The sequence below is a fragment of the Rhodnius prolixus genome, unplaced genomic scaffold (genome assembly GCF_049639745.1).
Source record: "Rhodnius prolixus isolate KJV_2025 unplaced genomic scaffold, Rpr scaffold_8, whole genome shotgun sequence".
Lineage (NCBI taxonomy): Eukaryota > Metazoa > Arthropoda > Insecta > Hemiptera > Reduviidae > Rhodnius > Rhodnius prolixus.
In genome coordinates, this window is record NW_027411593.1 from 37,518,838 (window position 1) to 37,590,926 (window position 72,089).

Here is a 72,089-nt window from a genome sequence, read left to right on the forward strand (position 1 = left end):
TACGAATAATCTGTGGTTTACTGTGGGAGTTATAAGGGCCCCATTTCACAGCAAAACGATGACCCAAAAAAATTTCAACTCTCAATATCTTCTCAACTAATGGATCTGTACTCAAGAAAACTATAGCATACTACTCAGTAAAACAGAGTGTGTAAGAGCACAGAATTTCATACGAATAATCTGTGATTTACTGTGGGAGTTATAAGGGCCCCATTTCACAGCAAAAACATGACCCAAAAAAATTTTAACTCTCAATATCTTCTCAAGAAATGGATCTGTACTCAAGATAACTATAGCATACTACTCAGTAAAATAGAGTGTGTAAAAGCACAAAATTTCATACGAATAATCTGTGGTTTACTGTGGGAGTTATAAGGGCCCCATTTCACAGCAAAACCATGACCCAAAAAAATTTCAACTCTCAATATCTTCTCAACTAATAGATCTGTACTCAAGAAAACTATAGCATACTACTCGGTAAAACAAAGTGTGTAAGAGCACTAAATTTCATACGAATAATCTGTTGTTTACTGTGGGAATTATAAGGGCCCAATTTCACAGCAAAACCATGACCCAAAAAAATTTCAACATTCAATATCTTCTCAACTTATGGATCTGTACCCAAGGAAACTACAGCATATAACTTATAACTCAGTAAAGTGTAGTATATATGTGAACAAAATTTCATGTTAATAATGTGTTAAGTGCGGGAGGTAGTTGTAGGCCAAGGAACATCAAGTAGTAAAGCTGCTAAAAAGCACCCAGTCGCTCGAGTTACCCTACTGTACAAAGTGAAAGGTAAATCTACAGTCAGCAGACGAATGGAGCCATGTACAGTACTCTCCTCTGCGGAAGAGGATTTTTTTTAGTTTTGTGGATCACGTCCGTTGCCAGAGCTGGGTTTCCCATCACTAAAAGCCATCTACTGATGAGTGTGTGGCAGCTTATTAAATAACTAGATATACCGAACTCTTTCAATAATAACCTACCCGGTAAATCTTGGTAGAAAGCATTCCGGAACAGTCATCCTATCATTGCAAGAAGGATAAGCGAACTGTTTCTTGAGCCAAAGTAACCAATACTGGTTTCAACGTTTTGTATAATGAAGTTTCTGGATAATTGAATGACGCAGATGCCCTAGAAGGTTTGAACGAAATTAAAACTCTCCGCTAGGATAGTTGTATAAGGGTTGATCGTCAATAACTGCATGAAAAAGCGTATTGTTGAAAAATATTACATTATTTAGGTAGGCCAATTTAAAAACCGATTGTTATTAATTATGAATAAGACTGATTTTTTTGTTAAAAATCTAAGTGGAACAGAGATTTAGGTATTTTGGATTTTTTAGGTCGTTTCAGGAATATACTTGTTGTCAATCACTGGTCCCACCCCATGTCAAACACTTGTACCACCGAATATTCCGTATGTCAATCACCAGGTCATTGAAATACTTTAAAAAAAGTAATATTTTTTGGTTGACATAAAAATCGAATTTACTGAATACATAATACAATCTAAAGGAGCGGCACAATTGTACCAACCAACACCTGGAGCCAAAATAACGGAAGATATTCTAAACGAAACTCGAATTTTTTCTTAAGCTCTAAATTACCGATCCCTTCACCCTATTTGTTTTGTGTGAGTGCTTTTTTAAACTCATTTTTCGAAAAAAATAAGCATACGCTTAAAAAAACCCTTTAGTCTGTTGTTTATTTTAAACTTCTCTGTCATAAACCTATTTATTTCAAACATTATTCTGAACAAAATTATTATTTAACAGTTCTGAGATCTGAGTATATCTATACCGATTTAAATCTTTTAAATCTTTAGATCTTTTAAAACGATTCCTTTTTTTTTTGTGATGGTGCTGATTTCAGCCTCGTCAAATTCGATGATAGGTGGGGATAGAATGGTGCTGATGGGTATGGCTTACAGCTTCGTTGAACTCGATGATTACCCGGTCAGATTTGGAGGTGTTTGGATCTGGCACAATTTAGGTGCGCCAGAACCGCCATTTTCCCTCTACTTGTTTTCCATTTCCCTAATGATAGCGTAACTTTTCATTTTCTACAAACGTTTTCAAAAAACAAACAAAACAAAAGGGTTTAGGCGACTGAGGATCAGTGGGTCTCTTCAGAGCTATTTCAGTGTAATGTACGATACTAACTCAGATTTATTATTTAGAAGGATCTGCGCCAATTTTAATCCAATTCAAAAGAAAATCCCGGAAAAAAGGAAACGAACTGCTTTCCAGAGCGGATCTTTCTCCTGTTTAAGTTGATCTCTAAAATGGTGTCCGCAAGTTACAGTGTTGACTGAAACGAGAGAAAACTCCGGGTGCCAAAAACCTCAGATGTTGATGCGCTTTAAATCAAGTTGTGAGAGGTTCAGATTTTATTTGCTTATTTTTCTTATCCAAGGAATGCAAGGCGCGGGAACAGTTTCTATGATAAACGGCTGTAAATGTTATTGAGAACAGAGGGAGCCGAGCAAGTTATATGGTGAGAGAGGTATCGAATTGTGAAAGTTTTGTGCGAGGTAGCGCCTAGAAATTTGAGTTCACTATAAAGTAGCGATAAGAAGGTAGAAGTTGGTCCGGGGATAGCGCATTGTAATATCAAGTTGAGGTGTTGGTGTTTAGGTGACTTTGGTATTTAATAATAACAAGTATATACGAGTACGTACATGGAGGAGAGTAGGTGAAATGCGAGCTAGAGAACATCTAGAGGTCCGTTATCAGCAAACCCTGGCAAAACGAGGGTTGTTAAGACGTTGCAAACAAATGGGGGTTTGTGTTATCCTCTTATCTCTTACAGAAGCGCCCTAAGGGAGGCTCTGTATGAGATGAACAAGAAGAGACACTAGTCCGGGATGCGGCAAGGTTTGTAAAAGGATGGCTGTGAAGGAGATAAAGAGAGACAGAAGATATGGTATAGGGTTGGTAAGGTGTACTGTTAAAGGTGGTACACGGAGGTGAGTATGGTAGGCTCTCGGTTCCTCCGGGGGTGGTTGGCGGTGGCACACAATAATTAAGATAGTAGTAGTAGTATATATATATATTCACACTATATAGTAAGAGAATCCGGTGGCAGAGTAAGAGAGCGCACAAGACGCCTTCAAGTCTGTTATCTTGCCGCCTGCGGGGCCATTGAGAGATACGCCACTTGCGCGCCTGCTATTTCTAACGAACCTCACCTAAAGGCCTATATTCCACGACGACCGCCTCCAATACTTCTCTGTTTAAACGCTAGCCTAGCGGTGGATAAATAGCCGGGCCGTTAATAACTAATCCTCGGTCGCCTCTTATTATCAGAGATGTGCGGTATAGCCCCGCCTCCGAGGAACAACGCTAGACCACATTTAACATGATTCCAACAGAGTACCAACATGATACCTGGTACCAACCACAATTTTCATTCAATCCACCATAACTTCTAGGTATCATTAGCCAGTGGTAATAATTGTCGTATCATTGTTGGTCATGACCCAATTCTTGGACACTGCTTCTTCCCATTATGATCCTTCAAACTTTGCAACATGGGTCAAACGTGAATTGTCAATAGCATAGTTTCGTTATCCTGCAGCGAACACTATCGAGTTCCTCTCATCGCAAAAGAAACAAGATGATTTGAATGGAAGTGGCTAAAATTTTCGACTTTGAAGAAAACGGTTAGGACTTTTTTTTCGTCTTTCCTTAATTTTCAGCAATTTAGAAGAAAAGTGGTTAGGGTACTAGTGCGTAATTCTATACTATCGATTATGAAGGCATAATCATAACTTCGATTTCATCTTAGAAGTTTGATTTATTAGGGAGTAGGTCTTCAATCAGACACTATTTCTTAAACGTTGCGACATGGATGTGTGCCTCATCAGTATTGGCTAATTGATACAATGAGGAACAGAAACGATGAGGAAGTTACACTCTGTTGTGGTTATAATAAGGAAACAGCAATGATAGCCTGTGCCATTGCCTACATGATTGAATCGTGATTCTGTAGTTATGTACATCCAACTTCTTCTTTTTTTTACACGGTAGGTACGTTCCTTAGAAAATCGTGCAAAAAGAAAGAAATCGTGTAAAAAAAATACATGCGACGTTTAGTAAATTTAGGGACGTGTTCTACAACCTTTAAAAATTCGTGTAAGATGAAAAACTCTAAATATTCTCTCAAAAAAATCGTGCAAAAAAGTAATAATGAAATCCATATTACTTATTTATAAAACAAAAACTTCATTTTTATTATAAAATAAATAAATAAATAAAATTAGAGTACAGCTAAAATTCAGTCCATAAGTACAACAAAAATTTAAATTGGAATAAGAATCAATTTCGCAGCTATTCAACGCTACTTGACAACAAGCGTGCACGTTTATTAAGAACTAGATCAAAAATGTAATCATCAGTAGATATGTGATACGAGGGTCGTTTGAAAAGTCCTTGCAAAGTCAGAGAGATAGCACTACTGGCGCGTATCGAGGTTATGTTTAGTTAGTAGCATCTCTTGGAAGAACACACACCAAGTTTCAGCCAGACCGGTCTATTTCTTTGTGTTTGGCATTCGTTTGAATCGAGGAAGTCGAGTGATTTTCAAAAAATGGACGAAAAAGAATTTCGTGTGTTGATTAAACACTACTTTATGAAAGGCAAAACGCCTCAGGAGACTAAAGAGAAGCTTGATAAACATTATGGTGACTCTGCACCTTCGATTAGAACAGTTTATAAGTGGTTTCAAAATTTTCGGAGTGGCCATATGGGCACAAGTGACGCTGAACGTTCTGGAACGCCCTGTTGAGGTTACTACTCCAGAAATCATTGATAAAATCCATGATATGGTGATGGATGACAGAAGAGTGAAGGTGCGTGAGATTGCTAGTGCTGTGGGCATCTCGAATGAACGGGTATATAATATTTTGCATCAACATTTGGACATGACAAAGCTATCCGCAAGATGGGTGCCGCGATTGCTCACGCTTGACCAAAAACGAAATCGTGTGAAGTGTTGCAAGGACGGTTTGCAGCTGTTCCAGTAGAATCCGCAGGACTTTAAGCGTCGTTTCGTCACTGTGGATGAAACATGGATACATCACTACACTCCTGAGACCAAAGAACAATCTAAACAATGGGTTACCAAGGGGGAATCTGCGCCAAAAAAAGGCGAAGACCGTTCCTTCGGCCGGAAGGATTATGGCGACTGTCTTTTGGGATTCGCAAGGAATAATCCTCATCGACTATCTGGAAAAGGGTAAAACTATTACAGGTGCATATTATTCATCGTTATTGGACCGTGTGAAAACCGAACTGCAAGAAAAACGCCCACGATTGGCCCACAAAAAAGTCCTTTTCCATCACGACAACGCACCAGCTCACACTTCAGCAGTTGTGGTCGCAAAATTAATGGAAATAGGGTTCCAACTCGTTTCACATCCCCCCTATTCTCCAGACTTGGCTCCCTCGGACTACTATTTGTTCCCCAATATGAAGAAATGGCTGGCGGGAAAAAGATTTCATTCAAACGAGGAGGTGATTGCAGAAACGAATGGCTATTTTTCAGACTTGGACAAATCCTATTATTCGGAAGGGATCAACAAACTAGAGCAGCGTTGGACGAAGTGTATAAGCCTAAAAGGAGACTATGTTGAAAAATAAAAAAGGTTTACCCCCAAAAATTAAGTAGTTTTTATTTTTGCACGGACTTTTCAAACGACCCTCGTATACTGAACACTTTCAACACTAAATAACGAAATACTGTGTTCAAGTTGAAGTACAACGAAATAAAGAAAAAAGTGATAATAAAATTAGGGTATTCCACCGTAATCTCCGGAAATCAAAAGTAAACAAGCCATTAAGTCATGTGATGTCAACAAGACCAAGTCAAGTGTGGACATTGACCGACCGACTTCTGAATCATACCGTTAAAATTAGAATTAACAATTTTGGGGGAGGGATTCGTGCTAGAACCAAAAATTCGTTGGTAAACCGTGTTATTTCAAGATCGTGTAAAAAAAGAGTTCTGTGTTTAGTTAAGTGATGTCTTCTCTTCAATTAATTGTGATAGGATCTTTAACAATACCTATTGTCTTTAATATAATAACTATAATCCTAGAAAGGTTAGTGGGGAATTTAAGGTTGAGTATTGTTTCCTGCCTGTAATTCATGTCTCTTCTGCATATCTAGGGTACTTTTCTCCCAATGCTGCGAAGTCTTTCCGAATGTAGTAAATACATCGTAGATGTGCAGTTAATCTTGTCTGCTTTTTGCACTATTTCTGTGATATTCCTATCACTTGATAAACATGAACCGCTTTGTAGGTTTTAAAATGGTTTGTTAATGGTTTTTTGTTAAACTATTTGATTCTATTCGTCAAAGTCCGCCTATTTCTTTTGTCCTTGACCGGTTTCGAAACTTTCATTCAACTTAGAGGAAGATAAATTAGTTTGGTGCAGAGATTTCAACTTCACTTGCGGTACAATCTCACACTTCTTTTGCTAACTGGATGAGAGTTAGACTACACGGTGTATAATCGAAGTCGTAAAACACTTTATTAAAAAAAATTAATGAACTCTTATTCATGATCTTACAAGTTCCCACAGCCTCCGTTTACTCTAAAAAGTATTTCTCTCTTATTGAAAAATTTTACATAATTCAAAATATAATTAATTTAAAAACTTTTATTATAAAAGTTACAGATGGTTAGATTACCTGCATTCGTATTCCCTGAGTCTTAGAATACCCACGTTAATTAGCAACTTCATTTGGGCAATTAACAGTTGATTAAGGAAGTTTGCTCCTTACTGGTAGGGAACAGGAAACAGGTTAGTAATGTTGTGAGCGTGTGCTAGAGAGCCTTCTACGTCTTAGTTTTGCAATGTTTTATGAGAAAGAGATTCGGAGATTGTGTGATAAGTTAGTATATTATGTGTTGTACGCATGTGTATGTGGGTGTGTAAATATGTAACAGCTTCTTCCAACTGAGTCTTCTATATACTTCTATATATGGTAGACGAAAGGTGTCATATATATATATAACGCCCCTGGTAACTCTAAAGACTTGATAAAAGTTTTCCACCAAGACGGTGTATTTAGGAGCCGAAACTCCCTTCTATAACAACCCTCTTCTTCAAGGCTGTGAACCAACCAAGTGAGCTTCTACCTTCCTATACCAGTTACGTCTTCATCTTCTTCTGCTGCTTCTTACCTTACACTTGTACCCTATTTCTCTTCGCTTCACTTTGAAAATTAACTTACGAATCATATAATAAAGTTAGCGTATGTCTCCAAACTGTAGTATTCTACTACTGTAGTATTATATCCGATGTCTGTTCTTGGTTCGTAGGCGACATCACAGACACACTAAAGTAAAACATTCTCCACCCCAGCAGCTGTGGGTGTTGTGTTCGTGCATATCCTACTTTAAGTTACGTTATTTCCTCGTGTTCTTGAAAGAGAGAAATTATAGGCACGTATCCCCCTCCTAGTTCCTCAGCTTCCCGCCAGAAGAAATAGAAGCAGTAAGTTATATATACATATATACAATATTTAAAGTGATAAAGATAGAGAAATGTATGTTTCTGTACGTGGCTCTGTGCATGTACGAGGAATGTATGTGTATACAGTGCAGGAAACGTTATTTATGTGCGCCAAATTAGCCTTCATTCAGCATAAATTACTGGAACTAAAACAATCCTCAAGTGGCAACGACGACGGAGTGTGGTAAAGTCTGCAGGGGTCCCTGTTGAGTGGGTATTTCAACCATTTTAGTCTACCTCACAGTTCTAGCCGCCTACTCCAACTACATCGCCGCGCACTTCTACACCGGAAGAAAACTCTTCATTTAACATTTTCACCCGCTTACTTCTTACGCCATAAAATTCTCCTCCCTTTACTTTGTTTCCATTTTGTTTCGCCGCTCCTCTTTTTCTTTCGCTACTATGTGTCATACCCTAACATCACACAAATCTCAATTGCAGCATTCTACTCCTAGAACTTAAAACGCTCACTTCTAATACCACAAATTTAGAACCCGAAACCTACCCTATTCATTGCTAAGAAAAAAAGTGTTAGCCCACAAATCCTTCCACCCAATCAAACACTAAGCAAAGTAAATATATCTAATATTTAGGACACAAAAATCTTTAACCACCTCGCTGGAAACTCCAGCTTCTTCTTTAAAGTTTCTAAAAATACAGAATTCTAATTTGACCACAGATGATTGGAGAAACGATTGAATAAGAGATTGAAAAAAGGCCTAGCCAAGAGCTACGGGCGATTAGGAACGGAGATTTTGGTAATGGAGTTGGTGCAGGACTTTAAATAGTTAGGAGCTCACCTAGCTCCATAAATACTCAAGTTCCGAAGCGATAGCGCCACCTTAGCCGAGCGTTCAGAGGTGAGGACCCACAAGGCTTGATAAGCATTGTGTAGGGTTCGATTCCCAGTCTAGGCCTTGGATTTTATCCAATGGCTAATAAAGGGATTCATTGAAAAGTACATTACAGTCGCCTCCGTTCAAAGTCACCTTAATTTGTTGGCTGGACGTAAAAACTGCCTGAAAAAAATTGGCATTACTTTACTGTTTTACTCAAAGTAAACTGGAAAAAAAGGCATTCAGCAGACGTTAAGAAGGCGATGATTGGAACAGAAAAGAAGTAAGGAGTTGGAGTTATACTCTTTGGAGTCTGGACTGTAATAGGTAATCCCTCAAATTGCTAACATCGAATAAAACTCCTAACTTTGATTTATTTCGTAATTCCAACTATCAAACCCCAAATCATGGCAACTTATTGGAGAAACCTAAATATCATAGCTCCTATTGCTTAAATATTACTTAAAATTTATATTATGGATCCTGGATTATTGGGTAAATTCTTGAAAAATCGTTGATCATTAATTAACAAACGTCTAAGCACGGATATTGCCCTTATCGGAGGCTCTAGTGTATATTATATCGTATGAGATAACCGACATGTACTTAATTGTCACATTAACCCCAGAACTCTCCTAAGAGGATTTTTTTAAGAACTCAATTCTTACTAAATATTTCTTTCTTATTTAATTTAAATGAAACTATTAATATATAAGCTACGTTAAATTAATCGATTCATTTGTAAACATTGCTGGTATTGTCACATTTTACCAATTATTGACGTTTATTGGACGGGAAGGAGCAAATTTGCATACTAATTAGATGGCAGTGTTTGTTTATTTTTGCGTATAAAGTTTAAACTTTGGTTGATTATTTGATACCATAGATAGAGCGACAGCGCATCTTCAAAATTTATTAGCGCTGATCGATATTTTCAACTTGCAGTTGATTATGGAGTTATAGTTCTTTTTTTCCTACCTGACTAAAAAATACGTTCAGGATCAGCTCTGTTGGTTGTTGAAAACCAAGAAGCGGTCAATGCTGATTTTGTCGCGTAGGATGCTGTACTCAACGGCAAAAATGGACCATTTAACATTGTGTATTCCTTATTTGACGCTGGAGATAGGCTGGGCAGTAAACAAGGTTTGGACCAATTGGGTAACATGCTCGTACTTATACCGTATCAAAGATCCAAAGGTAGGAACTAGTAGAACACAATTTGATAAAAATAATATCGCGCATATGTCTAAGCCTTCAGTCAGAGATGGGAAAAAATTAAATCAATTAAATCCCAATTTAACTAAACTAAAACTTAATTTTAATCATGATTAATATTTTTAAACTTTGTTCGCACACTACATACCTGTAGGAATATTTTATTTATAACAATCGCTTTCCCCAAGTCACTTTATTTATGTAGAATGGGTTAAATAAGGTTTTCTAAACTTCCATTCTAGATATTTTAAGGTTTTACTGCCTTAAAGTATTTAATTATTAAATTTCTAACCAAACTTCAAAGAAGAAAGCAAATCGATACCCCGGAAGTGCAATTTTAAAGAAAGGATTCAATACGTTTACTCTAATTTACTATGAATTCGCCAAATGGATTCATTTGAAGCTGGCCTAATGGCGTACTTAAGCCTTAAATGTCAGTTTGTCTTGTGATTATTGCTTAATTAATAGTTTGGTTCAGAGGGAATGTGTCGCATTCTATCTACATTATTATTACATTGATCTTTTTTCTTAATGCAATTCTAAGTTACAATAAAATTCAATTATATTCGTAAATTATGGTAAGAAAAAGTCATGTGAGTGTCCATAGAAGATTCTTTTCATGAGAAAGTGAAGTGAAACTGTCGAATATTGGAGAAAACTATTCGAAAACGATCTTAACTTAATAAAAAATTACTTCAAAATTGAAAATGATTTTTTTCCGAATAATTTGTCAGTATTATTTCTCAATATCTCAGTAAGATTAATATTATTACTAAAATAAGAAAGAAAAGTTAATGAAATGCGAGAAAATAACAAAAGATTTAGAAAAATAAGAGAAAGGTATTGCAGCACCATTGTTAGTATGCTGTGGCCGCCCATAACTGGTTATCATTGGACGGGGCGTGGCTAAACTAGAGGTGGGCATGGCCCGCCCACAGTCAGCCACCGTACTGCATTGTGATTGGCTAGTGCTTAATTTTCAATGAAATAATTAATTTAAAATTTTTTTTCCAACATTTCTCCCATAGGTATTTGATAAACTTTCCATTAAAGCAATAAAAAAAATTTTCCTTAAAATAATTATAAATAATATTTCTTTTGGCACGATACCTCATGTTTTACCCAATTATCGTTAATAGAAACAAAAAACTTCAAAATTTGTAGCGTTTAATCGTGAAATAGATAATAGAGAAATAGGCACATTCTAGACTTGTAAGCCGCCATTACATAGGCTGTAAGCTTACTTTATACTCCATCCGGTGGAGAACTCTAGTGGCAATTTCTGTAAACATAAATGCAGTTTCTACATTCATATTAAACCAAGTTGGTTACATTCTAGGTCTATTTAGATTTACCTTACACTCACATTTAATCATGTTGGTTACTCTCTAGATCTATATAAGTTCACCTCAAACTCATATTCAACAATAGAGTTGACTCACAAGACTTATACAGGTTTACTTCACACTCATATTCAACAATCTAGTTGACTTACAAGACTTACATAGGTTTACCTCACCCTCATATTCAATCAAGTTGGTTACTCTTTAGATCTATATAGGTTCACTTCACACTCATATTCAACAATAGAGTTGACTCACAAGACTTATAAGGTTTACCTCACACTTATATTCAATCAAGTTGGTTACTATCTAGATTTATATAGGTTTACCTCACACTCACATTTAATCATGTTAGTTACTCTCTAGAATTATACGAGTTCATCTTACACTCATATACGACCATGTAGGTGACTCACAAGATTTATATGTATAGGTATACCTCACACTCACATTTAATCATGTTAGTTACTCTCTAGAATTATACAGATTCACCTTAAACTCATATTGGACCATGTAGCTCACACTCACATTTAATCATGTTAGTTACTCTCTAGAATTATACAGATTCACCTTAAACTCATATTCGACCATGTAGGTGACTCACAAGATTTATATGTATAGGTTTACCTCACACTCACATTTAATCATGTTATTTACTCTCTAGAATTATACAGATTCACCTTAAACTCATATTCGACCATGTAGGTGACTCACTAGACTTATATAAGTTTACCTCCCACTCACATTTAACCACGTTGGCTACTTTCTAGACCCTCATAAGGTTCACGTTACACTCATATTCGACCATGTAGGTGACTCACAAGATTTATATGTATAAGGTATATCTCACACTCACATTTAATCATGTTAGTTACTCTCTAGAATTACACAGATTCACCTTAAACTCATATTCGACCATGTAGGTGACTCACAAGATTTATATGTATAGGTTTACCTCACACTCACATTTAATCATGTTAGTTACTCTCTAGAATTACACAGATTCACCTTAAACTCATATTCGACCATGTAGGTACTCACAAGATTTATTTGTATAGGTTTACCTCACACTCACATTTAACCACGTTGGCTACTTTCTAGACCCTCATAAGGTTCACGTTGCACTCATACTCAACCATGTTAATGACTCTCTAGACTTAATTACATTCACCTTACAATCATATTCACGCATGCAGGTGACTCAAAAGACTTAGTTAGGTCCGATTTTCACTCACATTTAATCATGTTGGCTTTTCTCTAGACTTATACAGGTTCACCTTACACTCATACTTAACCATGTAGGTGACTCATAAGACTTATACAAGTTTACCTCACACTCACAATTAATCATACTTTCTAGAACTGTATACAGTCACTTTACATTCATATTTAATCATGTTGGCTACTCTCTGAATGAAAATGAATTAAAATATGACACCGGTTCGAATTAAAGAAAACAAACACGAGGAGCGAGGAGAATAGGTTCTTAAGAGTCTAAAAGATTTATGTACAAGTAGTATAAGAATTTCGAGAAAAAAAATTTTATTTATATTTCTATTTATTTTTCAAATTAGTTTTGTAAATTTTTAAATAATTTCGTAAATAGTAATTAAACTTCAATTTTTCATAGTTTTTGAGTGTTGAGGGTGAATTCTAACGCTAGATATTTGTTTCACAGAAGAACGACCATGTTTTCGTTCGGCGCAGCACGGATTTATCATTTATGGCTAAATTGGGCCAACTGAAAAGCAGCCAATAGTAAGTAAACAATTTAGACTGTGAAATATTTTTTTAAAATAACTAAATAATAAAGTCTCTCCCACTCTAGTATTGACAACATTTTGTTAATTAGGGCCATAAGTTTGGGGATGCTAAAATCTAATTATCAAAAAAGATTTATCTATAAACAATAAACTTAATTTACTGATTAGCTGGGACTGTAAACTTGGAGGAAAGATAATTGATGACCATGTTTGGTTGAAGGCAAGTTATTTGCTTCCTCGCCGGTTTTTGATTGAACCATGGTGTAAGGATGCTGTATCCCAACTGAGATGAAGGTAAGGAGACCGCTGCGCTACTAATTTGTAGCAAGCTTTTCCTTGCTTCCTTACACCAAGATCTGACAAGAGTGTGAGTTTGTATAGATAGCTAGACACCCAACTGGATAGTGGACTTCTATTCTAATCCAGCTAGACGTCTTGATGTACGAGCTAGCCTAGGGAATTAGTCTCTAGACGATGTTGGGAAACGTTAGAGAAGTAAACTTGACGGTTTTGGGGAATCCATCAGCTAACATCCGAAGAGAAACAAACATTGTTTATATTTCGTATATCTAGAACCTTCTCTCTTACCCTCTCTCACTCTATATATCTTAGTCCCTATTGCTCTTCTCTTTCCTTCCCGCCTTAAAAGAGATGTATGGCTTGAGGAAGACGGTATAGAAGTAGCGGAGAATTAAAGCCCACAAGGGACTTAACTATATCAGACAGCAGAACTGGGTTTTGGAACTGGAAGGCAAGTAGGAGGCCTTGATGATTAATCAGCTGCTAGAAGAGACCTCCACCACGAGTAAAGTCAGCTATGGGACCAGTCAGCTGGCTGACAGACAGATACTGACATAAATGTAAAGTAACGTTGAGTCTCCCCGCTACAAGAAGAGCAAGGCTTAATTGTCAGTTTTGTGCGCGCTCCAACATTTTAGCGATATATATATATATTCGGTTGTACGCTACACTAAATAAGGAGTGGATGGAATCCAGCCTGTAGGAGGAACAAGGAGGATGTGCTCCTCTTGGTTAACAGTTAAGACACAATGTCATACTCGTCTCTTGGCCAGAAACTGCAAGAACTAAGCCTGGAGTGTACTGGGCAAAGGGTGTGTGGGATACATAATGTCATCTGGCTGTCATCTACACGTAACACGTCTCCACCACCAACTTCCGGTTTAGACATTGTCTAACCTATAGTTTAATTTTACAAAAGTAAACTTTATCACTAACATATAGTTTACAATCTAAAAAATTAATTATTCCATTGAACAGTTGGCTGCCAAATTTAAGGAATGATATGTTTAATAATAGTAAAAATAGAAACATATGAAGCCCTGAAGTTGAACTATTGCACTTATAGTTAATATTATTAAAAATATTATCTTATCAAGATGCGGTCAAGAAATGCTGCTTATCGATTACTTTAAAATTCGATTTATTCACAGTAATAGCTACAGGTATGTTGTGCTATTTGTTTTCTCTATGTTAGTCTCATTTGTCTTTTCAAATCAGGCTGATTTTGGAGTTGAGGGTGACAGTTTGGTTTTTAAAATGTCGCCTGTGTTGAGGGAAGATATCACTGAAGGATCGAAATTCGTCTTTGTAGTACACCGGCTCTCTGGTCGATTACAAACAAAATTTTCAAGAAATAAAGCGGATATGCAGAAGAGTTAAAGACGAGAAATTTAGATAACGATAAAAGTCAAAGTTAGGCATTTCTGGAAGAATGATTACAACGTAAAAAAAAAAGGAGTACTTTCCAAGGTTTTTATGATTTGGAGTTTAGGTATTAAGGGGGTACAGTTAACATGTAGGAAATACGAAAGCGAAAGTAAAACCAAGCTCAGATGTCTGGAGTATAAAGGTTGGAGAGACAGGGGGTGTTGAAAATTACTCTTCAGTGGTCAGTAGATAGGAAGTTAAGAGTTTAGAAGTGGGATAGAAGTCAATGAGGTGGGGTCCCGGGGGTGATATACGCACAAACAGGGATAAAATGTGTGTTTGTGTGAGTGTGATGTAAAGTCCGCCTACGCTTTAACACCACACCCTTCCGGGCCAAGGTCCCTCTCTAACATTTCCGGGGCCGGACAAAAACAAGACAAGGTTAGCGAGTTTTACATTTAGAATACCAAACCATGGTAAGCGAGTTTTTGTGGTAAATTTTATGTAGTCCGCCTGGGGTAAGAATGGTCCATCTACAAAAACCACAACAATGGTCTGATAGTCGTTCCACAATCGGTTAACTTAATGCACACTAACGTTTCCGTATTACAACTTGACCAAACAACTCTTATAGTAACTAAATCTCCCGTCACTGCACTCTCCTAGGGCATGTTTGTTACCAGTTAACTTACAACCTTTTCCATTCTCTTGAGATAATTGTCTTGTTTAACGCCTTTTTTTCCTTGCCCTTTTATGGTTCCCTTTATAATTTGGCAAAGATTTCTTCCTTTTCTATCCCCCCCACTTAGAGTTACAAAATGTGATGTAAACAACCTGTCTTTTTACTAAGCACGTTCTAGATAACCCTCCAATCGACTGAACTGTTACTACGTACAGCATCAGTTCTGGATTCGACGTATCCCTGATATTAAGCGAAAGATTTACACAGAAAACGCTACTTCTTTCTAGTTTACCGCTATTTTTCGGATTTAAGCTTCAATAAAAAAAAGTAAAGTAATCGCCTATTTTTCTCTGGCAGGGCTTATCGTCCAACTACCAATTAGGTGTCGTGAACGGGGGGCGGAAGCTCATACTTTACTAAAAAACAATTTTTTTCTAAAAAATAAAAAGTAGCCATACGCGGGATTCGAACTGGGGATCTCCCATTTACAAAGCCACGTTCTTGACCACTAGACCAACACCCCGCTTCCATAGACATACGAATGATGACTGATTTGCAATGCTACAAAAAGTCAATTAACAGGTTAACACCTAAGCGGTTAGCAGGGAAGGGATCAGCTCAGTGGCCAGCTTATACTGGATTCCCACGCGGAGGTCCCGGTTTCGAATACAACTGCTGACCCTTAGATTTTCTCTTCCTAGTAGCTTCTTACTGCTCACTGTCCGGTGGTGGACAGTGTTGTCTGTAATGAGAGAATACTGTCCAGAGGCCGGCAGTGCACTGAAAAAAGCTCTGGGCGCCGATAACCTTAGATGTTGACGCGCCTTAAATCATTTTTTAAAAAAACACCTAAGCACAAAATGAGCTCATGAGTGTGAAAAAGAGAAAGCTAATGTGAGCTCGAAATATTTGCGAACAAAACGCTCAGGATATACTCCGTAGATGAAGATAGTTACCATCAATTCCAATATTGTTTTGAGACAGTTACTACAAACCAGTTACTAATACACACTTCTGTATCTTCATCGTCACAGAAATCTAGTTTACTAACCGCCATATTGCTTTTCTAAGCAAAATTTACAAAAGAGATTTTATAAAGATCTTTTTTTAAAATAATATATGTATAGAAACACCTTTACATTATTCCGATTTACAATAAACCGGAAACAGCAGCTAGCTACAATGTAACCAGTTTATCCGGACAGTTACAAATGATTTTTATTAATATTATTATTTTGCGTGAAATAACATCCCATACTGCATCATATTGTCACAGGAGATCTCTAGAGAGCAACAGGGATCTGGCTTTTGTGTGATGTGTTGCCCAGTGTCTACTCTCGTTCACTGATTCTATTTTAAATACATATATATACAGAAATTCATAATACATGTAGCGATTTTAAGGCTAAGCTATTTGAATGATAGATATGTACTATACATATGTACATAATGTATATAAAAATTTTGTTATAATAAAACAGGTTTTGGATATAATTCTTCTTTAAGTTAAGTTAAGGGCGGATCTATGGAGCTACCTAAAAGTTCTCACAGACTGAAAGTACCGACTGACAGACTAACGTATTTTGCAATCACACTTGTCAGACTGGATTTTAAATCGCATAAAATTGAATACAAGGTGCATTATGCTGGCTGTTCGATTGTTACCAAGAGGTTGAACTGGTTTCATAATAATAATATTGAAATCAGAATAGATAATAAATGAAATGGTGTGAACGCTTGCCCTTATTTCTCTCATCTCACCCCCGCTATAAGTTTTTAAATGTTCCATAAAACTTTAAAAATTTGTTTGCAATGAAAATAGATTTTAATAGTATTCACCTTAAAACTAGAATGAAATAATACTGTCAAAGATTGATTGAGTTATTAGCATTCTGGATTCACACGCGGAGATCCCGGGTTCGAATCCAGCTGCTAGCCCTTAGAGTTTCTCTTCCTAGGAGCTTCTTACAGCTCTCTGTCCTAAAATAGGCAGTGTCTGGGTAACGATTGAAAACTTTGAAGGCCGGCAGTGAACTGAAAAAAAACTCTTAGGCCAACAAAGACCTCAGATGTTGATGCGCCTTAAATTAGGAAAAAAAAACAATGTCAAAGGCCTGAAGCTGCCAAACAACTCGAATGAAATCCGTATTCTCTATAAAATATTCCTGACCAAAAAACACCTCTATTACTATGTTAAGATCAAATGAAACACTTTAGCGATCAAATTAACTTCTAAAAAAATGCTAAGAAGCTTTTTAATACAAGACTAATCACAATATGAATTTTCCGTTTCCTACAATTTGTAATTTTTGAAGACATACTGTTCACACAGACTCACATACTCAAGACTATTTTCCAAAAAAAACTCATTATCTGACTCAAAGGACAACAAAACCGTAATTACTGGCGAAAATTCAATTTCCTCTAGCTAGTTAAATCATAGATAAATATGAACGTAGTATAAACTATAAATAGTATACATACACTTCCTAATTTAAGTCGCGTCAATACGTAAGATCTTTGGCTCCCGGAGATTTATTCCAGAGCACTGCTCCAGCTTCCAAACAGTTCTCTCACGCATCAGACAACCCTGCCGATCATCGGACAGTGAGCTGTAAAAGTAGCTCCTAGCTAGAGAAAATCTAAGAGTCAGCACAGCTGGATTCGAACCTGAGATCTCCTTGTGGGAATCAAATACGCAATCCACAGAGTTAATTGCTTTTCAATAATATATTTTCATAATTTTTTTTTTTTATTTTCTGAAAATCTATAAATATCAAAACAATACCTGCTTGAAAATTTCTTTGGAAAACCAATGTTTTATAAATAAGGAAATGGCAATATAGTTATTGTAATAAGTTTGTTTATTAAATAGAGAAGTGGGCTTAAGCTTGTTGACTACGTTCAAAAACAATAAAATTAGAGAAGCAAGACTAATTAGACGTTAATTAAGTGGATATTAAGTAATACTAGAAGTAATATTGCTTCTAATATTTATCTCCTTATCAAAAAAATACTTACAGTTTAAAAAGCTATCAAAGGGAAAAGTGATTAGCTCTGTATTTGTTCTGAATTCTAGTACGCGGGTTCAGAATACAGCTGCTGGCCCTTAGATTTTCCGTTTCTTTGGAGCTGCTTACCGCTCACTGTCCGGACAGTGCTTTCTGTAACGAGAGAACCACTGTAAAGGACGATAGTGTACAGGATAAAAAGGGGCTCCTAAATTGAGGGACTTCAAATGAATTTAGTAACTCTTAATTCACTTGAGGTTTGGTTGTACTACGACAAATCAGCGAGTAACCAAAATTTCATTTCATACTTTAGCTCGTAATTTCTGCATTTTGGAAAGATTCGTAAAAGGTTACGTGTTTTATTCTAATTTTTATAATAATTATATTTCATTATTCAAGTAATTTTACTGCGCATCAATATTTTTAATATATTTAATATATTTAATTTTCATTAATATTTCTTAGAATTTATTAGATGCATTTAAAGATTGAATGAACTGTTTACTTTCTCTAGTCACTGACGGAAGTGTCACCATTTAGAAATGGTATTTTCAAAGGAAATACGCTTTTGCCGGTTCTTTGCGTAAGAAACAAGTGATTAATTCATCAGTTCATGGGTACGTCAAGATAAAAGAAAATGATATTTTTAGATGGGTTTCTTAGTTGCAGTTTTCTAAAGGGAAAACTTGGGAAATCTTAATTAAAGCAACAATTAGTATCCTATTTGAATTTATACTTCTGCTGGTTTTAGTTTTCTAAAATATTTTGCCACACCTACGCACAAATAGACTATTCGCCGAGGAAGTATGGACGGCTCTCCAAACTGATTTATTTCTAATTAAACTCTTTCTTTTTTCAATCTCTCTCACGTTAATTTGTGGTACAATCAGCGCATGGGCCGTATAAGTAACAGTGATAACAGTGAACTGAGGAAGAAAAGTTACCCAGTGGTAACAATCCAAAACAGCAGACTATTAGACAGTCTCTTTGCTAGAGAGGAGATCACGAAGCCGCTGTCTTTTAAGACATCTTCTTGTTGGGTTGTCAGGTAAGAGTTCTAGAAAAAAGATGTTGAGCTAGAGGATTTTCGAGTGATTGCAGGTAGAAATGAAGTTTCCTACATCAGTTTTTTGGTGACTTAGGTGATAAAAGGAATTTTAAGGTACAATAATTCGAAGTATTTTGGATTGTAGAGATTTACTTCTCTGGAGATTTGTGCGTTTGACTAAACTCCATAGCTCTATTCCTTAAGCCCAATTAGGGGTTTTAAAATAGTACTACATATGTATAATCAGTCTTTTGTTGTCTAGAAACAGTCTATCGTCTTAGAGACTATTAAGATGCCGATAGCATCTGTTTAGTTCTGTTCTTTTTAGTCTAATGTGAGAATTCCAAGCTAGTCTTCGGTCTAAGAAATGTCGTAATAATAATACATACAAATATTATATTGTTATACAGGGTGTTCATTTTAAGACGGCTCAAATGCATTTCATGCTTAAACGGTTAATCTGAGCAAAAAAATGGTAGAGGAAAAATTTGTTGCCCGTCACGTCCAGTTTCAGAATATGTGACTTGATTTTAGATTCCTGGCCGTATACGCGGCTGACGCGCGACCAAAAGTGAGGGTTTGCAGTTGACCCCTATTTTCATATACACAGTTTTAAAGAGTATACAAAGTTATGAAAGAAACAGGAAACCGCAATTCGATATCTTTAAAATTAAAGGTGCTAGGCCATTTCAAAATCTGGTATTTATTAATCATATTTCAATTTTTTAACTTGTTATCAAAGAGAAAGAAGAGCACGAGATAGGTCATTTTTATGTATTTTTTCATCCCCTTTCTACTAAAAATATTGTTAAGGCAGTAAAGCTAATATTTTTCTTAATATCGGGAAATAAGTCGTTTTCCGAGTGATTTTTTTTAAGAAAAATCAAATGTTAAAAGCTTTAGATGTTCTCGAGCATGCACAAAATGGCTAAAAATTAATTTTACATCTATTAAAAACAAGAAGGTTTAATAATTATTTGGTAATTTTGGGAGAGGTGCGTTTAATTACTAAAAAAATTGGAAACCTCCTGCCACATATTTAAGTGATCAATATCTTTCATTTAAAGGATCAAACTTATTCCTTAATTTATCAAATAAATGCCCTTTACTCAACTTGTGAAGCATGTACTGTGCCTTCAAAGCCAGGAGGTTATAAACCTGCTCTCTGTATCTGAGGAAGGCCTTTGAAGGCATTTTTTGCTCAGATTAACCGTTTAAGCATGAAATGCATTTGAGCCGTCTTAAAATGAACACCCTGTATATTTAAATAAATAATATATTATTATAAAGTAATTAAAATTATAAATTTTAAATAAATACAATAAAATATAAAACTTCTATAATTAAAGAAATAAATAATTTAAAAAATGTACGTTTTTTTCTGTATCTCGTTGATTTAATTCCCACGGTGCTTATAGCCTGGGACGTTACATCAAGTTGGGGTGGATTTCATATCCGTTATTATTGTTATGATTGTTATTATTGGAGAAAACTAGTTACTGGCTAGGAGGGGGTAGACGACGGGGGTGTGAATGTCCAGTTAGTAGGTTAAGGTAGAGGGGGAAAGTATAGCCCGAGAATTATAGTGGTCTTGTCTATGAGAGGCTGAAGTTCTAGGAGTGGGGCGGGGTGTAGTTGAGCAAAGCCCAGGGGCCGGCGGGTGGGGGGAGCTATATAATACACCCCTCCTGGATCTGGGGTGGTCTGTAGCTCTACATACACAGAGAGAACTGGAGAGTGTTTGGCTCTCTCTCGCTCTTACTCCATAGTGTGCGTGCTATAACTACAGTCAGGGTAGTGTGCGCGTATTGCTCTAACACATAGACACACAGCTGTGCTGTAGAATACGCTACGGAGAGTGTTTAGCTCTAACCCTCCACCAAGGCATTGATTTGGGAGACTGTCCAGCGGCACACTACACCAGTACAGAGCACGTCTCGATCGAGTAGAGACCATCCTATATAGCTGTCCTTCACCCAGCTACATATTCCTGGCTCAGACCTGCAAGGCGTTCAGCTGGACTCTACTGCTGCACCATTACCTGGGGCCTAACTGGCTGCACACTCAGCTCGAAAACATCATCCAGACCAACTAAAGGTACAGCTTAGAAAGTTTATCTAATATACACTCTTATTTACTATGCACTTACTTGTTATTTACTTTTAGCTAATAATTTTAAATAATTCCATATCTTTACTATTTCTAAAAAAATATCATGACCAAAACACTCCAAAAAATAAACATTAACCGCCTTCAAAAAAAAAGAAAAACAAATTTTTCCATTCTCTCATTTTCCAAACTACCAAGTAGCTAACATCAAGGTAGAAATGATTCTGCCCCAGAATCGGAGGCGGCAGTCGCTTTTCTTTCTAAAGGCTGCACTAAAACCATCACCACCACCCCTTTTTAACCCACCTCCTCCAACCGCCTCCAACCAAATATTCAGAGAGGGGGCATTTTACTAAAGCCATGACTTTTTCCCAACCGCCAGCCCGCCTTCAATGAGATCCCTGGCCCACCAGTTTTAAAGAACCCTACTGCGCAAGCCTCCACACCCATTTATAGTAAATATAAAAACCTCTTTCTTTAAGAGTCTTTTTTTTTTATTATTATTTTGGCTTTTTTGTGTTTTGTTTTTAAAGTCTCAGGTTTTCAGGTTAATAATAAACACTATTAGTTTCTCAGGATTTTTGAAATAATTATTAGAAGTGAACCATCATCTAATTACCAATAAACTGCTTTTAACTTTAATTAACGCTAATATAAAGTAGGCTTATAGTTTGATGCAATTTTGTGGAAAAACTTTTCGCAATAAAGGATGAAAATATCAATTTTCCCAATCATAATGTCTCTCTGTCACACATAGATATTATTCTACATCTCTAAATAGCAAACAAATATTTATATTCAATTATTTTGTAAATAATTTTAAATAATCGATCTCTAATTGACCGATTTGTTATTATTATAACAACATTCTTCCAGAATGGTCGATAGCAGCGCAGTTAGAAAGATGCGCTCACACAGCCAATCGATTAGTTCACACTCAAAGCAAGGAGGGGTGGGTTGTACTTCCTAGGTGCAAGCGTGACTCCAGTTCAGTTCACTGGACTAAAATACCACCAACCTCCACTTCCATCCCGCTCTTTCTATCTCCAGGATGCATAATATTACTAATTCATGGTTTTAAAAATAATAATAATAATAATGCGTAGTAAGGTATCGATATGGTTTTTGCATTGATTTTATTATTATTATTATTATTATTTATGAAATGCATATATTAAGTTTATTAATAATAAAAATGTGTGATCACTCATACTTCTGCTCAAATGATTAACTGCATAATGGCGCTTGACTTAAATATTTAATTTTTATTAAGAATAGACCGAGATGAGATCGTACATTATACTTAAATATAAGTTAATAACAAGACTTATAATGGCATAGATTCATCATTTCAAACATTATGTTTAGTAACTTCCTGCGATTTCCCGTTTTGGAGTTGTACTATGTTTTACATCCCTCTTCCTCCTCTCTCTCTGTGACTCTCTCTCTCTCTCTTACTCACACATGGAAGCTAATCAAACTTTAACAATAAATTTTATCTGCCCCAAATATTGACGTATTTTTCACACCTATTTCTTTGTTTTATTTTTTATTTTTTGCTTTAAAAATTGAAACTAGGATGAATAGAATATAGAAAAGAATGATAGAATTAGAAATATTGCGCATTGGCCCAACAATGGCGTATCAATGGGGTCAGTTTGTGACGCCATTACCGGCCCGGGCCTGATGTGCACTTTATAAAGGGCTACAGCAGGGACAGGCCTCTCTACAAATGGCGCACGGATTAGCCAACCTACCCTTTGTTGCAACATATCGATTTATTTTGTATGAATTCGGTAGTGCAGTGTCTCTATTAGAGATTTTAAATTTAATTTAATTGCTTCAATTTTATACCGTTCTGTTTATATTGTTTGGAATTTATTAAAATCACTTTTTATAAAATAAAAAAACTCAATGTTTTGAGATAATTTGAAATTTAAAATGTTGTATGCAGAAATACATGTCTCCCCCATTGAGATTTGTACGACTGAAAGACGTGACAAAACTGCACAAAGTTTGAATGCAATATTCAGTTTGATTGCTGGACTCAAAGGCAAGACTCAATAGCTCTTGAAGTTCATAGTGCATCATTATACTCCAAAATAGGAGACTCTTCTTTGAGAGTTTTGGTCAAAAATCAGCCAACCGGGTATCACTTAAGTGAATCGATTATTTTTTTTTTCAGCACCAATGGAAAAGGAAAATGATTCTTTATTTTAATTTTTTTATTTAAGGCGCGTCAACATCTATGGTTATTGGCGCCCGGAGCTTTTTCCAGTGCACTACCGGCCTCCGGACAGTGTCCACTCGTTACAGACAACACTGTCCATCACTGGACAGTGAGCTGTAAGAAGCTCTTAGGAAGAGAAAATCTAAGGGTCAACAGCTGGATTCGAACCCGGGACCTCCGCGTGGGAGTCCAGTATGCTAACCGCATAGCTAATCCCTTCCCTTTATTAATTAATATTATTACTATTATACGAGGCGCCACGGTAACCGAGCGGCTATAGGCTAGACCCACAAAGCTAAGATGTATTGCGGGTATTGCAGAACTAGATTCTCGGTCTACGGCTAAGATTTCATTTATTGAATTGAATGAAAAAGAAAAATATTGAGGATATTATAAAGGAAAATTATGTTTTCTTATTCTGCTAACCTTAAAACGTTTACTTCTGGGAAAAAACTCAAAATAAAACAATTGCGAGATTGTAAAACTTTACATTTACAAGAGATATGAAGAAGGTGAACAGTATTTTAATCTTCTTAATAAAAGATTTCATTTTAGAAAGTTAAGTATAAGGGCTAGTTAAATCCCAAAAAAGGTACCCGCAAATCACGTATCAGAGAAATTAATTATTACAACGCAAAAAAATTTCAAGCAAGTACGTTTCATTTCGGATTTAATAAAAAACAATCAATATGTCTTCTACAGCTTAGACAGGACTTCCTCTCTTTAATTGCCAATTATAAAGTCAAACTTATTTCGAAACTTTACAAATTAGCTGGCGAGCTGTAAGAAAATAAAGTTGGAAGTACTTACACTCTCATGGAACTTTGTTGGATTACAAATTTATCAAAACATGTCATTCAACAAATCATGTTAATTATAAAGTTAACTTGAAACAAACAATTTCTTAATTATTGTTTACTAATTCTGGCCAATATTCTGTTGAAAATCATTAGTCTAATTATAAATAAGAATAGAAAAGAAAAGGGAAAAGTTATTCGTTGCCCTTGAATTTTACTTTTCCTAGAAGCTGGACAGTGTTGTCTCTCAGGGAATGCCGGTAGTGCACTGAAGAGAAAAAATGTCTCCGGATATGCCCCAATAACCCCCCCCCAGATGTTGTCGCGTCTCAAAATAAAACACAGAATCGGCACTTCAGAAAGAATTCCAACCACACTCCCTAGCCAATGATGGGCATCTTAATCAATCAAAGTTACTGGGTAAATATTTTGAATAAAAGGTGTAGAAATCTGGTAAGGGCCACGATATGACCTTAGAAGCGGAGGCTCTTCATGCTAAGATGTAGGGTTCGATTCCCGTTCTAGGACTTGGATTTTATCTTGTAGTTAATATGAGAGATTTATAGTAAAGTACGTTTGCTAGTTGTCTCCCGTCTGGGGCATCTAATTAGGTAGTTAGTGATGAAGCCCGCCTGAAACAATATAGGAATTACTTAAGTATTAATTAAAGGTTTGGACCAAAACCTTTTTGATCGCGTCAATTAGTGGGTACTAAGTTTTTTTTTGAGATGTGGAACATAAACTTTGTTAAACCACTTTTTCGAGCTGAAAAATCTCAGAATAGGAATCAGATATCTTCGGTAAAATCTCATTAATCGAAAATCTGTCCGTTTATAATGATTTCTTCTTACGGGGAATAATATTATGTCTAAAAAACGACAAAAAACAAAATTGCAAACGACTCGAGAATGCCTATTCTCTAAATTCGCATTTCCGATCAACAATTTAAAACTAAATTTTTGTCAGCAAAATACAAAAATTAAAATAACTGAAAATTTACGAATAATATTTATAAAAGAGAAAATGCATATAGTTTTCTAAGTTCACAAGTTGATGGTAATTTCTATGAGTGTGACGTAAGAGGAAGTATGTTTGTTCGTGTCTTATTTTATGCGATATAAGATGGTGAAGCGTAGAAGAGGGTTGGTAGTGGGGGGAATACTTAGTCACAAAGGACCAGTAATTTAGCCGGCAGAGTTCATTATACATTCAAGAAGGCTGGAACAAAGACAGAGGTCCTGGAGTATACGAGAGGTTAGATAGAGATAGAATGTAAGATGAGTTAGAGAGGAGGGAGAATAAGGAAGGAGAGAATCCTTGGAGGGGGTGTGGGTTTAGTTTGTACGGGGGGGGAAGGAGAAAGTACTAGTAGAAGAAGTGAGTTTGCTGCGAGGAATGCTGAACTGTTCGTGGGTCCTGGGAGGACTTGAGTTTCTTAGCGTCTAATCAAAATGCAGGTAAATTTCTTGGCCCCTGGAGGGTGTACTGTGTGAATATGGTGGGGGGAGAGTAAGGACTTTGTGTGTGTTTCGGTGTGTTTTCTTTGTTAGCGTCTAGTCTCCTACTTTGTTATTTCATACATCGCTTTTCCTTTGCGCCCAGGTCCCTCGTCTTTCTACACTTCTGCCCAAGCTCAAGAAAACTCCCCGCACCATCACCTCCAAATAAGAAGCTTCTTGTAACAACCAACACGAGGCACAACCCCCTGCCACATAGCTCTGTTCGTTATAAAACTCACACAAACATAATATACCTTGAAGAAAACTCTTTAACTCATCCTCATAACATACATATATACAAACACATACATATATAGTTTGCGTTTACAACTTTCCGTTTAATCTTGGCAAAGTTATTCAAAGGACGTTTTAAACATATGCAAAGCTGGGCGTGTTGGTGGCTTTCCTTTTCTGGTCTACAGTGTGTACGCGGAGGCGGTGTTTCCCATCTACGTGGGAAATCTGAGTGGTTCGTTTTCTATCTTGTGTAACTTCTCCATCTACCGCAGCCCCCCAAAACTTTGTTTCCTTATGCTCTCTTTCCTTCCTCCAGTGTGTTGGATGTAAGGGAAAAGCAAAAGCTTTACTACTTGGCGAGGAAGTTAGAAGTGTATACGTATAACGAAGTCGATGCATATGAAGAAGAACTAACCATGTTTTATAAGTACAAACAAAATACGGCAACATGGTTGGGGCATCTCTCTGCTCCCTCCCAGTGTGCGCGTGTGTAAGTGAGAGAGTTTGCTAGTTTGCAGTTTGTGCGTCTGTTAGAAAATCCTGTTGAACATAGGCAACTTTAAATTGTAAGAACAACATCAACTTTAAATTGAAATATCCGCCCAACCAACAGCCTCCAACCACCTCCTTCACATTGGTACCGCTCCCAACTGGTACTTCTTCATCTCCAGCGCTAAAACTCCATCATGTCTCTTTTCTCCTTATACTTCTATCCTATACAGTAAAGAAAACGGCTTGAGCCGAGAGAGAGAGAGACAGAGAGGAGTAGAAGAGAGTTCAAACTAAGCTCTTTCTCCGCCTCCATGTTTAAACTAAAACTCCAAAACCCTGAATATACCAACACATCTACTATAGACAACATTGGATCCTCTACAATTTTCTCTTTAACTATATACAGACAAAATGGCGTCCAAGTTAAACACTAAGGATTACACCCCAGGGTGTACCACTAAGGACGTTGGCTATAGCAGGGAGATGGGGCTCTATTCGTTTCCACCTCCCCACGGCTCTATCCTTATTCGTTCAGTAGCCTAGCCGTTTTCCTCTCGTTTAAATCCCTTATTTGGTTTTCATTAACTCCCTTAGTCTTCTGGAAAAGGGAAAACTCACTTCTAGAGAGTTGAATCTCACAAAATACTGTATTATCTAACTAACACATACACAAAATTACAATGGAAGGTGCAAGAATAAAATTTACTCGATTAATCCAGAGTCATAAGAGCCAGGCCGGAATCCAAATTACAATAAACTTCTCTGGCACTGTGATTACAAAAACAAATTCTTATAATTAGAATGGCATTCTATTTTCTCTTAAAACCATTGATGAAATTTCTTTAACAATTAAAAACTTGGATTTGATGCTGCATGTTTAATTGCTACCCTCTTAGCCCACGTTCTCCGTATCCCTTTAAAATCTTTTAATAGCGTATTTTTTTTAAAAAAGCACTATATTTCATTTAATCGAATAAAACTTATTAATGACAGGTGGTCATCTAAGTAGAAATAAGATAGAAAGGTCTGACGAAGATAAATTCTGGTGACATTATAATATATTTGCATAAAAAGAGATTAGCGAAACAGATAGTATGTTTAAGATGTGGCAGAGAGGAAACGGAAGATAAGAACTGAACAGAAAACAATGGCGTACGTTATATAGAAAACAAAAGGTATTTAATAGGTGCTACATATTATTACAGTTCGTGCATCATGAACCTTATCTTATAGAATATACAGAAGGCCGTCGACTAACTAACTAACTCTTCTTCAAAATATTACACTGCAAACTATAAAAGAGGAAATATAAACTTTCAAAGCGCTCTAGAGATAGGAAACACTCTGTTGTTACGATCATAACGGAAGTGAAAAGTGAGGAAGCTGCCCACAGGAAAGAGAGGAAGTTAAGATGCGGCCAGGAAGAAAGTCAGGCTGGCCAAAGCTGTTCAGGGTGGAAGTTGGTGGTAGTAGGAGTTTCGGTTGCTGAGCAGCTAGGGACACTTCCTCTTCTAACTATATAATTCTCTTTCTCCTGTAGACACTTGTTCCTGTTTGGCCAAACTATTTTCTTCCGAGCTGAAATTGTTATAGAATAAACTAGAGCTGAGTATTATGTGTATATATATATATATATATAATGGAGGGGAGGACGTTCTAACAGTTGGAGGTCGCTTCGGTGATGAAGAAGAAGTCGAAGTAGAGATGTCAGTTCCTGCGGCTTCCCATTGTCGCCGCTACCAGTGTCTTCGACTACCATCCAACTTACCACGACATATGCATAATTTATTTGGACTACGTGGCACTCTGCCTTCTGGTGACAAGTCCTTTCTCTGCTGTTTCTCTCTTACAGCCACCACGAGTACATTGCTACTTCTGCCTTGCCGTCGTCTCAAGTATTTCATCCTTATCACCATCTCTCTAGAAAGCGTCTCTTTTCTTATGCAAACAAGAAACTACCCAACCAGACCTCCTTTCCCTATCCAACTGGAAGTGGCAGAGTATCATCGCCACCCAAGCTATATTCCCATTTCTCTTTATCTAACTATTGTTATCTTACTTGCAAACACAATCTAAACAGTATATATAGGCGTTACTCCACAACAACAAACTCTTCTTATGCAATAATAACGTTCACTATTGGATATCACTTGTATAATTTATTGACGTATAAATTTATATGTGTTACCCCCTACAGTAACATAGAATTTAGCCTCCACGTTTTTTGGAAGTGAAATTTAAGGATTCCAGTGTCTTCTATCCATGGCAAAAGCTCGTGCTTCCTCAACAATTGCCAACACCTGGGATTCTACCTCGTGCGAGCTCTACTCTTATCTTCAGTTTTTCATATTCTGTCGCATACTTCTCTTCCGTCTGTTTTTCGGGTCCTCTTAATGGAAGCACAGAATCAGGCGATCTTAGGTTCATAATATCTTCAGACAAAGCCACTTAAATGCAGTCTTAAGGACGAGAATAAGTTAACAGCATCGATTACTTCGTAAAATTACATTTTTTTTTTCTTGCTCTCTCATTGTTATCTTGCATTTTTCATTCCTTGGCAAAGATATCAGAGTAAATGTAGAGGCTTTATTGTGCAACGCCTCACTATGTTTTTCTTTCACTTGAAACTTTACTCTATATTTCAATTTTAAAGCTAAATGAGTTTCCTTAGCAGACAATTTCACTAAAAGGGCTTAAAAATAATAATCCAGTACAGGTCTAGGCCCAGTTACCCTCCACACTTAAGCATCGTTGTAGGACTAAAAAAAAAAAAAATCTTGGCATCAGGATTCAAAGACTAGAATTAAGCCCCTATAACGTAGAGAGAGTTGGCAAGAATGGAGACTGTGGGAATTTTGAGGACAAAGAGTAAAATAAAACTGGTCAATTTTCGGATGTCTTACAGTGGAGGATTCGGTAGCTACTTTTCCTTCTTTTATTGGCCCAAGGCTCAGAAAAACTCCAACTAATTTTTTAGTCTTCCAAATTAGTTTAAGGAACCCAAAATTGGCATAGAAGTAGATGCAGAAATGGGTTTTGATTCTTCCTAATAAATAGTAGTAGTAATTGCCTACTTTTTCAGGCGTGCTTTACGTCCAACTACCAATTTAGGTGCCTTGGACGGAGGCGACTAGCACAACATACTTTACTGTAAATTTCTCATATTAATCATTGAATAAAATCCAAGGTCTATACCGGGAAATGGGAATCCAGTACCACAATAGATATTAGCTTTACAGGTCTCGCCTCTAACCACTCGGCTACCGCGGCGCCTTTGATTCTCTATAATAAAAATGTTCATCCGAATATTTAAATTGTTCTTTTGAAGCAGATCCGCATGAAAACTAAAACTGAATTCTTGTTCATAAATTAACTCATCAATTAGATCGTCATTATTAGTTTCTTAAAGAAAAATTAAAATAAAGAAAAGAATTTCAATTAAATACGCGTTTTCTTAAAAATAAACAACTCCTATTGAATGAATAAAACGATGAATAAAACATAAGCTGGTTAATGAAGCTGGTAGGTGAAAATTTAATTTGAGATCATTAAATACCTAATAAGTGCAGTAACCATGGAAGAATACCTTCCATATTGTATACAGAACTTCACAAGGAGAAGACTGGAGAGACGGACAACATAGGTCACGTCTAACTATTCCTAGGGATATGAAGGATGAGTTTTAAATAGGTGCGGTGGAGATAGAGGGAGCTAGCTTTTCTAGGGGTATAGAAGGTAGAGGCGTTATTCCCACCCCCATATCCAAGGAAACGTGGCAGGTAGGCTGTACGGTCCATTCTTATTAAATGCCATCCTGGGGCTTCCTCCACACCAGACGTGCACACTTTCCTATATTCCATGGCTCCAGGATATATCATATTAAATAATGGAGAAATATTTCCTTTATTATTAATATAGTTTGGAGGTATGAAGTCAAGCAAGGAGTTAGTATAATGAATTCCTTTATTAAATTTTGGGGAAAGACATAAGAAGGGAATGGCGGGCCCAGCAAACTACTTGCACCAGGATATTTTCAACCACATTTTGCTAGATTAAGGGGAAGGTTGAATTAAATTTTTGTAAAACCTGAATAATTTGGTGAATTATGAATTCATTGAAAGTTTTTTATGATATGGAAATAAATAGATACATGTAACGAACACTAAAGACCGTTAATTACACAAAAATGCCAAATTACAAGGAATCTATTCCTTCATCAAAATCCATTTGGCAAGACAGTAAAATAAAAATAAATTACTGTAGACCGAAGTCAAACCAGCCCCTCTCCGTTTTCACTCGGAAAAGCTTTTCTTCCGGTTTTCCAATATTTTTGCCCAAATCAGTATTCTTTAAAAGGAAATAAAGAATTTAAATTTACAAAATTACTAGTTTCGTAACAAAGTTGGAAATAAAATGAAAACTGATGAAGGCAGAAACTTTTAGAATAATTAAGCAAAGGGTGGATAAATAAGAAATATAATTCAGTGGCAGATACAGAGACGGCTGTCGTTCCCTTCTGGTGCAGAATTCTGAACTCTTTGCCGGCTAGAAAGTAGACTTTAATTTAATGTATAAAATATGACGCAACAGTAACGATGACGTCCTCCGTCCGCACACTCTATATCAGTGATGTAGAAAGTTTCAGAAGTTTTCCCATCCATATCTAGAGGAGTACGCCGCTGTCTGACGTCGCAATTCTCCCGCACCCCTTGCACTGGCCCCGTCTGACGCCGCGACCCCATCAACTTCCAGGCTTCTCCACCCTCCTCTAGCACCGGTAATATTAATTAATTTTAACTTCTAACTCTTATGGAAAAGAGCTTGCCACTAGAATTTACACCCTTCATACTTTCGGCGGGGGGGCTTTTGCTTACAGCCTCTCCTCATCTCTATCTCGATTTCTGTTCGCTCACTAAGTATCAGCCACGTTATGAGACTTTACCTCTTCCATTAACAGCCTCAACTCGCGCAAAACTAGTTTTATAATAATCCTTGTTTCAATAAATTTCAACCATCATCGAGTAACGTTAGATTTGTGTAGAGAGTGGCCATAAAATAAGTGAGGATGACTTTTAAAAGACCGACTTTAGCCACCAATAGATTTAATATCTCCAAGCGGTGCATGGCCAAAGAAAGTTGGGCTATTTTCTCTGTTCTAGGCGGCCAGTTAACAGAAAAAAGTGTGTGTTACTTTAAGTGTACTAATGGACAATGATGTACAAGTTTGCCAATCGATTTGCATATTCCACGAGCATCTACATCTTATCGTCCAGTAATGGGAATATTGATTGTAACGATAAAACACTGTCTTGATGCCGTCATTGACAAAGACTCCTTATGACCTCAAATTGTTGACGCACCTTAATTAAAAAAAGCAATGGACAAACGGAAATTATTGACCACTTTCTACTTTACGATTACAATATTTACGAGTTCAAATGTTGATTATAAAGGAAATAGCCATAAATTAATTCTAAATTTCAGAATATTTCATTTTCAAAGACCAAACCAATCGATCAACTTTTTAGTAATTACTACATTTAAAAACTCTTTTAATAATTATACTATTATTAATAAAAAAGCTTCAGTAATGTGTGGAAATATGAAACTTAATAGTATAGAGCTTTATATAAAGTAGCGGTTAAATTACGGTGGTTTTGCTATTCACGCTTCAAGTAGCTAGCAAACCGCTTTTACCAGATAGTCGGCAAGCTCAGCTTTCATCGGGAGACAGTATTCGATATCTGCTATTGGATCAATTAGATATTTATTCACACGGTTTTTAGCTTCTAATTTGAGGAATCAATTTTTTTACCAATAAACTTTTTTTGATTTTTTTTTTTTCATGCACTTTCTCTTACAGCTTTTAAGCGGAAGTATTGCGAACAATTTCTTTTTTTTTAAATCGTAATTAATTCGGGAATACATGTTTGTAGGAGTCTTCTAAATTCTAAGGATCTGATTTTATGATTGTACACTAAGTATATTATCAACCAAAGTTATCTTGTTACCACCTTTTGTAATAGAAGTATTTTTTAAATTCTAGGATATAAGAAAAAGTAGACTAGCTCTTCTATATTCTAACTTGGCTTCCCTGAAGCTATGCCAGTCTAAAAATACCAAAACCATTTATACTACCACATCTTAACATTCGCTAAAACACTCGGTAGATATGAACAACTATTTTGGTTGTAACTTCTGAAAACAGAATCTTTTTTCTAATAGTTAAGAGGAAATTTAATATAAAAATATTCCTGAAAATCTGATTTTACGAGTGCAGAAAAGGAAATCGTTTTGATTCGGTGCAAGTTCTGATCAGGAACAAAATAAGAATGTCTCTTGAAATTTTTTTTTGTAAAAAAAGCTTACATCTGATACCCAAAAATGTATGCGTAATTTTTCACGTTTTCAGTAAAACATATTAACGTTTTTTTACAAAAAGTTCTTAATAATGTTAACCATTTTAAAAAATAGAATACAAACTATAACTAAACCATAATGTATGTAGCATTATAAGATAATCGCGCCTAATTTTCATTATAACTAATGAAAGATAATGGCGGTACCCATTATAAAATCTAATCCGTTTTTGCAAAAATTAGATAACACTTTCCATTTAATATGAAAATTTCACATTCCAATTTTCACATTTTAGCCACACCACCTCCCCGTCAATTAGCAAAGTTGATTAGGTTTTCATTTTACCCCCACGCCCCTCTAGCTTTGTCCCTTGCACCGCTTTTATTGTTCATCATGGAGAATAAAGTTTTCATCAAGGGAAATTGGTACTAATTATCTAAATATTAAATACCTTTTTCGCTAATTTATACTCAGGGGGGAAAAACAATTTTTTTTTAATTAATTATGATTTCTATTTAATGTTTCAACGTTTAATTTTTAAAGAAGTTTGAATATTTAACAGGGTTTGAATTGCCATCTCTGGTCTATTCTAATTTTTGGGCTTTTCACGAATGAAGTGGGCAAATTAGCATGTAGTCATTTTAAACAATCATTTAGTCTGGCCACTTTTCTTTATACAGCGCTTCCAACGAATTTTGGGTCTCCCATCTATCCTGTTATCAATCTGGTTTCAGAAATAGAAATTAAATTTTAACTCACTGGAGTTCAATCTAATCACAACACGCTTCACCTTAAGGAATTTCAGACATGGAAACAGTTACAGTCAAACACTTAAAGAATTGATGGAAAGAACAATGAGCCATTTATCTCACGTAATCCCAGACACAGGGCAACGTTATCCCGAAAAAAATAGGTTGGAATTACGCCTTTATGTTACACCAGAAGTTTACTACCAGTATCTACTGCATTACCTCCCAAATTAGGGGCTGCCGTTGATATGGTTCGTTTTTTGAAGCGTGGCTTTGTAAGTGGGAGATCCCCAGTTCGAATCCTGCGAATAGCTACTTTTTACCTCCCGAATTCGTGCGTAGTTGTATACAGTTGAAGTTCCGGTAACTTAAGAACAAAGTCAGGACCACCGGAAGCTCTATCGCTCTCTCTCTCAAACTCTCATCTCTCACTTTATCTCTCGGGTCACCATATCGAAAGACATCAGTTCATTAAACAGGACCTTGTGAACTTATTCTTCATATACAACCTCGTCCGTCATACATCAACGCTACCTCTACTATCTATTGTTAATCACCAGTTTTACTTCATTGCAATTCTCTTAATTACTGCAATTATTCTTTTATCCCTTCTTTTGATAGCTTGTTACAACAAATTCTCCTCTCAAATTAAATAAAAACTACTTAGTGGATGGAACTCAGCTGCGTAAATCACAACCCCCCCACCCATCTACAGTATCCCCTGAGTGCCCCGATTGTTGGCAGTGTTTGCAGAAGGAGGCTGGGCTTCTTTTCAACAGGCATCTAAGTCTCCTGATGAAGACGGGAAGAAGAAACTAATTATTCTATTTCCCACAAAAAAAAAGAAATAATCTTTACTAAATCACAACAAAACCATTGGTTTTAATAGAAATATAAATCACTAATTTGATCCTTTTATTTCTGTTACAGATGAAAAAAATCCTACCACAAATTAAATCAACTAACTATCATCCAATAATCAAGGCCATCCATACTATGAAAACATCTTCTGGATTTTCTTTTTGGCAACAACAACAAAAGGAAATGGAAGAGAAAACAAAAAAGGACAAATTTTCCAGCAGCAGTAGCAGCAGCAGTAGCCTTATTTTCCACCAGAGAACATGAGCACTTTCCAAATACTTCAAAGGACGCAAATTTAAAATTTTTTTTTTCTTCATTTAGTTGATTCTCCTAGAAAAGAACAGGTATTGCAAAAAATGCTTCTAAAATACTCATCAAGAATTTTAATTTAAGACCAGCTGACCACAAAATTCTAAAATGAAAATTTTAAAATTATTTTCACGACTCTATTTACAATCACAATACTAAATTGGGTACACCAATACTAGAAGAAGATCCAATGAAATGCATCAAAATATTCTCTCTTTTTTTTGTACTTTATTTTTATTGGTTTTTTAAGCAAAAGTCATCAATAAATTATTCAAACATTTGTCAAAGAGAAGAGAAAAGTCTGCTTACAGAGAATACTTTAGAAGAAAAACAATCATTTAGTCAATTAGTTTTCTTAACTGTGACCAAAAAAAAGATAAGCCTTTTCCCAAAAAAAGAAGCCAATTGTGATCTCCCCCCCCAAAAAAAATCCGTTGTTACAGAAATTCTTGTTGTTATGTGTTAATTGTTATATAAAAAGTAGAACATTATCAAAAACGGTTATTTGTTAATAAAGATTATATTTTATTAAAATTTCAAAAAAAAGAAAAGACAATAAAAAAATGAAATAAAAGAATTATTATCAATAATAAATAAAAGTATTTTCTTTTCGCAGACTTTCCAATTTAAAGAATATAAGGTTTTTCTTAATTTTTAATTTTTTTATTTAAAGTTTTTTAAAATTAAAAGAAAAATTGCTTAAATTTTAGGCTCTTTTTCTTTTTTTTTTAAAAAAAAGTTATTAGGAATTTTTGTTTTCTTATTTTTGAGGATGAAATTTTATTTTTAAATGTCCTGTAATAAATTAACGACTTTCTCTAAAAAGAAAGAAAGAAAATGGAAAACTAACTCATTGTGAAAAACAAAAAACCGAACGAAAAACAAATTGGAAAACCGAAAAACTAAGTTTCAGTAAAGTTCACTCCCGTCTATCGATTTGTTTTAAATTTAATTATCGAATCAACGAATTAAAAACATATTTAAGTATAATCTGAAACAGTACTTAAAGGAAAACTTAACTTTATTCCTAATCCTGGAAAAATTCACTCTAATATTAATTTACCTTGGAAAAACTGTAAGAAAAGTGATACCAAGTTTAAAAGAAAATCATTACAGGCAATCTTATTTGAGAAAGTCGGAAAAACTTTAGAAAAATAAAAACTTGAAAACAAAGAAAAATCAATTCAGTAAATTTATTTCCACTTTTGGTCGATATTAATCCGATACCTAGTTTTGGGATCATCTTTATGGTAAACCTAAATTTAATAAATTTGAATTTTCTGGACTCAAGGGACCTCAAAATCTGCTCAAAAATATTAAATTCAAAGGATATCAGTACGTGAAATAAAAAGAGAAAAAAAATTTCATTCTCAAAAAAATGAATTTAATTTTAAATTTTTGGAGGTTAAAAATGATATTCACAAAAAATTATGTCTAAAAAATGCAATTATTTTCAAAATGTGGAAGTTTAACTGCTTCAGAAACAGATTGGACCATTTTTTTTATCACAATTTTCGTTTTTATTTTGAGAGAGTATTGTTTTTGTAAAGGGTCTGATACAGGAAGTCCCAAGTTTATAGTTGAACTGGAACCCAAAAGAAATGAAATAGATACCAACTTCCTCTGGTCCGAATAGTGCAGAAACCTTTCTCACCTAATATAAAACCCTTCTGCCTAAAATTTACCCTGCCCATACTAAACTCTCTCTCTGATTCTCTCCCTTTTAGTCAAGCTCCACAACCATTAATAACCTACCCTTGATCTGTCAGGAAGGCGCGCGAGTCGTTGTCTCTCTCTCTCTTCAATTCCTTCGGCTCATTCTCTTCGCCAATGAGATCTCAAACAATGAAAACAGGGACTGCCCTTTTCATCCTTTCTCAACGGATCTTAATTCTCACACCTTCTTACTTCGTCCTACTGCTCGGTGTTTTTGTTACTCCCACCCCCCAAAAAAAACCCTTTAGGTTTTCCGGTGTTCATGAGGTTAGAAAATGATAAGACGTGCAGCCAGAGAACTGGAAGTAAAGGAGGGCAAAACACATACTTCATACTTCCTCTTAGCCCTTAGTTTAGAGGCGCTGGTTGCTGTTGCCGACAAGAAATTACCTTCAGACGTCATTTATTAAAAGCCCTCCACTAGAAGTAATTTTCTTAGCCCTTTCTTACACACACACACACACACACTGACAGAACTAACTTCTCTTTTGTCGTAACGCTCTTCCCTTAAGATATACGTATATCTCTCTCGTTCAGCTTACTCTCTCTTTCTGCAACAGCTCTTTACGAACCCCAGTAGAAGTGGGCGGGGAATTCTATATTCCCAGCCTCTAAGAACCCTGACTCGCACACAGTGTTCGCAATCTTTTGACTAATGGCTCTTTCTACCCCTAACTTACTCTCAGTCTTCTAACGCTGCCTGTTGGAGGATAACGAACACGTTGGGCGTCTGTAATTTATTACAGAAATAATTCCACACACAACGCACAATATAAGGAGAAAATGAAGACAAGACGTACACTAGAACTCCCCCCCCCCAATTCCCCGACCGAACAGAGGGCGGAGGAATTACATCTTGGAGGAAAGTGTAGAAAAGACATGAGTGCGGATAAGAAGGGTATACGTTGGGAAATTGCAAGAAACGGCTTGGTTGGTTAGCCGAGCAGAGAAAGCGCCACCAACTTCTCAAGATAATTATCGAGGTCCCAAGTTCTTTAATGACGTCAGCATAACACATTCATACACAATACTACCACACACACCCCTTAAAGCGTGTACAAAGACGTTCTGTGTAAGAGCAAAGTGAAAGAACACACCACCAAAATGACAAAGCCGAGAGCCGTCGCTAATAGATTCCACTCCATAGCCCCCCTCCCTCCTCGCACTGGCGCACTGCCTCACCACTTCATCCAAAAAGCAGAAGCTGAACAGTGATGCCAACATTTGCCTCTTATATTATACGTTTACTTCCAGGTCTTTTGACTGACACAAATGACTTTGGCGCGCGGGAAAAGCTGCCCTGGTTGCCGGAATGTATCGGTACGATCCCTGCCCGCCATCTTACAACTGCTATTTCCACAATTTCTCATACACACACACACACACACAAACACATTTAGCCTTAAAGCTTTCAACTTTCAACTTTGCACTTCAACTTTGGCTACCAAAGTTTCTCAGGGTTTTGCTCTTTGGATGATAGATATAGTACAGAGCTATGTCATTAGGCTGCCAGCTGTTTGATAATGACGCTACTAAATGCGGGTAGCGTTTGACGCTTCTACTATTATCATCAAAAAGCCTCAACGCTAAACAATTAATATTTTTTATAATATTTGGTTCACAATTTGGTACATAAGTTTCCTTTTTGGTAAAAGATTGTTCTAAGAATATTTCGTAAAGCTAAACGATTAAAAGACAAAACAAAGCTAAAAATTTCAATCTTCTCTCAAATTAATAGAAAAGCTACCAGCCCAAAAGATCAAAAAAAAAAAAAAACAGAAATCCCAAAAAACTAATCAAAAAGCAATTAAAAACATAACCAATCAATTCGCTGAAGTAATAAATAAGAAAAAATTGAACCGTTTTGATGCCAAAGAGGTCTTTAAAATAAAACTATGAGCACCGCCATTATCAGAAACCCAAATTACTCCACCTATAAATTGTAATAAAAAAAACAAAAAAAAATTAAAGAAAAAAGCACTTTTTAGCAGGAAATTTTGGCAGTTCTATTTTTCGAAATCACAAATGTACATGTAACTTGAAATTCCGGCTTTGTTTGAATTTATAAAGTTATCAGAACGATCTTTAAAAAATATATATATTTAAAATATCCAAATTCAAAAATGATTAAATTTCTTTTTACATTTGATTCCAGCGTACTTGTTTGGAAAAGAGTTGTCTAAAATTTAAATATACGAATGAATTTATAGACAATACTTTGAAACTACTTAAACTTATTTAAACAAAAAGACTCGCAAAAATTTTTTCCCTGGTAGACAACAATAATTCTGGCAGCGGAACTGTAGTTTGTAACTATTAAAATTTAAAAATAATACTTAAGAGTATTTTAAATTTTTATTATTCAAATATTAAATTCAAATAATTAGAAAAGCCACAAAATTCTACTATTTCATAACTAAAAATTAAGTCTGTACTTAGGAAATTATTCAAAATTGCAATAATTAGTAAGAAAAATTTAATAGAAATGAATAAAAATCTATTCTCAATAAATAAATATTCTAAATTTCATTAAGGATCAAAATTTAGGCACAAAAATTATCAAAGAATCAAATATCAATAGTAATTCTAATTTTTAAAATATGATTGGAAAAAAAAATACTGATTAGACTCGAAAATTTCAAAACTTTAAACATGTGTATGACTTCTAAATTATCAAAATAGAAAATTATAGTGACTAAAACTTACGAGAAACAAAAAAATTTTAATTGGAAAATAAATTAACATTAAATTTCAAATTATTTTAAAAAATGAAAATAAATAAATGTAAAAAAATGAGCTGAAAAAAAGTCTAATTTCAAAGCCAAAAACACAATGAGTGCACAGCATAGTGAATAAATAAATGATGTAAAAATCCAAAAAAAACAAAGCTTCCAATATGTAATAGAAAATTTAAAATATTTGTAACAATATGGCTAAATTAATATTTGCATTCAATGCATTTAGAACAAATTTAAAAAAATTAAAAATAAAAAAGAATTTGTATTATTGCTAATTTGAACAAAAGGTTTTCAGTTTTCAATGAAACAATCTCAGGCAATCACCATCAGGCAAATATTATCATATATTTAACAGACAATTCTGTTCCATTAAATTCGAAAAGAAAATTCAAAAGTTGCTCTCAGAATTAAGGAAAACAATCTTTAAAAAACATCCCCCTCTATTTCTGGTGACAATAGAAAGTTATTAAAACAAAATGTGACTCCAAAAAAAGAAGTGGCTCTAAATGATGGGAAAAACAAAGTATTGGTAATTTTAAAATGAATTTTCACAAAAAGAAAAGAAAAAAATCGGAAAACTATTTCTGCAATCAGAGGCTTTTCTTATAGACTTAATAACCAACCAACCAAATAGCCCACATTTTTACTCCAAATTATTATCTCGCAATCTCAAGAGCGCAAATCATATTCAAATTATAACTTGGATACTAATTAATGTAAAATAATGACCACAAAATTTGAAAAACTATTCATGAAAAATAAATTAAGCAAAATACAAAGTTTCACTAGGGAAAACAACATCGGGAAATCTTTTTTTTTTTAGCGAGAGTATTCAATTGCAATTTCAGTAAATAAGAAAAAGGAAACATTTGTGGTTAGTCTGAATTTCCCACTTTAGTGCCTCAAAACAACACCCCCTAAATAGACAATTTGACTATTCATGAAAACAAAAATAAATTTTACATTTTCAATAACAAAAATATGCACTAATCGCAAAATTTAATCACGATATTAAAATTTAAAATTATTAATTAAATAAATTTATACTGTTGGCTACAGACGTTTGAAAGTCAAAATAAAATCAAACTAATCGGGGAAAAATTAATTAAATTGTGAAATTTAAAAAAAAAATCCTGAAATCAGGAAGAAAATTCCAAAATAGGCAAAGGGAGCCCTTAAAGTGACATATCTATAAACTGAAATTAAGAAATAAAATACAGCGGAAGTCACTCTCTAGTTTCTAACTTTTCAACACTAGTCTCTCTCAAGAAATAACTTAAAAATTACTGAATGTAGATTTATTGGGAACTCATTAATGAGAAAAACGCTAATGTTATGCAAAGAAAAATGGTGAAAAATTTGGATCTAAAAAACAAAAAAAAAAAAACTACTCTGAAAATTCTGTGGTATACAGTAATATATTTAGGCTGGAGTTACTGGGTTATTTTATGGGTAACATAAAATTGACTACAGTAAATAGGTAATTAAAATAACCTTTTTTTAAACTAGTTTTTTAAAATTTCTGAAAAGTCTACATTCAAAAAGTTTAGGTGTCATTTTTAGCAAAAGGAAAGCAATAAATTCATGTTTATGTTACATCTAAGTATTAGGAATCTTGAAATTAAATACGTCCTGTTCAAAATAAGAGTATTATAATAATATCAGATCAATATTTCCAAAAATTCCCTATTTCAATACATAAAAAAAATATATATTCAGTAAAATTTCAAAATTCTGTTTAAGATAGTAGGCTTTATTATTGGTATTTAATTTTTTGAACTAATAATAAACTGTTACACAGTTAAGCAAGTCAAAATCGTAAACAGAAAATAACTTATACAACAACTGGACGTCCACTAGAAATAACTACAGTTTCAAAACTTCTAAAGTTATAAAATAATTTTTTTTCCCCCCATTTAAATAAAGACCCATTTTCAGAAAATAAAACCCGCTTTTTAATCTCTCAACAGGAATTCTAATTCAAAAAAAAAATATTCTCTAGTTTTTGTAAAGAAAAATCAGTAAAATTGCAACGAATCGGGGATACTAAAATATTAAAAATTTAATTATTTGTAATTCTCAATTTTTATAGTAAAAAAAAAAACAACAATGTTAGCAGATTTGATCCAGACTCAATAAATTAAACAAAGCGGAATTAAAAACCAAGACCAAGAAATAACCAGGATCATTCAATTCTAAGATAAAACCAAATTCACGTAAGTTGACTTCCTATAAATTGAAATTATCCTTAACAGAACAAAGCAAAAAAAAAAAAAGAAAAAGCGCAAGAACAGAGAAAAACCATTTATTAATTTCCTGTTAGCATAAAATAGAAAATCAGTTTAAAAGTTGAAAGCAAATTTCACTTCCTGTTCGCTTCCCTAATCTTTCTGAGGTAATAAATCCGAAATTTACGTAAAAAAAAAATACGAAAATGGTTAAAACATCTAGCTGAAATTATGGCTCCTTTCGTCTTTTACTTAAAATTAAAACGTTTAAGCGGAATGATTTTCGATTCAGCATTTTTAATGGGAATTCAGCTAAAATAAAGTGAAAATTTAAAAAACAAAAACGGAAGGAAATAAAAAGCAATATTCCAAATTTATTTATATTTAATAGCCTCATTTCAATAACCAAAATAAAATTCGATCTAAAAACATAAATATCCATTAAAACACTTAAGAAATCTCTGACAACTTAAATCCAAGCAAAACCACCATAACAGCATAAAGCATGCTCATTAAATCTTCCATACAAAACAAGAAAGGGCGGCTTAGAATTGAGGGTAACTGTTTTAAACATTAGAAGAAGGGGCCCTATACTTCAGAAAATATAAGGGGTGAATTTGCTTTAGGAAAATAACACATAACAATGTACAACATACATACATAAGTCTGGCAATAAAGTGGTGGAAAACTGGTGGAGAAGGGCTCTGGAGAGGTGTGGAAAAGCAATCTCAACTTTAAGGAATAGGGGGGGGGGGTATGTCATCTAAAGTTGACTTTAGTACCATAAACATCTTGCCGGCACCCTGGGTACAGTGGCAAACAATCATTTACTAAACTGTCACCGCCTAGTAAATAAAGCGACTTCCGGTGTGGTTAAGGGGGGAACCCTGGAAAATTGTTAACTCGTTGGAGAATTTAGGCGCGAAACGGTGGAAAAGAAAAAAAAAAATCACTTCTTTTTTTTTACTCTAATTGACAATAAACTAATGCAAATTACTGGGATAATAAATTAATATTTAAATATAATACTACGAGTAGTTTAGTTCATCTCATCAAAAAAATGGTCCAAAGTTCCTGTACGTTTAGAAGCTAAATACCGCTTTACATTATATAAACTATGCTTAGTAAACCGCAAAAAACTAAAAAAAAAAAAAAGTAAACCCCCCCCAAAAATAGGCACAAAAAAAATAGATGATAGATTTTGGAATTTGGAAATTATAAAAAAGAAAATCTCAGCAAGAAAAAGATAAATAAATAATTTGTTCTTTAAAATACCAAATTTACAATAAATCGAAATCTCTACTTTAGAATACTTCAAATCAAATTCAAAACAAATGATAGTCTATTAAAATAAATTTTAAAAAGTCTAAAAATAAAGCTCCAAAATTTGTTCAATCAGAATAAGAACAAAGAATGACTCCTGGTTTAACGAGAAAATTGTCCAAAATCTCCAAAAAAAACAACAAAAAACAAAAATCTCTAAAATCTAACTCCAGGATAGCAGTTCAAAATTCAATCCAATTTCTAAAAATTTATCTTCCTTGTTACAGAACAAATTCCATTCAAAAGAAAAAACCAAAAAATTTTCCAAACCGTTAGAAAAATAATCAGAATCCTTTAAAAAAGGGATAAATATATATTCCGTTACACATTCTGGACGAATTCAGTAGAATTCAAAAAAAAACAAAAAAAGAAGATTATAGCCAAATTTGCCTTGTGTGTTCAAGAAAGAATTCTGTATAATTTGCAAGATTATTTCGAAATTATTTTAAAGTATAAAATAATCAAAATTCATAAGACGGTTTAAAAAATTGAAAAAAAAAAAAAAAATTCTCATCCCGTATTCAGGACAAATTCATCTGGTTCACATCAAAAAATTTTGATTTTTTTTGTTTAATCAGACCGAATCAAAATTTACAAGGATGTTTGTAATTGTTTACTACACTAAAACAACAATACTTCGAATAAAAAGATTTCGAAATATCGTGGCAATCTATACGCGCAACTTATTGAAATATTTATATATATTTTTTATTTGTTCTTTTTAACCGCTTTTAGGGCAAATTATCCAAGAAGAATTCTTAAAGTTAATACCTAAATGTTCCCTAAGCTAAGATCTCTGTACATATATTTATAATCTCAACGCTTTCTAAATACTTAAAAAATAAATACATAATTTTATTTGTAAAGATTTTCCCCTGAAGCGCCCAAAACTAAATTCAATCAAATTCAAATTTTTCTCGTGTTGATTAATTCAGGCCAGATTCTTATAAAAATCATCTTATGGTTAAAAAACATTAAGAATGTGCTGATTTGTTTCTAAATTGTTCGCATTTCACCAAAATAAATTCATTAAAAACAGCTTGTAAGGCATTCCTCGACAAAATAAACAAAATATTTTTCAATTAAATGTAAAAAAATTAAATAAACAATTAAAAGTGACAATAAGCTCAGCTTTCTATTAGATTTAAGTATGCTAACTGATTAATAGCTTTCTTTAAGTCTAACTTTCATTTTATAGAAATAACTAATATTATTTAGAAAATTCTACTAATTTATTAAAATGATTATATAATTATTTATAGGTTTACCAAAATATAACAATATTTACATGATTATTTATCCAGAAAAATAATTTTCAACAGAGAGCATACTTGGTAAAAAAGCTTTTGAAAGCTGTGTAGAAAGAAAAAATATATATCAACTGTATTCGATCGAAATTTGGTTAAACAAACGATGAAGCGCGAAAACAAATAAAGTAAATTTTCGTGTAATGAAAAACTGAAATAGTCAAAATTTGGTATTCAATTGAAAAACAGAACGTAATGTAATTTTTTCTAACCCTTTCCGGCTGAAGTTGTCAGTAAATTTGAGAGGATGCCTAGGGATTCTTTATATATATATATATAAAAAAAAAAAGCTGCTTGTGTTGTAATTAAGAGTATTTCCGGACCTTTTCAAAAGGCGCCCCCCCCTTGATCCCCAGGTTTTAACACAAAAACGGAGAAAACCAAAAAATCATCTAATTTGGTTATACAAAAGATAGTAAAGGGAGAACATTGCGGCTGAGAGAGTATATTTCGGAAAAACTTTGGTACTGTTCATAAAAAAAAAAAAAGGCACGAAATTTAAGAGATTTACTGCAGTCTGTAATCTCAGAGCTCAGTTTTTCCTCAGCGGAAACCAAAAAAAGGCAGGCAGCGAGGAAAAGTCTGTGCCTCCATGATTAAGTTAATGAGAGAGAGATGTTCCATTTTCATGACGCCTAGAGTGGACGGCACACCAACACCACAGACTCCCCCCTACCTTAGCTTGAGTAAACTGGGAACAAGTAGCAGACCACCCCGAAAAAGGGGTTACCTTTTGCCCTTTATTTAGAAAAAAAAAAAAAAAAAAAAAAGGGAAGAGACTGAGTACTGTAGAGTGAAAATTAAAGAGACCTGTTTTTCTATTTAGTCTTTTTAGGGTAATACCACTTTTAACTCACCAACCAACAAGGGCTAAATTCAACAGGTTGGGTCCTTTTTAAATCACTTCATTTCCATGCCTTTTTGCCAAGTCGTCCCACTTAAATTAACCCTCATCAAGGGCCCACACTCTTTTGCCCTGTAACTTTTTCACACTCCTACATAGACGGCACGAACAACAAAACTAACCCTTTTACACTTCCCAAAGACCTGTTGCCACCAAAAAGCTGCAGTCAGTTGAACTAATTAAACCAATTATACACTAAATTAAAACTGTTCGTAACTTACCCCCCCTTACAGAGCGTCCCATCCCATCAACAAGTTGAATTCAAAATTTGTCAGTCTAGTATTTAATTATAAACTATTAAATAGTCAATAAATACCTAAAAAATAAATAACTAATACCCCCAAAAATTGAATTATCCATATAAATAAATAGATCCATATAAATAAAAAAAATCCAGAAAAACTGTAATTTTAGTCAATTTCTAAATCAATTTTATTGATAATAAATAAATAAATTACTTCAAAAAGAAAAGGAAGGAAATGAACTAAAAACAGAATGTCGAAAAATTGCAAATTACTGTAGTGCTAAACAAAATTAAGATTATAAAGATGTCAAAAACTTAATACTTAACAATTAATAGAAAAGTTCATTTATGATAATTTTCATTTAAGGAAAAAAAAAAGAAGCAAGTTTTGAAAAACCAAAACTAAAAATTGGAAAAATTGAGAAGGTTAAGGAAAAACCAATTTAGGGAATGCGAATACTTTTTGGTAGAGCTAAAATAAAAACTAGATAAAAAGAAGGAAAACTAGCACAAAATCTCATCTGAAAATCTACAAAAATTCGTGCAGTGAAATTGTAAAAAAAAAACAAACTTTTTACTTAATATAAACTTATAATTAACGGCCCCCCTCCAACAAAAATTTGCATTTTAAAATGATAGTTCAAATCAACGGAAAAATCACCTAAAAAAAAAAATGCTTCATCCAATAAACAATCTCATTCCAAATAATCTACATTTATATTCCATATTAAATTAAAATAAATATAATTTTAAAAAAATTAATTAGACTAACTTACAATAAACGAGAATTTTAAATTGTATGCTGTCAAGAAATTGGGGGGGGGGAATTTCAAAATTCATTAAAACTTTGCGATAATTTGGTTACCTTATTTAGTGGCGGAAGAAGAAAAGATTGCTTTGATCAATGAACAGGATAAACTCTCTACACCTCACTCACTCGCACCCTCTCTCTCACCCCTAAATACCCTTTTTCAGCAGTCAAAAAAAAAAAAAAAAAAAATGACCAAAAAGAAAAATCAAACGGAAAAGCTTTGCAGAAAATTAAATTTAGAATTTTTCAAATTTCTAATACGATTCCCAGAAATAATTGGGAAAATTTTGATTATTGATTTTTATTCTGCATAATTTTGGGGGAATAATTCATAAATAATTTATGTTTAGAATAAAGTTATTAATGAATTTAGTAAATATTTAGTACAATCTTTTGGACTTTAAATTGAACCAATGGTTTTACATTAAATAGTAAGTAAGGAAAACTATGTATTAACTCAAAACTATTTCAAAAATTATTAATTGAAATTACAAACCAAAAACTAAACTCAAATCAAAAAGATATCAACTCAAGCTGAATTTAAGAATGGTGGTAATTATTTGAGAAATACTTTAAACCTGACATCTTCTACTTTCTTGCAAAATTACGATTAGGCAAAATGTTGATCAATAAAAAGATTCAGATATTCAAGAAAATTTCATTCAATTTTTCCTACAATTGTGATTGATCGAAAACTCTTTAGTTTTAAAAGTAATAAAAGTGCCTATATTGTATGAATTCAATAAAAAATTATATTCAATCAAGGAAATATAAATTTATAAAAACATATGAATTGATAAATTCGTCCATTTCGCAAATATTTCAGACCAAATAATTGAGAATAATAGAATTAAATTAATCACATTTATTCTAAAATTTAGCACGCGTCGACTCAAGAAAATCAGAAAATTTGTGAAGAAAACTAATTCAAACAAAAAAAACGTTAAGAAAATTTAAATTGAAAAATGGAATGTCTCTTTTCTACAAAATTGTCAAAAAGTACCTGAACCTTAAATTTTAAAAAAGTAAAACAAGTAAACATTATAAATGCAATCAAAATCAAAACAAAATTAAAGTAAAATTTTCAAGACGATTTGAAATAAACCCTAAACTTTATGCAGAATTTATTTAAGATATTCTCCTCGGTTAGCCAGATATTTCCACCCTACTTAGTTCTGTTCATTGATCAACCACGGGCTTTCGGTTTCCCTTGACAAGACCAATTCCTTTTTAGGCACCATACCAAAAAGGGTGAGGGTGGGAGGTAGGCGACAGTTCAGAACAACCTCATTTTCTACCATATCTACCGGAACTCAGGATATTATAGATAAACATTAGTTATAATAAAACTTCTAGCCCAACGAACCTTAAATAGGCTCCCCTCCCTCGTCCTTAGCTAAACTAAGACGTTAAGTCCACGAAACAGGTAACTCCTCCCCCCCTTCCCCCTCGGCTGAGAGTGTGTCTTTAGAGAATGAGCACGTCTTTGATCTTTCCCTACAAAGTTTGTCTCCTATAATATGTCTTCCTGTTCAAGTAATCCAATTAAATTATAGTTGGTTTGGTCCATTTTGAAAGTGCTAGATCGTTGTGATTGGTTTGGTTAAGATATAAGATTCTGATATCAAAAGACGGAACTAGTAACCCGAAAGGAAGTCCTACTTGCTAAATAACTAACAAACAAATTTAACTTATCTACTTAAGAATCCACGAGAAAAACCAAATTTCAAATTAATTCTAAAGAAAATAAGCCCATCCAACTATTCGAACCAATAGAAATAAAAATAAACGTCATTAAAACTCATACAAATACAAATTAAACCAATCAAAATTTTTAATTATCTATCAAAAACAATAAACAAAACCAAACTCGCTAAAACGCAAAATTTTCATCAGCCAGAGCTATTTAAATTTAAAATTTAAAAAATATACAAAATTTGGAATTTCAGAAACAATTCAACAATATAAAAGGAAAGAATTCAAAATAATCAACAATTGAAATTCATCTATAAAAATAGCCTGATTGGAGAAGACTAAAATTAATAAAATACTATCAATTTAAATTAAACATCTCCCACAATATATCAAATATTTATTAATAATTTCACGAATAAAGTCCATTTTCAAAATTTTATAAAATAAATTTTAGACAATGAATAGTGGCGCGGGGGGGGGGCAGAGTTAAAATTCTTCAATTTCAACTAATTGCATTTCAAAAATAATATAAAGGAAATAATTGACAAAATAAGTTCACATTAAAATGAACTCGCTGAAATATTAATTATAATTATAATTGTAACAGACAAGAGAAAATGAAAATTATATTCAATATTTGTTTTTAACTTTATAAATAAAATTAATATTTGGGTATATGTGTGACAAGTACCCTTACTAACAAAGAATTTAAAATAAATAATAAATAAATTGCAACAAATTAAAAAAAAAAAGAGTACATTATCCAAAAATTCAAGAAATTATTTGCCCTTACATCAAAAAAATAAAAAAATAAAGTAAAATAAAATCAATTCTAGACACAACAATCTTCAGCAACCAGTACTAAAGCATTGCTAAACCAGAATGCAAAAATAAAACATATCTGTATCCAAAATAAATTTTAGGCCTGAACAGCATCCAAACTCGCAAAAAAAAATACTGATCAAACATGAGACAAAATTTCTCTTAATTTAAAAAAAAAAAATAGTTCAGAATGGTTAAATCAGCGAAAACCGTGTATTATTAAAATCAACAAAATTAAGATCAAAAATCAAGTTTCATAAAAAAATACTTTAAAAGCTCGAATCAGTTTTACATTAAGTAAAACAATCAGAAATATGCCCCAAATTTCAGAAAATAACCCGTCAAAAATTAGATTTTTTATTCAAAAGGTGAAAAAAAATTAAGGTCAAATAATTTCATATTCAAAATTCCTCAAAATTAAATTTTGTACGATAAATTCAGTCGAAATTCTAGCCCCCCCCCCCAAATTACAAATCTTTTATTTCTGATTTCTAATTAAAGGAAACAAGTCATTAATTAATCAGGATCTAAATGCCCAATCGTTTAGCCAGAAATAGGATGAATCAAAAATTATTAATCATAAAAATAAAAACAGTCGTTTAAGGGTTGATCGCTGGAAACTGTCCCCCCCAAAAATGGCACTGTTAACCAACCAACTTTGACAATTTTGGACCTTTTTTCATTTTTTAAATTCGAAAAACTAAAAAATTAAAAATAATAAAGTCAAAATTGTATTTTTTGCTTCTTTTTGGAAAATATTAAAATAAATCAATCAATGAATCAAACAAATATAGAAATCACTAAAGAAATCAGTACAAGCTCAAAATTAAGTCAGAAATATGCCCCAAAAATTTCATGTTGACATTTTAAAAGTTTTAGATAAAAAATAAAATAAAATATGTAATTCTAGCAAAAAAACCTGAAATTTAATTTTTGATCAAAAGTAAATAAGTTCAAAAATAATAATAATTTCTTACTCAAGATTCCTCATCAATTGATCAAAATCCCTGGAGCTTTATTGATCAAAAAATCAATAATCTTTTACGGAAATATTTCTCTTATAACCTTGAAAATTGGAAGAAACAATTTTCAAATAAAATTCCGAGTGAATTACAGGTTAATGGTTAACAGTTACAATAAAAGTTTTTAATAAAGACACGAATATTAAAAAAATTCTGCACCCAAATTAAGGCAATTTTTGGACATAATCAAATGAACAGAAGAAAATTAAGTTCTTTTTAATTTTGGGAAATAAATTTATCCGTTCTGATTGGGAGGTTAAATTGAAAATCCAAAAAACTTTCGGCAAAATAATCAGGCAGCATTTTGAATGGCAATTTATAAACGATCTGAGAGATATTTTTTTTTTGTACATAATAAATTTATGTTTTGAATTATCATTTTATATTAGAACAATACTCGTATAATATAAATTATCTGGACCAAAGTCAAAATTTATTTAAAATAAAAGAAATTAAAATTACCAAATTCATCCCAAGAATAAACAATATCAAGCTCAATTCTGAATCCATTTAAGTAATGGATTATCATCTCAGGGTAACCAAATTCAGTTCTCTGAAGCTTTATAACCAATGAATCAAATTAAAATCAGAACAGCGAGTCTTGATTGGCGGAAATAACCTGAACTTCAAGAACAAATAATATACAAAAATTTGATTTATTTTTACCAATTTTGGGAGAGGGGGAAGATTTAAATAATTCATTCTAACAAAAAAATCACAAATTTACAAGTCTACCAATTAATGCTAAAAGCTGACTCAAAAAGTAATTATCGAAATTAACACAAGACAAAAATAAAACGGAAAAATTACGCTCCACTATTATCGTTAATAATTAAATTACCAAAATCATTAAAATCACATTGAGCACGAAGTCTCTTCTTCTCAAAATTAGATCATTTCAGGACCTAAATTAGTAAAGAAAAAAAATTGGAATTTCGAGAGAGAAAACAGAAATTGAAAATTAAAACGAATGATTAGAATTTTTCTTCCAAAAAGAAAAGTGAACCAAACATAAATCAAATCAAAAAGTTAACTTAAACAACCAACCAAAAGAACTGTCTGATAAGTTAATTGAAAGTTAAATAATTTTTGTACGCCAGGATAGATTTCCCAAAACACCTGCAGTCCAAAAAAAAATTGATATTAAGTCCAGTATAAATAAAATAAAGAAGTCCAGGAAAAAAAATTCAGGCTACAAAAATTTAAAGTCAATAAATTTCTCTTCCATTATTGGAATTTTCAAATTTAAGATCCAACAAAAAATTAAAAGAAAATCTAATCAAAAAAAAAAAAAAAAATTTAGCGAAAACTTCACAAGTGTTTTCCACAAACACGAAAATGGATACAAAAAAGGAATGTCAAAAAAGAAGAAAAGTCAAAGAAAACTTAACTTTAAAGTAGAATCTAAAGAAATTTATATAAGTAATTACTGATTTTAAAGGGAAATTTTACTAAGACATGAAATTTGAATCTACTAATAATACGAAAATTGCAAAAAATAAACTAATTCTATCTATACTAATCAGTGTTGAAAATTCGAATTCAATGGCAGCTTTTCCAGGGAAAACAATGAATTTTCAATGAATAAAATTAATTGATACAAATCATACTGAATTTTGTGGTTAAAATTCAAATATACAAATGATAAAATCAGTGAACAGAACTATTTTTGAGAAAAAAAACTATTTATTTTTAGTTATTAAATATTCTGAAATACCAAAATACTAACCTAAAAAAAGGCAAGAATTTTATCCCAAATAAGAAGCGGAAAAAATGGACACAAGATACAAAATTTAGAAGGAAAAAAGGAAAATTAAAGGGTTAAGTTTTCAATAAAAAAAAATTTTTAAAAAAGTAATTTACATCAGGCGATTCAAACTAGCCGTGTTTAGAAAATCTGTTCAGAATTTAAGGATAATCAAATTGGTATCACAAAAATAAGAAACAATCCTGGCGTATTCAAACTTCAATTAGAAATACGGAAACATAAACAAAAATAATTTTTGGGAAAAAATCGCCCTAAATAAAAGGAGGACTTCCGCTCTTAAAAAAAAAATACTTCTTTAAAGAAAAATCTCGCAGAAAATCAGGAAATATAGACAAAAAAAATTCAAATTTTCGAAAGCCTAAAATTTAATAAAAAAAATCTGGAATTATGATAAAATTTAAAGATAAGACAATTAAAAATAATAAAGCTTGCTAAAAATTCAAATTGCGTAAAGAAAAATTCAAATTGCGTAAAGAAAAATTCAAATTGCGTAAAGAAAAATTCAAATTGCGTAAAGAAAAATTCAAATTGCGTAAAGAAAAATTCAAATTGCGTAAAGAAAAATTCAAATTGCGTAAAGAAAAATTCAAATGAATTTTCATTTGGTGCCATTTAAATACAGAAGAAAACCATTAACTTCAGAAGATATAAAGTTATCTTGAAACCAAATCACGAATTCAAAATTAAGTATAAATTTAAGATTTTCAATTTAAAATTATAGATATTGGATTGGAAAGAAAGAAAGTCGATTATATTTAGCAAATTCAATAGAAATGAAATCGTAGCGTAATTGTTAAATGGCTCAATTAAATTCAAAATTTATAAACGGCCCAAAAGATTGAATTCAAGATAATCTAAATCACAAAATGTAATACCCAATAGAAAACGATTAAAATAAAACAAATATCATTCAAAAAAAGTGAAATTTATGGAAATTGGAAAATACTCTTTTTAGATATGACGTCGTTTAGAAAAGCTAAAGGATCAAGAACAAGAACCATTTCTAAAAATAATAGTTTTTGCTCATTTTTGGCAACTATTACTCTGGAAATCTATTTTTCCATTTGCAAACAAAATTACAGTTATAAAGGAGGATTGGCCCTTTATTTTAAAGAAAATTTGGGAATTTTATCTTTTCTAGAAAAAGAGGGGAAAAATTGTCCAAATTTGGGTACTATAAATTTAACATTACGCTTTTCCAGCAATTTTTTGACGATCAACCCTTACACAACTGTCCTTCTAAACAGTTTTTAATTTGAGCAGAACAAAACGCGAAATTGCCGGGAAAATAAGTTAAATTCCAGGACAGTCTTTAAACAATAATCGCAAAAAAATTAATAGATTCGGGAAACATAAAATTTAAAAATTAAAATTATCCCAATGATTTTTAACGATTTGATTTACCCAAAGATTTGATATCTACGATTTGGTTAATATTCACACACACACACTCACACACTACACACACAAATAAAATGAAGTTATTGTTCACGTTGGGCAAAATTGGAAAAATAAAATTAGGGTTAATAGAATTAATATTTAGACGGAGCCATAACAAATTCAAGGGTTGATTTTGATTTTAGTGTAACCAATCAGACCAAATATTTTATAGATACATTAATTTTATTATTTGGAAAAACGGAAAATCCCCCCTCCTTCCCTTAAAAAAAAAACAAATAAATTTACAAAATCTGTCCATTTTCCAGAAATAAATAGATCCAACTACTTATTACTTTTCTAGGCTAAAGCTTAAATCCGGAAATAACCTAAAATAACACAGGAAGATGATTCAGTCAATGTTTTTTTCTTGTCAGCGAAATATTCACAAATTCGTAAACCCAAATTTACATTATGAAACAGAAATAAACTGAAATTGTTCTTTAAAAGTGACATTTTGTTAATTTTTTATTAAAATGGTAAAATTTGTTCTAAATTCGTCCTGAAAGATAATGATTTTCAACAAAGACAAAATAGAAGTAAATAGAACAGTAGAAAATTCTGGCCAAAACTTTAAAAAAATGTAACAAATCTACGAAATAAATTTTTGTCAAATAATAATATGTAACATCTGGTCTCTCAAAATATTATTATTTCAAAGAAATCCGATTTTAGACCCTTAATCAACGAATATACAAATTGGGCAAATTAAAAAGAAAAATCCTAAATTACAGAAAAGTACTGTCCCCCAAATTTCAGGAGAATTTAAGAAATCTAAAGAAATTAAAAAATAAAAAAAATCCTGGTCAGCAAATTAATAAAGGTAAAATCGAAATATATAATCTAAAAATAATTAAACTACTCTGGTACCCCCCCCCCCCAAAAAAAATTAAAACAATTACAGAATAAATTAATTTAAAAAAATAGAAGCCAGCTTACATTCCAGCAGCATCTCACCGATTAATAATGTGAAAATTTCTGGACAGATGATTTTTTAAAGTCAATGCAGAATATAGAAATTCCAAATTGATTCTTTATAGTTCAAAGAAATTACAAATTAACTAACCCAAAAATAAACCAGAGCTAATTTAGTACAAAAATGGTTTGTTTAATATTTAGAAGACGAACTTTAAAAAATAGGCTAAACAAATTATGATAATATATTAAACAATGAGCTATTAAAGTCCAGATAAAATTTGGCATGATAGAATAATAAAATACAGGTACATTATAAAATGTACTGAAACTTAATAATAGAAAATTGCATGGTTATACCGAAAATAAACGCTTTCCCATGCTGGAAAAGTGAAAACAATAAAACCAAAACTTCATGTTGTCTGGTTCTTTAAAATTTTCTCTTGAAAAATTAAAAAACTAAAAAAAAAAATCATCATTATTAAATTTACTGACATTAAAGGGCTCGATGATGCACTAGGCCGTTCAAGAAAAGCTTATTTTTCCATATTAAACAAAGGGACAGGAAAATGAAAAAAAACGATGAAGAAAAATAAAATTGAGCACCTGCACTTCGATATTACCAAACATTGTTCAAAAGGGCTTCCTTTTCTTGCTAAATTTCGCTTCATCATTATTTGACCATCCCCTCCGATATAACGGCTACATTAAGAAGGAAATCCGTTTGTTCTTACTAACTCAAAAAATAATACTAAAGATGAAATCAATAAAATGATTTAAAAAATCTATAAGATGAGTGAACACCCCGACTAATAATAATGTAAATAAAAATTCAAATACAACAAATCAATTACCATCCAAACAAATACTGTCACTAAGTTCAAAATTATCATCAAAAACATAAACGAAAAAGTTAGAACGTAAGACAAAATGTCACTATTTCAAATCAAAAGCAGATTAAACAAGCATGAATAAAATTTGGACTATGTTCTGTAAAAGTTTATAAATAAAAAAATAAAATAAAATGCCCAACCTGCACTTCAGTTCATTTTAAACAGCGTAATACCATGAAACTATCCAAAAATTCGGTTAATTTGAGTCTAAAGTATGTATAAGGTAAACAAAATCAAGGAAATAGGCTATCAAAAATTACCTAATTCTAGCGTCCTTTTCATTAAAATCACAAAAAAAATTCAACTGACGGTTAAAAACAAAATCAGGAATTCAGAGATCAATTTCAAATTTATCATTGATTAAATTCAATAATCCTGGAATGATTTTCAATCAAATATATTATGAGAATAGAGTACAATGATGAATGAGACTGGAGCAAAATTAACAAAAAATATAGATTTTAATTGAATCAAAATTAATAGAAAGCCAAGGTAATCAAAATAATGGACTTTTCACATCAAATAGTTGAAGCAAAAACACATGAAACTATATATATATACATATATATATATAAAATAGTTTGTAAAATTGTAAATCAAAAATTTGTTACTAAATCTATTCCATTATCTTACAAAATCTAAAATTTAAATAGCAAAATTGCTGCTAAATTTAATTTGATTTGACCAGAAGTCTAACTCCTTGATTTTTCTTCACGTAAACGTTAAAAATTGAATTTAGATTGCATTTTGACAAAACAAAAAACAAGAACGAAAAAAATCAAAGAAAACACGATGCAGTTATAAAATTTACAAAACAAAAATCAATTTAAACAAATTATGTCCAAAAAAATAATATTAGAATGTTAAAAAAAAATCCATAAAATTAAAATAAAATTGATTACGGCAAAAACAAAGAAAATGGAGCTGATGATGGCACAAGTTTCGGCTGACGTTTGGAAATGTTTTCAAGTATTTCATAAGAAAATAAGAGATCATAAGTGAAAGAAAGAATATAGAACTGATTCGTTATGGCCACAAAATTTTACTTTAATTAGGGAGTGCCTTCATTAGGAGCGGGAGTTCGGGACATTTTTTTAAAATTCAAAAATTAGGTAAATGAAAAAAATAATTAGGAAATTGAAGAGAAATGAATCCCCTACCTTAGCTGCTTTCAAGGCTAATCGAGCCAACCTGAAAAATATTAAAATTATTAATTAATTTTTTAAAAAAAATGTTTTATTAAAAACTTTAGCCATTTCTAGCTATGAAGTAGTTTGAAGTATCCTGGAAGTGAAGTTTAGTTAGAAAGTATGTTAAAGCTCTGGCTCGGGAGGAATTTGCAAACATAACCTATTGTGTAACAGGCGGCTAGAAACTTTAGGCCCGTGCTGTTAGATTTGAATAATGCTTTACGTCGCCACTCTGTTAATTTACCAATAAAACTTCTAGATACCAAAGTACTAGGTGAAATGAAGACATTAACACTTTAAACTCGGTAACCTGCTAAAACCCACTCCTGCCCAGTCTTGGGGTACAACACCTGCAACCATCACTCAGTCGCAACCCCAAAACTTTAAACTATATATATATATACCTCCTCATCTTATCCACACAAACCCACTAGCACAAAACCACTATATCCTCTTGCCAGCCATAACCCATCGTTTGAGACCCACTATTTCCTTCTCTGTCTTATCTCTCTCTCTCTGTCTCTCTAACTTCACACTCTCCGCCCACCAATCTTTGATGACTCTTCACTCTCTCTCTCTCTCTCAGTCTCCTATTAGAATGGACCAAATCTATTGGAATAAACACTTTAAATACCTTCCTATCGCCTACCGCGGAAAGCCAACCAGATCAAGGGGGGGTTTGGAGGAAAGGAAAATTGAATGTTCAATATAATAGATGGAGCGTTAATAAAATTCAATCATTACAGAGATTTAACTAATTGAATCCTAAAATTGGTCAATTTTGTTTTAAGTTACGGTAAAGACATTACCCTAGAAGAGATTCGTTCAAATTAGGTAGGTAGTCGCCCCCCAAGTGAAATGTGCTTTGGAATTTACCCTATTTAAAACTATGGCATTCACACATTACAGAAATTAGGTGTACAGATAAAGTATAATTAGAGCAAACGGAAGCTTTTGGAAAAGGGAGAGAATTTGAATCCCTTAAGAGCGAGACGTACTAAGTACTGGACGTACTAAGTACTGGACGTACTAAGTACTGGACGTACTCTTTTTTCTTTCGGAAAAATACCCATTGGTATACCCACCTTCGAGTAACATTTAGAAAAAAAGCAAAATTAAATTTTTCGAATGAGCCAAATAAATAAATAAATAAATAAATAAATAAATAAACAGCCTGACTCGTAAAAGTAGAGTACGAACTCAAAATTCAACTACCAATAAAAAGCCCAAAATTCTTATTAGTTTCAAAAATGCCCAAATTTCATAAATACAAATTAAATCCACAAAAAATAAATAATCAAAAAAAAAAAATAAGAACAAAACAAAAAAAAAGAAAAAAAAAATCTGTTTCTACCTCAAAAATTGGTTTCAAAATAAAAATAAAAAATTCCCCCCTTCCCGGTCGTCAAAATCCGTAAAAAAAAAACAAACGTAATGCAGATTTTATTTTCCTCTAATTAATTTTCCTTAAAATTAATTTAAAATAGGTCTTTTTCACTTTTTTTTTTTTAAATAAAACCATTAAAATATCTACGACTAAAAACCCTTAAAGAAATCACTTGGTCTTTATCCCAAGAATCACGTGACCAAAAGTTTGTTATAAATAAAAAAAATTATAAAAAGTGAAATTAATCAAAAACAATAAATTAAAAAAAAAAAATTAATTATTTTTAAAATTTTCAAAATAATAACACTAAATAGAAAGAAACAATTATAAAAAAAAAAAATTGAACAAAGGCTTGTTCAATTGTGTTTAATTGATTTTTTAATTCGTGAATCTCGGTATAAAGGCCATAATAAATTTTAGTTCGTAGTTATTCACAGATTATTATCATTATTTAACGAAAAAATTATTTTGTGAAGGAGAACCAGCGGGAACCTAAGCAATTACCATTTTTGAAGACAAAACTTTATTCCTCAATTAATAAGAAATGGTTGAAAAATGAAAACTGCAATTAATTAAAATAAAAAAAACAAAAAATAATATTCAGACTCATTGCTTGATTAATATTTAAATTAATAACAATAATGGGGTTCATTTGAATTTATTTTTTTTTTAATTTTCAACTTTCTCTTTAATTACAAAAAAAAATATATATAATTAATAAAATAGGAAAATTAATTGCAAAGATCCCCTCTCGTTCTCCCAGTTCACAACATTAATTAATAAATCTCCTTAGCAAGAGTGTGTTTAATTATAATTTCCTTCCCTTAACCGAAATTTCATTAAAAAAGTAATTAAATATTTGTTATAAAATTGTTCTATTATATATATTATATGCAAAAAAAAAAAAAATAGATTATAGAATTTTATTTAATTCCTTTTCATTTTTTTGTTTTTCTGTAAATTAAACAAACAAACAAAAAAAAAAAAAAGTTAATTTACGTTCAATTAGAGTAGTGTTTAAGCACACACATACACACACACAAAAATTGGCCAATAAAAATTAACTTCAAGAGCTGTGAACTAAAAAAAAAATAAAAATATATTTATAAATTCCACGCCATTAAAAAAAAAATTAATAAAATTGTTATAATTAAAAAATAGTTTTATTGTACTGGCTACAAAAATTGTGATACAAAAAAAAATATTTCGTAATAGATTTTTTAACAAATAATTACAAAAAGTTTTTGTAATAGAAAATTGTGACTGATTATTGATTTATAATGTTATTTAATTGGATTTTTACAGATTTAAATTTAACATTTGTTGTAAACTTTTCTTTTACTTTTTTATTTAAAAAAAAAAAATAGTTACTAATTATTTTATTTTATTTTTTAATTTTTTTTTTGATTGTTTTTTAATTTTTTGATTTTTCTCTCTAAAGTCTCTCTTTATGTCAGTAATTACTGTTCACTTTATCACTTGTTATACCTAACACCCAAACATTTATCATGTAAACAAATTTTACATTCAGATCAAATAAAAAATTATAGTTTGGCAGATATGACAATAGTTTGCGTTGATGATTATTTATTCCTTTCATTGGAAATTATTTTTGGGAATTTTCCAGGTATAAGTTTTACTATTTGGAGATAACAGAGGATTGGAGATTGGCATTTCTAAATGGAGAATCATTCGGATCGTTTTTTGATCAGAGAACTAAATCTCGGTCGGTCTTTTTTTCTTTATATTTTTAGATTATAAACAGAATAGCGTTTGTGACAATCTATGGACAATCTACTGTTGGGAAAAGAAACACAGAATCCAAAAGCATCTTCAGGCTGATCAACTGGCTTATGAAGAGCTAATACATACTGGCTATGCAGTGCCTGATGCAGATAACTTTGAAGCAGTTTAATATCCACGGAGGAATACAGTAATAGGGAAAATAGATCAAGATAAACACTAAATTAGACTATGACTACGGCTTAATTAGTCAGAACTCAATTATGGTTATCGATTGAATCAATAAATAAATGAAATTAACTAAAAAAAGTCATCCTAAAATTTAAGTAACAAATCATAGTTGAGCTATGATTAATAAGAACTGTCTGGCAGGAAGTTGGTATAAGAGTTGACCATCAAAAAACTGCACGAAAAAGTGTAACACCCAACTTTGACAATTTTTTTCTCTTTTTCTATAAAAGTTGAAATTCCCAAATGTTTCTTAAAATATTGGGTAATATAAATCATTTTTTTTGCAACAACCCAGATCTAATAGATTATTACAATGTTCAGAGACTTTTAATAGGAGGTTAAATTTTTAAGGTGTTGTAAATCGTTGAAAATTTCAAACCTCTATATCTCTATTCATAATGTTCAGATTTGCATGAATTCTCTACCGAATTGTAGAGAAAAGTTTGCTCTATAACTGATATGAATAGTAACGTTTTAGCGATAATAGTTATTGAGCTAAAGGAGCTTAAATATTGGAGGTTTTGTAAATCTACCTCTATTATCTCTCTTCATAATGTTTAGATTTTCATGAATTCTATACCAAATTGTAGAGAAAAGTTCAAAAAGGAGATGGAACGCAGGCAATCCAAAATGCCCATTGTTCCCCAATTTTACTGTATCAACTTCCTTCCCCTTTTTAGTTGATTCAATTTTTGGTGGATTTTTTGGGTATTACAATCTAATGCAGTAAAATTACTCAAATGAAATCAATGAAGTATTAATGAAATGATGGGTACTTGCTGATTTGTGAACCTATTTTAGCGTTTCATCAACCCTTATACTTAACTTTTTAAACTGTAAGTATTTATTAAAGAGTTTAGTCATAAGAATTGGTTATGGTGTCGAATAAATTTGGAAGATCTGGGAGACTAGCCAGTTTATCTGGTACGTGAAAGATTCGGGTAAGTTATTGGTTCCACTTTACAGAGATAAATGAAGATGGTTTGGAACTGGTTAGATATCCAGAAGATCTGGCTATGGAAACACGAATCCAAGAAGGTAGTTTATTTGGTGCTAGTATCTAGCTATGATCTGGGTGAGTTAATGGTTCTGCTTCAGTGGAGACAAAAAGTAAATGCATTTCTTTTGTTCATTTTGAAACTATTATTCCATTTAGGATAAAAAACAAATCACTATCTAAATGAGATTGTTTCTGAGATTATGTTAACCAAATAATTTAAGCGACAAAATAAACAATAATGATTTACATTAATAGTTAAGCTTTAAGCTTATGCTTCTATCACTTAAGCTACAGGATGGAAGAAGGACTGTAAGTAAGACGCTGATCCGAGTTGTGATATCTCGGTTAAACTCGGAAAACTGGCCAAAGCTTTTTTCAGGACGAACAATTGGAATGCTGCTGAGATTATAAGAGAAGGATATCAGCTATTTCGGTGACGTAATTTTCTCAGACATCCAAATGGTTCTATTGGTTGTCAAGCCCTACGAAGTTATTGTATTGAATTGTACAGTTCTACGAGTATACCTTTTTGGAAGCCCCAACAATTCAGTACCAAAAAGAAAAGAGACCATGGTCTGCCTAACAGTTGTTAAGTTAATAAAACGGAAAATAACTATCTGTTTACAAGAACATTTTTAAATATAAAAAACTGTAAAGTTAAAATTTCATTCAATTCTTATCTTGGAGGAGATAATTTAGTTTAAAAGATTTATCAGCAATGATGATTGTGATGCACTGACAAGAGATCATCACGTAGAGCCCCGGCATGGAGAGCACGATAATGATGCGACAGACAATGTTACGTGAGTAGACTTGTATTATATGGATTATTCAGATGTTTAACAATAACATGGTATTATTGAATACCCAACATCATGTAACAGCTAACTTTAAACTCGTAACTTTTACCTTACACTGAACAGGTAAATTTTTCTGTTAAGCTCAAAACTATTATCAAGATAATTTAACATTGTACATTCACCAATTGATCGGAGAATCTATTTAACACAGTATCTACCGCATCAGTCCATCAAATATCTCTTTAAAAAACTTTTGCGAGATAGATATTGTAATACAATTTATTTATTTACATGTATGGAATGTATTTACGAAATCTAATGGCCAATCAGAGGCAAAATGTTCGATAAAAATCTCAGAAAAGTGAAAAAAAATCCATTCAATAAAGGAATCCTTCCAGATCTGGAATTTCAGCAACCAAATATCCCCCCTCTACTATAAAATACAAGATGAGAACCGTACATTATACAAGGGACGTTTGAAAAGTCCGTGCAAAGTCAGAGAGATAGCACTACTGGCGCGTATCGAGGTTATGTTTAGTTAGTAGCATCTCTTGGAAGAACCCACACCAAGTTTCAGCCAGATCGGTCTATTTCTTTGTGTTTGGCATTCGTTTGAATCGAGGAAGTCGAGTGATTTTCAAAAAATGGACGAAAAAGAATTTCGTGTGTTGATTAAACACTACTTTATGAAAGGCAAAACGCCTCAGGAGACTAAAGAGAAGCTTGATAAACATTATGGTGACTCTGCACCTTCGATTAGAACAGTTTATAAGTGGTTTCAAAGTTTTCGGAGTGGCCATATGGGCACAAGTGACGCTGAACGTTCTGGACGTCCTGTTGAGGTTACTACTCCAGAAATCATTGATAAAATCCATGATATCGTGATGGATGACAGAAGAGTGAAGGTGCGTGAGATTGCTAGTGCTGTGGGCATCTCGAATGAACGGGTACATAATATTTTGCATCAACATTTGGACATGACAAAGCTATCCGCAAGATGGGTGCCGCGATTGCTCACGCTTGACCAAAAACGAAATCGTGTAAGGACGGTTTGCAGCTGTTCCAGAAGAATCCGCAGGACTTTAAGCGTCGTTTCGTCACTGTGGATGAAACATGGATACATCACTACACTCCTGAGACCAAAGAACAATCTAAACAATGGGTTACCAACGGGTAATCTGCGCCAAAAAAGGCGAAGACCGTTCCTTCGGCCGGAAAGATTATGGTGACTGTCTTTTGGGATTCGCAAGGAATAATCCTCATCGACTATCTGGAAAAGGGTTAAACTATTACAGGTGCATATTATTCATCGTTATTGGACCGTTTGAAAACCGAGCTGCAAGAAAAACGCCCACGATTGGCCCACAAAAAAGTCCTTTTCCATCACGACAACGCACCAGCTCACACCTCAGCAGTTGTGGTCGCAAAATTAATGGAAATAGGGTTCCAACTCGTTTCACATCCCCCCTATTCTCCAGACTTGGCTCCCTCGGACTACTATTTGTTCCCCAATATGAAGAAATGGCTGGCGGGAAAAAGATTTTATTCAAACGAGGAGGTGATTGCAGAAACGAATGGCTATTTTTCAGACTTGGACAAATCCAATTATTCGGAAGGGATCAACAAACTAGAGCAGCGTTGGACGAAGTGTATAAGCCTAAAAGGAGACTATGTTGAAAAATAAAAAAGGTTTACCCCAAAAAATTAAGTAGTTTTTATTTTTGCACGGACTTTTCAAACGACCCTCGTATTGAAATGGTATTTTAAAGGAAAGAAAACCACCCACTTCAAGAAGTTTCCTTCTTCGAATTGTCCAACAAAAAATTGAAGCCATTTTCAAGAAAACTCTAAAATTTGGGGAAAAACTATTTTGTAAAATGGTGCTTCAGTGATTATAATCACTGAGTTCACACGTACAATCACTTCCCCTTGGTCTAACCGCATCAAAATAAGAAAATTTCAAGAAAATATGGCCTAGATATTCTTGGTGCTGGATAATATCTTTGATTTTATCCAAAATAATAGGCACGCATGTTGATCTCGTAAAGGTTTCAGATATTCATCCATCAGCGGAGGTAGAATAAATCAGTTTTGTAGAGATTTCAACATCATTTATTTTTCTACACTCGCTGTGAGACATAGTGAGGTCCGAAATCTCTACACCAAACTGGTTAATCAAACTCTGAAGAATAGATGAAAATCCGTCCGATAAGAGTCAGAAAGCAAATTAACAGGGATAAAAAAAGATATGAAATTTCATAATTCTCTGGATATTTATTTTTTAAATATTTTGTAAGCGTACACAGAAAAGTTTCCTTAAAAATAAATATTCTGTGCGCATACAAACATGCGATAACAAGAATACCTACCAATCGTCGTAATTAACACTGCATTGCCAATCCGAAGTCAATTTGACTCCAAAAAAATAGGAATGGTCTCTGTTTCCGCACATCTCATAGCTATCCCAAAATGCTCTTAGATATGCTATCCCCACTCTCTCACCATTTGATAGCCACGAGCTGAAGACCATGGAATTCTTCGTTTCTTTTTGCAGATTAGTTTACTTGAATCATAGAATTCATTTTGACTCCAGATTGGCATTACACGTAAATATATCGGAGTCATTTTGACTCCTGATTGATAATATAAGAAGATTTTCTGTTATTATCTTGACTCCAGATTATTGCCTAAATGCTTATATGATAAATTTCCATGGAAAGTATCAAGGCACAAAAAAAAACCTCTTTCTAGAATTGATTTTCTGTCCGAATTGCAGCCAAAACTTGTAGCGAATTGGGCAATTTCCAATCCGTGTCAACAGCGCACAGTAATGAATATAAAACAAAATTTTAGACTCAGAAAACTTCAAAATAGGTATTTTCGGGAAAACCAATTTCCCAAAATTTGACTTTATCACAATACTTATTTCCTACCAAAGGTAAACCGCCAGGATAATACGACACATCTAAATAATTTTTGAATAACTGAATACGTCATACAAAATTCATTAGTAAATATTGTAATAGACATAAAATTACAATTACAATTTAAGAAATAGACAGCCGCGCTAATGATTGCTACAGAATTTGGTACTTCACAAATTATGATCTACAGATCTACTGAAGAGGAGATACCATCTGATACCAGTATTCGTTCCCCCAATAATTTCATTTGTTTCATCATTTGACAACTGCCTACCATTGTAGGTAATAAAAATTGATCTACAAAAAAGAAACAGCAACTGAACAATGGAAGCATAAATATTACCAACTGAATATAGAAACAGCGAAAATGTCAACTTTTACGTACGTACACCTGGTACCTTAAATATGTTAATTAAATATTTCGTTGTTCTCGTATCAATAAAAACGTATCCTGAACAGGCTGGGCTGTTATTTAGTTCCATTATCTACAGAATTCGGAAGCATTCTCTCTCTCTCTTTCTCATTCAAGAGAGTCCATGGATCCTCGAAACAAAAGAAATCCAGTAATTGGATATGAGGTATTCAAAGAAAAGTTGAAGAAATGACTGGGGTTGAGGGAAATAAGGCCCAGAAATAACAGTGATTGCATGTGATTGTAACTGATTGCTGCGGTAATGCAATCACAAAATCATTTAACTAAATAGATCACCCTGCCCCCATTAAATGGATTCAATGATTCCCATTAAATTGTAAACTGAGGAAATCCACAAAAGAAAGCTTAATACTTAATCTAAGTAATTAATTCAACCTTCAAAATTAATTAATCCAATCTTGTAAAGTAGTTAACCAGAAATTGGTTATAACAAAAGCTTGATCTGACCTAATTACTGAATGAAAAATCTAGACTTGAACTGGGGCTTAAGATGTTGAGAGCAACATGCGTGTAAATAACACGTGAATATGGACACGCTTTGGTAAGCATTAAGTGTGCATAGCAAGCTAAAAGTCAATATTGAGAACAATCAACCTTTAAAAGAAAGGAGAAGCGATGCTATAGTTGATTAGGACAAGACGCGGTTGGTTGGTAGGGATGCCTCTCTCACTGAGTGACGACATAGTTCGTCCTTAATTTTCCGTGTAATGTCATTACTAAGTAACACGTTCCTCTTAGCTAATATCGATTGGATATCTCAAGTGGAAATAGAACTAAAACCAAAAAATTGTAGCGAACAATTTAGTCCACTCTATGTGAATCTCCAGAAATTACACTTTTTATTAGAACTGCGAACATTACAATTAATTCGTAATAAAATATAATATAAAGTTTGTGTAGCTGAAAATTAAACTGAAATGGCATCCACATGATCTTCTTATAAAACTTTTATTGAGATTTTTAAAACAAAAATAGATGCCACAAGTAAAACAGATGACTAGTTCCATGATTAGATTGGCTAAAGGCCAACAAGCATAACCTGGACTTGACTGGAGTGAACGAACGCTATCCAGCGATGGTAATCCGTAATATGGATCACGACTATTTCACTGGTCGACGCTACTTTTAGGTAGTTGGTCGCTAGGCCATTCACGATTCAAACATCTTGTGGAGGATTAGGAGGCTTGGGACTAGAACAGTCTTTCTCAAAGTGGGTGATAATAGCCCCATTGTGGACGCTGGAGGCCTACAGAGGCGGCGGTGAAGAGCCCAGAGAAAACTGGTGGTTGTTGAAGCGGTTTAGGGGGGGGGCCGCAATGGCTGATTTAGGTTTTGTCTAATATTTTAAAACTAAAATCAAAACCTACCTAATTACACTACATCGAGTATTTTTTCGTAGTTTTTTCGTTAATTTTTGGGCTACAAAAGCCAATCCCTCAGGATTGTGCTCAGGATTGTGGACGATTGTTCAATGATTTTTTTTTTGACAACATTCCCATGGCCGTTTTGTTAAATGTGGATTTAGTTTGCATGTTACTGAACGCGGTGACATACGGCTGTTTTTAAGTAAATTTGAGCCTGATACCAAAAAACTTGTTAAAAATCATCAGATTCATTCTTCACATTAGTTTTAAAATTTAAATTTAAATTGAAATGTTCCTTTTAATTTTAATACAAATTTTTCTAAATATTATTTATAAAGTTGCATTTTATTTCTCTCAATAGAACAGTCTCATTTAGAATGTAAGTTCGAACTCAGAAACAGGATAATACTTATATGGCACGCCATAATTACGACAAAATAATGACTGCGATTTTGATTTTTAAGATGTGGTAAAGTTACCAACTTTAGGGGGCGCTAGAAAATAATTGATTCTCAAAAAGTGGGCGGTAGACGAAATAAGTTTAAGAACCTCTGGACATGTTCAGAGGATAGGTGGGAATGGAAGCTACAAGACCGCTTAAGACTTAATGGATCGGTCCACGAAGACCTAAAGCTACCAAAGAAGTAAAGAAGTAAGGCGGCCATTAGGCCCAACTACCAAATTAGGTGTCTCGGTCATTGGTCACTAGCGAACGCACTTTACTATTAAATTCTCAGATTACCCATAAAAGAAAATCCGAAGCCTAAGACCAGGGAATTGAACCCCACTACAATATTTCTTAGCTTTGTGAGCCTCGCCTCTAATCGCTCGTTTATCTTGGCGCCTTCGTCCAACTAAAAGCAGTGCAGCCTGTTGCAGAAAACTTCTTAATCCTCGGTTATTCTGATACAACGCATTTACCGTTAACCTAAGAGAGAGAGGATCTTGCATTTTAGACGGAAGCGTCTGAAACCTTCCCTTCCTCCTGAAGTGCGTTATTCGACATTTTTAAAGGAAACTGTTTCAGCCATTTCCGGCTGAAAAAAAAATTAAAATACTGAAAAATTCTTACAATAGAAGGGGTACATCTGGTCGAACGATTTTACTTGAAACGTATTGTTACAAGCCCTAGTGGCCACTCAAGCAAATATAGTCAAAATTAAAAGCAACGGAAAAAAAATAATGTACATCAATTTAAAGTGATGAATCAAAAAATTAGAATAAAATATTTAAAGAAGTAACTGTTGAGAAGGTAGCCGACAAACATAGGCTACAATGGGAAAGTAATCAATATTTTCCAAACTGTTTAGTAAGTGAGAACGCCGCTAGGCAGAGACACCTACTCGATCGCTCATCAATGGACTGGATGAGCTTTAAAAAGAAAAAGAAAAGTTCTCATTAACATACAGTTTGTTGCGCAGAAAAATGAGTCACACGGTTTTCTGAAAAGGAAAATTTAACATATTTAAATTGCAAAGGAACATTATCTGAAGTGATAAGGCTGCTAGAAAATAAGAAATGAACTTTAGAGGCAATTGCAACTACCCGATCTCGGAATGCCTTTATTTATCAATTTCCTCCTTGCATCTAAAACTTGGCTACGATTAAAGAGCTGAACTGGACTGGTTGTCGAAAAAATTGTTGTGGCCAGCGAAGAAAATAGTTTCTGAAAATTCACGCTTCCGACCATTTTGAACTTAGTATTTTAACAATTCATTAAATTCTCGCTAAAGTAAATTATAGGACGGTAAATTGCGGTGAAATTGCATTTTCCTCTGTACCGTCCAGAAGTTCGAAACTTTGAAAAAAAAAAAAAATGTTTTCCTAATTAAAACTGTCCGGTAGGGCAGTTGTATAAGGGTTAATCGTCAAAAACTGCACGAAAAAGCGTAACGTTGAAATACACGCAACTTTGATAAAAGTTATAGAGCTGCAGCCAGTATACATAGTTAAAAGGAAATCGATTGAGACGTTTCCGATAAAAATAAATCGCCATGAACATAATAAATTGTTTTTTTTTTAACCTTCTGCAGCAGTTTAACTGGGAATTTGGGGCCCAAATATCGAAATGGTACCTTTAAAAGGCACTTATCGATTGCTCTCCAACTTCCATAAACTTCAGGAATGTTTTCCCGGTATGGAAAAACGGGAATAAAGGAAAACTGAGAAAAAGAAAAGTCTCCAAAATAAACAATTGACCATTGGAAAAAAAAAAAAAAAACAAGAGAAATTCTGTCTAAACAGGGAGCCTTAATGAAATTGGAGAATGGAATATCCACGTTATCCAATTCACGCGAAATCTAGAATCATTGAATTACGCTAAGCTTTGCTGAACCATAAAACAAAAAGTTGAATCTAATGCGCCTTGAATCATGCTGAAGAAACACAAGTATGATGGAATACTTATTATTTCTCATCAGGAAAAAAAGGAGTTACTGTGATATGAGCTTTCGCACAGAATCACTAAACTGGATTTAATGCCAGGTTACTGAATCGATTCTCCAGTTCTGTTTGTTTGTTTTTTTGTTTTCAAAATGGCTCCAACTGTTTGTTTGTTTGTTTCTTAAAATTTTCTTTGCAAAGTTAGACCAGCGCTAGACACGCTATAAGTAAAAATGACAATAACTGACATCGAACTAACTAATTGAGGGGAGAAGTTACCCAGCGATAACCCTCCCTAAGTCGTCTCTAGGATTAGCTACTCTCTTCAGAAGAGAGAAAATCGCGAGCCCGCTGGCGTTTTAATCGTCTGGGAGGATGATCTGGATGGTGAAGAGATGATAAATGGCGGACAAGAGGATTGGAATGAGAGGGCAAGTTCTGATGAAAACTTTTATAGTGAGTTCGTGCAACCTGGACCAACAAACGGAATTTCCAGGTCTTTGTGGATAGTTTAGATTTGGAACGTAAAATGGATCCTTTAACGATTGTGCGGAGAAATTTAGACTGAAGAGATTGAATTCGTTGAAGATTGGAGCGTTTCGTTGAACCCCACAGTTCAATACCAGTACTTCCAGGCGGGTTTTAGTATGGAATTGTAAATCAGTCGTTTGTTATTAAGTGAAAGTTTTGAACGTTGGTCTAGTATAGTCTTTTAAGTAGTCGATAACGCCTGTTAACTTCAGTTCGTTTAAGTCGTGTGTGAGGGTTCCAAGTCAGTCGTTTGTCTAAATACAGCCCAAGATAACGGACAACATTGGCAGGAAGAATTGTGGAATTGAGTCACAGAAGATCGGAGGAAGAGTGATGCGGAGAGTCTGTTTGTTTTAAAATTCATATTATGTACCACGCATATGCTTTTTTTTTATCTACATAAAATATCGAGATTTAGAAAAATTAAAAATTGCTTCTTTAAGCCCAAAATAATAATAATTTATAAAGCTCAATGTTTAGACAAATATAACAACTTTTTTCAAGATCGTTGTGGGATTTGTTTTGTTTTAATACAAAAGGCGTGTTAACATCTGATGTCATTGGTGCCCGGAGCTTATTTTTCTTTTAAAGCGCACTATCTGGTTCAGGACAGTGTTCTCTCGTGCTTCTAGGTAGAAGATCGGATTCGAGCCCGGGATCTGCGCGTAGGAATCCAGTTCGTTTACTATTGAGCTGATACCCTCCCTCATGCAACATATCTTTTCTTTTTTCAGAACGGGCTTTTTTGGGGGGAAATAATTTTGATTGATTCATGTATAGTTTGGTAATAAAATTAAAATAAATGTGCCCGAAATTTGGGGTTGATAAACTTGGCTGTATAGACGAGCATGTTGCTCTCTATGGGTGTTCACCCTGTACTATAGCCCAGTTTACTCGTATAGATAGCACCACCATCCACTAAAACTTGCGTGCTATGCGCCCCATAAATATAAACTTGCCCCATTCCTCTCTTTGCTAGATATGCTGATTAAAGTATACTCCACCTTTATGCACATGGTTTTAAAACCTTCCCACAGCCGGTTATAGAGTTAACATTCCGCCATACAATGAACGTAAATAATAGGCACACCGGAGGCGGCTATTCCTAGACGACGGAATTTTAATTGCGCATCATGCTATTTACCAAACTGTATGTGAAGAGAGAGGAAAGTGTTACTAGCCAGGATGGCGGTGAAAACTGTGTACTATATCCGGCCACATGCCGAGGATGGTGGCTGAAGCCTAGAATAATACCCCTGGTTTTCTAGAATGGTGAAGTATGTAGGGGGCCGTGTATATATATATATATATAATGGTAAGGTGAGCGGAAACAGTGAGGTGAAAATTGTGAAACATTTCCGCTGGAGAGTAAACCATGTGTGGGTAAAATGTTATGAGAGTAGAATGTTTGTGATCTGAGTGGAAATAACTGTGGAAAACTTGTCAACAGAATTATCCGGGGAAGGGTGAGCGAGAAAACTACTTGGGGAAATACATGGCCATCTCTAGGCTAGAAGTAGTCCCGGGAATTATGGGACCTTCCCGTGTCCGGCGATTACAAAATTGTTACATTAACGCGTGCAAGTGTGCCATAGAGGAACAAAACTCCCTGCTGGATACAATGCTGGATATTTAGGAAGAGGAAAAGGGTTTGCCCAGCCAGTTATTCTAACTTTGTCCCTTCTGGTGACCGGCCCTATAGTTAACTGATGGCCTAAAACAGCCATTATAATAACACCACTGGAATATCCCAGTTTGCCCCTCCAAAAATTAAACATTGACGGCATGATTTAGCCATGTTTGGTACAAAACTGTTGACCCTTCAAAAACCGAAGAAAATCTGAGGCATGCCTCGACCTGAGAATTAAGGGCGTTCAACTCAATAAGCGCCTGAAGAAGCTGGACTTAATTCTAGATGGCAGCTATAGATTCTCTAGTGAGGAATGGAAAAATATCAGATTTTGGTAATCAAATACGCTCTCTGGGATTCCCGCAGATCTTAAGTGTGTCCTACTGTTCATGAGGAATGTGGCTCCCGGACGCGCTGAACCCTATTTTGTTTTTTTAATTAGTGGGATAAACTCACACTTATTAATATGTACTGTTGGTTTAGTGGGTTCGATTCCCGGTCTTAGGCCTTGCATTTTATTTAATGGTTAATATGAGAAATTTACAGTAAAGTATGTTCGCTAGTCGCCTCCGTCCACGAGCCCCGCCTGAAAAAACTCACACATTACTAATTTTGGGTAAATTTCTTTAAAAAAAAACCCTATTTTTAAGAACCTGTTAATTGTTACATTGTCCAAATGGTAAAACTTGATCAATTACTCCGAAATGACCCTCTTAACAACCTTAATCCCTTGAGGTCGTGGTAAGGTTGGCTGTACTGGATAATATCGTTGGTTTTATCGATCGTAGTACGCAAGTTCTTTTCATTTATTCTTTTAATTCTTATGTTATTTTATTTATTTGTTTTGTAGGGGGCGAGCGATAATTGAAGTGCTCACAAAAGGTGGGAGATTGCAAGTTCGAATCCCGTACGTAGATAATTTTTATTTTGTTAGAAAAAATAATTACAGTGAATTATGTGCTTCCGCCCGCGTCCACGACACCTAACTTGGTAGTTGGGAAGTTAAGTTCTGCCTGAACAAAATAGGCGATTACTTTACTTTACTAATTAAAGAAGAGATGGTAATGTAAAATCTGCACGATTACAATACCTCCTCTTTAGTGGAGTAGCAGAAAGTAAAAATGGATTAACCGAGAAAAAAGGAAGTAAAAACAATCAAGGGATTTTTAAAAAATACATGAATCCCTAATTTACGACTGAAATAACACGCAATGAAGTGAAACAGCAATGAAGATCTAGAGTTCTGGGGTGTAATGGAGAGTTGATGGAATTAATATTTCAAGAGTTACTCTATGTGGCTGAAGTCTGGATGTCTGTGATAATGCTGGATGCCATTGGAAACGTCATTATTCGTGAAACCATCTGCTGGAGTCTGTGGGATGGAGTTTTACAGGTTTTAAATAATTTAAATGAAGTGAAAGTCAGAGCTAAAAATATGGGATTCTCTTGATTGGATTGGCTAAGGGGAAGGAGTATTAAAGCCTCCTCCAAAATTGATCAAGGCAAAGTAAAAACTTGCTCCTCTTAAGTTGATGAGTAGGGCTCTGGAGGAGTGACTAAACTGTGGGCTTAATAGTCATGGTTTCCGGATATGGATTTGTTTGTTGAATTCGTATCCTAGATTATCTCTTTCTGAGTAAAGTTCCTTTCTACTGGGACTTCCTTTTCTATCCGTTAGGGCTGTTTCTACAGTTTGGGAAGAAGAAGGTTCATGGGGTTAAAACGAAAGGGTTAAATTAGTCAGGCCATTAGCCTAATACGGTGGTACTTCCTCGCCGCCTAATCTCTCTTCCTTTCTCTTAAACTCCTTCCCTGGTGCACTCTCTCTCGTGGGAAATGTTAGAACTAAGGAAATTGCCCAGCCATGACCGTGATAAAACGGCCTAATCAAATATTGTCTGACTCTTCCCACAGG

At 33.6% G+C, this 72,089-nt stretch overlaps 1 long non-coding RNA gene across 1 annotated transcript; it reads left to right on the top strand.

Annotated features, from left to right (window-relative positions):
- The first annotated feature begins 20,600 nt into the window (after positions 1–20,600).
- LOC141451405 (uncharacterized) lies at positions 20,601–53,650 on the top strand. The gene is made up of 2 exons (XR_012456748.1): positions 20,601–21,190; positions 34,497–53,650. It is a non-coding gene; the product is annotated as an uncharacterized lncRNA (long non-coding RNA).
- Positions 53,651–72,089: the final 18,439 nt, after the last annotated feature.